Raw genomic sequence first — 72,089 nt, forward strand, 5'->3', positions numbered from 1 at the left:
AAAGTGAGTTTGTTTGTTTAGTGCATGGTCTGAATTTCCACAGATTACTGCCCAGATTAAGGATTATACTCTCCGTGGTAGCAAAGGAATTGAAGTCAGAAAATTTAGATGCTACCTAAAAATCAAACCTAGTTAAAAACCAAAAAAACCTGTGTCTTAGTCATCTAGTGTTGCTTTAACAGGAATACCATAAGTGGATGGCTTTAACAAAGGAAATTTATTTTATCTCAGTCTTAGTAGGCTAGAAGTCAAAATTCAGGGTGTCAGCTCTAGAGAAAGGATTCCTCTGTAAGCTCTGAAGAAAGGTCCTTGTTGTCAATCTTCCTCTGGTCTAGGAGCTTCTCTGCTTAGGAGCCCCAGGTCCAAAGGAAGCTCTGCTTCTGGTGTTGTTTTCTTGGTGGTATGCGGTGCCTCTGTCTCTCTGCTAACTTCACTCTTTTACATCTCGAAAGAGATTGGCTTAAGACACTGTCTAATCTTGTAGATCTCATCAATGTAACTGCAGCTAATCCATCTCATTACATCATAGAGATAGGATTTATCACACACTGGGAAATCAAATGACAGAATGCTAGACAATCATACAGTCCTGGGAATCATGACCTAGCCAAGCTGATAGATATTTTTGGGGAATACAATTCAATCCACAGCAACCTGTTATCGTAGCTATGATATGCAGATTTTTACAGATAAATGGAACCTAGAGAAGCTGAAATACAGTATTGGTTTCTATGGAATAAAGAAATACAGTTCAAGAAGTTGGATATAGGAAGTCTTCAAAGGATGGCAAGGAATCTCTACTAATGTGATGCATTTCAATATTTAAAAGTTCCACCTCTCCTTAATGATCGGTTTTCATTTTGTATCTCAATTATACATTCTGCTTTTTCTGGTTATAGAAAGATATATAGCGTGCTATTGTTGGCTGCCAGACAAAATGCAGATTGAACTGTTCTGATCATACGATTTTTATTGGGGGATTTTTGGAAGTAGATTGCGAGGCCTTTCTTCTTCTTCCATGAAGGTCTGGGAGCTCTATTGAAATTTGTTCAACTTCATAGCAACATGCAAGCCTCCACTGGCAGATCAAAGGTGGCCAGGAATTGAACTTAGCTCTCTGATGTGGAAGGTGAGAAGCCTACCACTGAACCACCAGTACTCCCATAGCATGCTAAAGAGCAAGTAACAGCCCAATATCCTGTTAAAAGCTTTTGCTTACACCAACACGAGCACCCAGGAATGGAGATACATTTTCTAATCAGGTTCATCCACTCCTATTCCAGTGTCAGACTTTAAGAAATTCAACATGAACCTCCATGGGGTCATTTTTTTATTACCTTTTTTTTCTGATTTAATTATGAAAATAAGAAGAGAGTAAAGGTTATTCCTTCCCACAAGCAGTAAATTTAAATGTGCAAAGTACATAGGTAGAAGCACAGCAAAAATGCCTAGAAAAGTTCAAGGAGGTTGAAGCAATTCATACTTTAATTATTCTCCAAATTCTCTAGTTCTTGTTGACATGACACATTCATTCTAATATCTTAAAGCCTTTGACTTGTAAATTATTTTAGAGACAAGCTTAGTCTCATGTTCTCTCTTGGTTCAATATATTTTATTGAAAAGACCTACATTTAAAATTTTGTTGGTGCCTGGATAATTCATTTGATTAAATTAACCTAATAATACTGTTATATATGTTTTAAAACATACATCAACAGCGATGTGCTGTTGTTTTTTGTTCTCATTTCTTATTTTAAATAGCCAATTTAGCTATTGCAAAAATATTCTCTGAACTTGCAAGAAGATATTTAGATTTTTAAATTTGCAAATGTTGTGTTAATTATACTTTTATAACAATAAAAAAATAAATATAAACTGCCAGACCCAAGTATGTGAATAGTATTATTAATTATTACATGACAATGGAAAGCCACATGGATTCATATGAAATTGGAAATAGAGTATCACAGGAAGGTAATTTCTTGTTTAAATACTGCTTTTTAAGTTTTACTACAATTGAGTGGAGGGTATTCTATAGCTTCACAGTTTTAGACTCATACATATAGAAATTTCTTTTATATAATTTGGACTTATTTCCAAAGTTTTGTTAATAGAAAAGAAAATGGGACCAGATAGATTAGGAAGTTTAATTGAGAACACAAAGCGACTTATTAAAATATTCACCTGCATGTAAGTTTGCATATCTTGTTGCAGTCATCGCTACTTAGTTTCTTCTGTAAGGGAAGGTTATGAATTCTTTGCTTTCTCAGGATACCCTGAGCACTTATGTAAATAATTCTTTCAGTAGGACACAACACATCAGTCAATGTCCTGAAGGAGTTGATCCTCTACTGCCAAACATATGTAACATCTCACTATTTGAAGGGAAAAAAATTTTGTTTTGATTTATGCAATTAAATGATGAATATAGATGCAATAATACTTGTATATATATGGAGCCCTGTTGGTGTAGTGATTAAGAGCTACGGCTGCTGTCGGCAGTCCGAATCTACCAGCAGCTGCTTGGCAACCCTATGGGGTAGTTCTACTTTGTCCTATAGGGTAGCTATGAGTTGGAATCAACTCAAAGGCAATGAGTGTGGATTTTTTTTGTTTGGACACACACACACACACACACACACACACACACACGGGATTTTCAAGCATAAGCTTTATTAACACATTGCTGTCGAGTCAATTCTGACTCGTAGTGACCCTGTAGGACAGAGTGGAACTGCCCCCATAGGACTTTCAAGGCTGTAATCTTTACAAGAGCAGACTGTTGCATCTTTCTCCTGTGGAGCACCTGGTGGGTTCAAACTGCTGACCTTTAGGTTATCAGTCAAGGGCTTTAATCACTGCACCACCAGGGCTCGTTAAGCTTTATTACTGTGAGTGAAATATCATCATTACTAGCAAAATAGCATATCTTGCCTATTCAGCAATGAAAGAAATGACAGGACTTCAGGGTCCTCTTAGTTTATTTAGAACAAAATGAAAACAGACTCCAAAGTTCAAAACGAAAATCTAGGTTAGAGTTCACCTAAATACAACCTTGAAAATACAATACAATAGAATAAGTCAGTCTTCAAAAACTATGGATGGTGGGACCAGGTGCAGTTTTGGATTACAATTTGCAATTAATGAATTATAAAAATTATGCCAAAACACAAAAGCAAGCCTGCAAGGAAATAGTAGTTTTTTTTTTTTAATCTTGAAATATTAATGAGCAGACACATTTTTTTTATTGTTGAGTCACTGGAACCCATTATGATGAAACCTGCACCCTGAAATTGTACAGCTTAGGCAGGTATAAAATTTATTGGAATGTCCAATTTACATGTTCATTTTTTACTTGACTGAAGTCTTCCTGCCTTCTTAGACTTCTTCCAAAATTTGGTGCGGTGAGCAGATTATCATTGGTTTTTATTCTGTAGAAGAATTATAGGGATAAAAGAAAAAACAGGAACAGTAGTATGAGGAATAGTTGTATTTAAACACAAAGCTAATTAATGCATGAGTAAACTTTAGAATTCTACATCCTTATGGAGTTGCCCTTGAATATAACTTTTAGGAAATAAAAAGAATCTCCTTTCAGATTAGCTCCAAGGAGTTTTGTGTAGAGACAGATACAGATTTTCTCAGCAAACCTAAAAACCTCAGGCAAGGAAGAAACTTATTGCTCTGGTCCGAGATTCTGTGAAGAGAGAGGCTAACAGAGAACTTGCATAGAGGCAGAATGCAATGCCAAGGCACTGAATGATAAGCGACTTGGATGAAGTATGCATGCTGGCCTTTAAGGCAAGCTCCCCAGTTTGTAATATCTCTTAAGATAAAACTTTTTGTCTTGTACAGAAGAAAAGAGAAACCTGAACAGAAACTATTCCTGCTAAATTCCTCTTTGATTCTAAGAAAAGAGCACCAGGCTTATCTCACCATTCAAACCCTACTCTCCACCTTTCTTGGTTGGAGGACTGGATTTATGTTACCCTCACAGAGTATATGGAAGGCATGGAGAGCACCTTTCCTCTCATTGAAGCAGAGCCCTTTCCAGTTTTCTTTTATTGAGTATCACAGGGAGGGTGCATCCCAACCAATCTTCTGGGAGACACGGGCTGGCGGGGTCATATGTGGCTGCCACAGTGGGCAGCAGACTCACATTCATTTATTCTCACCTCCCACCAAACCTAAATCATGTGCAGATTCAAGGAGCTTAAAGAAATTGAAACTTTAATCATACACTAACGTCTCTAGTTCTTGTTGAGATGGCACTGTTAACGCTAATCTCTTAGTGCCTTTGGCTTGTAAATGACTTGAGAACAGTAGTCTATAAAAATAGGACTAAAAGCACCTTTTTACCATATGTGTCTGCCTGCATTTCCAGTGAGGTAGGGTCAGATTTTATAACCTCATTTCACTGACTTACTAAAACACTTAACAACTTCATTTGTAGAAATATGGAATGAAATGAATCTAAAATCCATTCATCTGAATTTCCACTGCCTTTACCAGAAACCCTGGTGGTATAGTGGTTAAGAGCTATGACTACCAACCAAGAGGCTGGCAGTTTGAATCCACCCGGCGCTCCTTGGAAACTCTATGGGGCAGTTCTACTCTGCCCTATAGGGTCACTATGAGTAGGAATTGGCTCAATGGCAATGCGCTCGGTTTGGGTTTTTGGGTTATATGTACTTGAGACACGAGCAGAGAAATGAAGCATTAATCCTGTTAAGGTGGAAGTGCACATAACTCTTCAGGTATACTGTATTCTGTCTTCTTCCACGTCTTTGTCCCAGGGCCCTTCTGCCTGGAACTGCCTTGTCCTTCTAACTGTAACCACTTTGCCCTGGGTTGCCTGTATTTGTCCTTCAATACTATCCCCAAGTGATTCCATCTCCAGAAGGTTTTCCTATCTGCTTCAGTCTGTTAGAAGCCATGGTGGCACAGTGGTTAAGAGCTTGGCTGCTAACCAAAAGGTCTGCAGTTCAAATCCACCAGCCACTCCTTGGAAACCCTATAAGGCAGTTCTATTCCATCCTATAGGGGCGCTATGAGTCAGAATTTACTTGATGGCAACAGGTTAATGGGTTTAAAGTCTAGAAAACCTGGCAAGTCCTTTGATGATATGTGTTTGGTCCAGGATTAACAGTGAAATCTGGAAATGTACAGGACCTTAGTTCTGTCATGATTCCTGGTAATTATTGGTAAAATCTTCAGTTGGTTTTGTAGTAGGCAGAACCAGGTCCTTACAAAAATCCCATAGAACAGAATGCACTCCTTTTGCTTGAACAATAAGACCCATTCCAGAGACTCGTTCTTTGTGGCCATCTCCTGAACACCTAGGTTTATGCTTCAGGCAAAGTCCAACAGGAACTCAGTTAGTGAGGGTATATGGGGGCCATAAGGAATGACATAAATGAAGTTGGCTGTGTTTTAAAAAAGAAAAAGAAAAGCTAAATAGAACTGGAGGAGATGTGCTAGAGGTGCAGAGCCACTCAGTTCTTGTGAATTTCTCTCATGCTAATATGGAGGCTCTTGGCATTGTCAGATTTTACATTGTTTTTTCCCAAGAGCCTGCTGAGATCTGATTTTTTTTATGTAAAAATTTTCCATTTCTTAAAGATAGTAATAAATGCTCACGTATATCAATACTGTTTTGGATGTACGAAACATACCTGCAGTCCTCCACCTGTTGTGTATCTACTCAGCACCTGGGGGTGGAAATGAAAGGAGGCTGGATGACTGACCAGCTGTATGCAGAGGAGGTCAGTTGGGAACAGAATTGTAATGTTGGTAACAGTTAAAGGGCATGAGAACTTACTATGACAATGAACAGTCCTGTATGCTGACCTGAAGGAGCTTGTTTAATCCTCATTAAACTCTATGAGAGCACAGTATTATCACCTCTGTTTTAAAGAATTTTAGTAGCTTTCTCAAGGTTATACAGCTAGTGAGTGTTGGAGCATGGATTCAAATCCAGGTCTGGCTCCAAATCCAGGGCTCTTAAACTATGTTGTCATTGTTGTTAGGTGCCGTTGAGTCAGTTCCAACTCATAGTGACCCTATGTACAACAGAACGAAACACTGACCTACCCTGCACCATCCTCACAGTCACTGCTATGCTTGAGCCCATTGTTGCAGTCACTGTGTCAATGAATCTCACTGAGTGTCTTCCTCCTTTTCGCTGACCGTCTACCAAGCTCTTAAACTATACCTATTCTAAGGTATACACATCATGTTGCAGTTTGAAAAATAAGGAGCACACAGAACTTGATTTTCTTTTTAACTTATAGTACTTGTTTTACCTAAAAAAAAAAAACCTTTTTTAAAAAAATTATCCTAAGGAAGAATTTTACTGTGCTACAGACTAATGTTCATGTAAAAATGAAAAGTGGGATTAAGGTAGTATTGATGAAATGGAACATAAACGAATCTCAATTGAGTATTCCTCACCTCCCAGAATACAGAAAGAAGTAACACATCATTTATTTCCCTTCCAAAAAGGTAAAGTACAGTGAGAATGTTAACACCAACCTGGATTTCCTGTTTCAACAGAATGTAAAGTAGCACCTGTGTCAACTGACGATTGCGATTTTGATTCGTGTGATGTTTTCTACGAATAAAAACCAGAAAAATATTAATACACAATTTTTCAAACTTAAGGCACTAAGAAGAAAAATGACTCAGATTAAAAATATTTTTTCAAAAGTTATAATTTTTCTTTCAGATGTAATTCACTTTGTAGAATGTTTTTTGAAGAAGTCACCATTTCATAGATTTAAACATGTATTTGTATTTCTAAATAGCATTTGGTGTTTCAGCAGGTGAATTATTACTCCCAAAATGGGACTTCTCATATATTTCCCTGCTGTGACAAATAGCTAAGATTAATTGAAAAAAAAAAAGGAGGGTAAGATCTTTTAGACACGTTGACAGTGACCAAATTCTTAATTCTTCTAAATATCTGTATCTATATATGTATCTATGTTTAGAAAATCTTCTCTGAATTTTGCCAACTTAGTATTTCATTGCCATTTTCAGATTTCAGAATATTGATCAAGAAGAAGCTAACTCAATTGCCATGTATACCCAAACACAAGAAGGAGATTTTTCTCCAATATTTACTCTTTAGACAGGAGGACACATTTTTTACCCAAGTCCCAACAAAATCTCTCATATATAATGGCATACATACTCAATCACTTCACTTTTATTAAGGTATTATTTAAATAAAACACATTTACATGGAGTAATAGCACTATATCAAAAGTTTGGATGATTATAGAAGTCACCTGACAAAAGTAGTTGAAAAACAAAAGAGACAAAACAACTTAGTGTAGATTTTTCTGTTATTCTTGTTTTATGGGCCCACCATTGAAGCATGATTAATAAGCCTTTTAAAACAATGTATTTAGTGGTTCTGATGTGGGGGAGATCACAGAGAGATCCAGAACAGAGGGTGAATAGAGTAGAAATTTGGCTGTTTTACCAGTATCCATCAAAATCTATTTAATCAAGTTAGATAAACACTTTGGGGGATCTTTCTTGAAGAAATGGATAGATATAAATAAAAGTGTGATCTCTTACCATATTTATATTTGAGATTCCCTTTGCCTGGATAGGAAACCCTGGTGGCGTAGTGGTTAAGAGCTATAGCTGCTAACCAAAAGGTCAGCAGTTCAAATCCACCAGGCACTCCTTGGAAACTGTATGGGGTAGTTCTGCTCTGTCCTATAGGGTTGCTATAGTCAGAATGGACTCGATGGCAGCAGGTTTTTTTTTTTTTTTTTGGTTTATTGGGTAAATGCAAACAAAAATTCTGTGAGAGTAACTCAGTGACTTCTATGTATCCGGTTGAAAATGATTGAGTTTTATGCAAATCTTTTTTTCTTTTTGCATCTAATTGAACACAAAAGAGTAAGGCTCCTTATAGAGCTATTCACATGAATAACTTAAAGAGAAATTAAAAATTGAATTCTCACCCTTCTCAGTAAGCGAACACCGTGAGCAACGGAGAGTATAATTCCAACAATAACAGCCATCACCCCGAAAACAATGGCTGTTATCTCTTTGGGAGAAAAAGAAAGCAGAAAATAACAAAAGTGTCAAATAAACTACCACAATCGACTGAAAAATAATACAGGAAAAATGAAGGTACTATCGTCTTGTCTTTTTATAAAATATACATTATTTTATGTATATTTATCCATTAAAAAACTGAATCTTTCACAGTAACCATGTGGAAAACCAAACTCTGAGTGCTGAAGTCTTTTGTCCAAGGTCACACGACTCGTTAATGACAGAACCAAGACCCAAGGGTTCCGACGCCAAGTAACTATGTGGAGATTCTACTGTGATATAGAAAAAACTCATAAACTCCTACATAGTTTGAAAATTATGACAGAAAATAATGTCCTAATGTACAAAAGAGTATTAGATCATAGAATCATAAATTTGGAAGTAAACTGGTATAAACTGTTTACAGACGAGGAAAAGAAGCCTAGTGAGGTTAACTTACTTAGCCTAGGTCAGATAGCCAGTTGGAGGTAGAGTGATAACTATAATCCAGGACACCAACATTCCAAGCTTGTGTACTTTCCTTAGCATCTTACTGCATAGTTTATAATACAGTCACTAAAAATGTTTTTCAAATCTTTTACATGTTGAGAACGAAACGAAATGTTAATGAGTTAAGTTACTGGTACTCTCTGCATATTCATAGCATGTCTGTAATGTTTTCAAAATGAAGTAAATAGAATGGAAGTCTACACATACAGGTAAAATGTCCTATTAATTTATATGTATATTATTAAGTGAATGTCATTTAATTAAATTAATACTAATTAATGTCTAATTAATGTTTATATCAATTAATTTCTATTTAAAAGCCATATTATTAATAAAAAAAAAAAGTGAAGTTAGCTTTTCCTCCCACTGGTATTATCCAGCCTTCCTGGCCACTTAGCTATAACTTTTGAACAGTGATTCAGTTCTATAGGCCACTTTTCCTGGGTGAAGCATGGTCACAGGACAGGTGTGAAGGGAGGACTAGAGTGCTAACTAGTAAATGAGCACATCAGTTGACTAAAGGCAGGTCTGCAGCTGCACCTGAAAGGGAAAGTGACCGTTACCACCTATGGCAGGTTATGAAGACAGCCCCGAACTGGTAGTGCTAGTGCAGGGACAAAAATGAGTCAGGACTGAGGCCTGAATGGTCTGCACTTATTTTTGATATGGTGCCAACTAATTAGACACTTTTTTTTTCTTTTTTTAATTGTGCTTTAAGTGAAAGTTTACAAATAAAGTCAGTATCTCATACAAAAATTTATGTACACCTTGCTATGTACTCCTAGTTGCTCTCCCCCCAATGAGACAGCGCACTCCTTCTCTCCTCCCTCTATTTTCATGTCCGTTCAGCCAGCTTCTGATCCCCTCTGCTCTCTCATCTCCCCTCCAGACCAGAGCTGCCCACAGTCTCATGTGTCTACTTGATCCAAGAAGCTCACTCCTCACCAGTGTCATTTTCTATCCCTTAGTCCAGTCCAATCCCTGTCTGAAGAGCTGGCCTTCAGAATGGTTCCTGCCTTGGGCTAACAGAAGATCTGGGGGCCATGACCTCTGGGGACCTTCTAGTCTCAGTCAGACCATTAAGTCTGGTCTTTTTATGAGACAAATTAGATGCTTTTAAGCTCCTTTGTTTCTTTACAGTGGGGAAGAAGAAAGTTGCATTGTTTCATAAGTTCTTAAAGGACTTTTCTTAAGCATCCGTGATTAGTTAGAAAGCTAAAAAAAAAAAACTGACTTAAAAGAAAAATAATTATTGAATTATATATTCCTATTCTGGAATGTTTAAGAGAATAAGAAATGACTATTTTAGTTTTAAAAACAGCGTATTTTGTTTGCCTTTACAATTTTGTGCAACTAAAGCCAACAACATATGCTCTTGTTTTTAAAATTGAGGCTTTTTTTTTTTTAACTAGCAATGCATATTTAAAATGGAATGACTGCCGTACCATGTCAAATATAAACATACCTGGTTCAGAGAAAATGTGGGCAATCTGTTGTCTTGCTTCTAAAAAAAAAAAAACAACATTTCAAAAGAAAGTCAGAAAAATGGGGTATGTCTTTAATGTGTTGAAAAGCAAAGATGTCACTTTGAGGACTAAGGTGTGCCTGGCCCAAGCTATGGTATTTTCAATCACCTCATATGTGTATGAAAGTTGGATAATGAATAAGGAAGACCAAAATAAAATTGATGCCTTTGAATTATGGTATTGGTGAAAATATTGAACCTGGACTGCTAGAATAATGAACTCGTCTGTTTTGGAAGAAGTATAGCCAAAGCATTCCTTGGAAGGAAAGATGGTGAGACTTTGTCTCACATACTTCAAACATGTTATCAGGAGGGACCAGTTCCTGGAGAAGGAAATCATGCTTAGTAAGGTAGAGGGTCAGCAAAAAAGAGAAAGACCCTTGATGAGATGGATTGACATAGTGACTGCAACAATAGACTCAAACATAGCAAGGATTGTGAGAATGGTGTGGGACTGGGCAGTGTTTCATTCTATTGTACATAGGGTCACTATGAGTCAGAACTAAATTGAAGGCACATAACAAAAACAAAACAAAAAAAAATTGGAATTAGATTTTTTTGGGGGGATAGTGGTGGTACTTTTTCTTATCAGTGTTTTTGGAGTTATTGGTCAACCTTCAAGAGTATGCTAGTAAAATTTACTAGGTAATATGTCAGTCTTATCCTTTTTTTTTTTTTTATCCTTAGTAATGCCAATATTGACTTTCAAATACTCGATACATGTTCTTTGGTCAGAAATCAGTAAAACATCTCATTAACTAAGGGGGAGGATATGAGAAAACGTTGGAAGAATCACCTATCTACTTCCACTACAAGCAGTGTATATTTGAAAAACTAAAAATAGTGAGAAGAAAGGAGACACATTGAGCCATCATACTACATAGGCTCCAGTCCAATCTGAAAAGGTGTCATGTTGCTGTCAATTTTCCAGATTTATGCCACAGTCACTGTCTGAATCCAAACCCTTGTTGTGTCTCAGCCAAGCTTTGGTCAACAGTCCCACTGAATCTCCTGTCTGCAGAAGTTTCTAGTATGGCCTTAATGCTCCACCAGAGTTACCCTTCCCCTCATCAGTTCAGTTCTGACATTTCTGCTGTATCAACACGCCATTTTACATCATGAAGCACTCTCACTACAAAATCCATAAGTATATCTTGAATTTAATTATTTGAAACACCATATCTGAGTACATTGTATCAGTCAAGGACTCTATTATGTTTCATGTCATTCTTTTGGAGCTATGTGTAAAGGTTAGTTGGGACTTGTCTTCTCCTTTTCTGTGGCGGTAGATAGCTGCACGGTTTGGAGTAACACAGCTGTGGGTTTCAGTCATAAGAATGCCTTTTAGAAGTTGTGTGGCCTTGGGCAAGTTACCTAATTTCTTTGTGCTTTGGTATACCTTTGGGAAAAAAGAAGATTGTGATACCTAGCTCTTTATGTGTTGAGAGGATAGAATTAGATAATGGGTAAAAACAAGTGTGTAAATTACTTGTACCATTTGGGAGGTGTGGGTCCAGAGTCGTCCCTAAAATGCCTTCTGGTTTGACACCATCATGTCAACTTCACATTGAATTTACTTTGAAAATTAGATCATCTAGTTGGATCCAGAAGCCTTATAAGTAGTTCGAAGCACTTAATCTAATTTTCTTCCCTTGGTTTCTGTCCTTCTTAAAATCTGTTTCTTCTATTTATCTCAATACATTTTCTCAATATGTCTGTTAGCTTATAGCCACTTCAAGTCTTCTCTTAGGATTTATTTTAAACTTGCAACATCTTCCCTAAGCCCCACCTCCAAAAGATTCTCTCCCTTTCTACTTTCAGCCAGCTCCTCTAATGACATGTCTCTAGAAAAACAACAGAGAGACAGTGAATTTGCCTGATCCCACCCTTATCTCAGCACCCAGCTTGCCCTATAGTTATCACTTACTTGGTTCATTAAGTGATAACTTAATAATTTATTGAGTTAGGCAGTTTTACATACCTCTTCTTATTTAATCCTGAGAGAAACACTGTGACGTGAGTATTATTGGGCCTATTTTACAGTTAAGGAGGCAGAAGTCTGGTGGAAAAATTCATCCAGGCTCGATAGCTGAGAAAGAACCCAGTCCAGGCCTGAGCCCACGTCAGTGTGACCACAAGCCTTCCTCACCATCACACATAAGATCCTAGTAAGCTCACTGGCCGTTTCACAGTCACATTCACCATTTATGTGCTTTGCTAGACTGTTTAGAATTTCTCTGTGTGGTGAGAATTTCTCTGGAGTAGGGACTGTATCTCCTCACTCAGCTTCCATTTCCCAGTGTTTGTCACAGTTTGCCTACAGTGATAACCCACCCATTAAATGCAGTTGTATCATAACAGTGACTCCAGAGAAGCTATTTTAAAATACAGAACAAACCTGTGGTGAGCAGGGGTATAGGAGCAGAAGAAGCTTCTGTAGCTTTAATAGGTGTATCAGTAGAACCTGCCTCAGTTGTGTTCTGTGAGAAAACAGGACCTGTATGGAACAGAAATTGAGAATGTGGTCAAGAATGAGGTGACTAACCAGACCATAAAGCACATCATTAAAGACAAATTTATGTAAATTTATGCCAATATTTTGTACTTCCCAGTGGTAGCTCTAAAATTTCTACATAGGAAGAGCTTACAGATGGTTTCTTCGGCTGCAAAATGTACACACACACACACACACACGTATATGTATGTAACTAAATGTTTCTTTTCCATTTAGGTGTAATGGTTTTTAAGATAATATAAGAATAAGTATTTTTCAACAATAACATGATGACAGGCCTTTTGAGTTTCAGCAAATATTAATATATACATACATACAAACATAAAAAAAAAACATACAAGTATCCAAATAAACCCGTGGCCATCGAGTCGATTCTGACTCATAGCGACCCTATAGGACAGCATAGAACTGCCCCATTGAGTTTCCATGGAGAACCTGGTGGATTCGAACTGCTGACCTTTCTGTTAGCAGCCCTAGCACTCAACCACGATGCCAACAGTGTTTCCTATATACATATATGTACTCACACACATATACATACATGGCAAGAATTTGTTTATCCCCCAAATAAGTAGATAAATTTCATGTTCCAAAACAGTCTGCAATGTTATATCCTTTCTTATAAATTGTATATTATGTTCACCTTATTCCTTGGTTCAGCCTACCAGCTGATTTCCTCAAATGTATGTAAACAAGTATCACACTACTATATATAAATATATATATATACATATCAGCTAGTACAGTACTTGGCACACAGTGAGCATTACATTTATGTTGGCTATTATTGTGACCCTTTTCACAAAGGGATGACTTGAAGCTGGACTGGAATGGCATTTTACATAATTTTGGGAAAGTGTCCATTTTAAAGTTAGGTGGAAGCTGATGGGGATTATGTAGGATGAAATTTGTACCCCATGCCTTCTATCTCTATGTCCTAGGTACAATCTTATTTCCTCAATAAAAATTAAACAAAAATACCATGAAATTCATTTTTTTTTTTCCTAGCTTGAAAGAGGGTGAGTCAATTCTAAGGTTCCCCATCCATAACCCTTTTCTCTCTTTCAATAGCAGAACTTCAGAGTTGTCATAGAAATGTAAGAGCTGCTGTCTCCAGTCTAAGATTACTGGCTAAGAAAACCAATCTATACAACTAATTTCAGATCCTGGTCATTCTTTACTATAAAAATATATGCACACAAATATGTATACAGATATGTATTCTCATATATCTTTCTTAGATCTCATTAAGTGGATTACGACTTATTTTAAAAAGTGCTAAGAGATTTTTTCATTACAAAGGTGAAATAGATTCAATGAAGGACATTTGGGAATAGAAGAAAGCACATAGAATCATCTATAATCCAAGTATCCAAAGATAAACACTTTTAACATTTTGGTATATAGCCATTTTAGCTATTATATTTAAGTATGGGATTACCGTGTTTAAATATGTATCAGTAGTGCTTACATCCTGATTATCTGTTTAATGTACCATGGACACACCCATGTTGTTGAATAGCATTCTATGACAAGATTTTTAATGGCTTCATTGTATGCCATTTTATAGTTTGTTTATTTATTTATAGTTTGTTTATAAGTCTCCTACCTTGAACCTTCATATTATTTTCACTCTTCTGAGAGTAATAAATGGTTCTGAGATAAACATGTGTGTACTAAACGCTGTGAATGTATCTCTGATCATTCTCTCTGTGACATTCTCCTGAAGGAAATGATGCCCACGTATGATGGAGTAGGGAGGTAAGGATGCCTGCAGACATTACTCAGAGACAGTTGTCACATTTGGTTCTTAGCTAAATGCTCAAAGGCTTCCTAAAGAATCCACGAACAACTGAAAATGTCTTCTTTGACACCTCTGGTCAATCCACTCAAGGACAGAAAGCCACAGTCTATCTTTCTGCCATCTGCCAGCTACTAGTCTACCCTCAAATTGTACAGGCAAGATTTATGTTCCAAAATTGTCTACAATGTTATATCCTCTTTTATAAATGCTGTATTCACCTTGTTCCTTGACTCAGCTTACCAGCTAATTCCTTTACAAGGATGTAAACAATTAACTAAATTACACATATTAAGTAAATAGCATGCAAATAACTGATCAATGTCCCTAAGGCCTTTATGGATACAGAGTTGTAATAGTTTTTAAGATAACAGAAGAAATTTCTTTAAACAAACAAACCAAACTCCTTGCCATTGAGTTGATTCTAACTCACAGTGACCCCACAGGACAGAATAGAACTGTCCCATAATGTTTCCAGGGAGTGGCTGGTGGATTCAAATTGCTGACCTTTTGGTTAGCAGCTTAACTCTCAGCCACTGCGCCACCAAGGCCCTTTTTAAACAATAACCTCATGATATTTGAGGTTCAGCAAATATTAAGATTAGAATTTTGGAAAGAAATATTTTCATTAACCAATAAAAATATGCAAAAATTATTTAAAAAATATAACTAATGAACAAAAATAATTTGTCTTTTAGAAAATGTCAGCTCTACCTTATCCATAGATAATGGAGTATAGGTTATCTATTTGCATTTTTAAAAAGTGTAATCTGAATAAAATATGTCTATCTATGTGTTATGAAAACAGCTAATAAAATAACTAATAAAAATAAACAAGAAGTGTTAACGGCCAGAAGTGTGTTATAGGTATTTAACAAAAACTTGAGATGAGCCTAAGGTTCAGCTACACAGAACTCTCACTGGAAAAGGCACCTAGAGCTCTCTTCTCTTGGTCCTGGTCATCAGTTCTATTCCTCGCTTTTATCTTCCATTCCTTCTTTACACCATTAAATTCAGTGTAATTCGCCTCCAGTTACAGCACACCTTTATAATCCTCATGGATAACAACAGGGCTCTTCTAAAATATAACATTTATTTCCAGGGCTCCAAGATCCCCAGGACTAGCTGATGTTGTATGTCCACAGCATTAGAACAGTGCTTTATACACAATAAGTGTTCAGTGAAACATTAATAGTTATAAATGTTTGGGCAAATTATTCTGGAGAAAGAACTAGGTGAGTTTTCAGATTGCACCTAATTGGGAAAATAACGATGAATTAGGCAAGCCACGTGGCAAAGTGGCATGTACAGAAGGATTGCAATGATGTTGAAAAACATGCATCAACAGAAAGTGTTTACAAGCAGGAGAAAAGAATCTAAAAGTGAAAAAGAAATACACCAAACATAAAGTTTATAAGCGTTAAAGGAATTAAAATGTTAAAAGTTTACTGAGACTGACAGTCGTGGCTGTTACTACAGTACTCCTCCTCCTCCAGGTTTCCTGATTGTTCCAGCAGGACGCAAGGAGCTACCTGAGTTGGAATTCCACAGAGGTCGGTTTAGGCAGGTGTGTTCAGTCCATGGGATGTGCCACACTCATTTTTGTGAAAACGTAGGAGACCCTGCATGGTCTAGCCCCAGCGTCCCTCCCTATCCTCATTGCTTCCCACTCTCCCTGGGGCTCTGGCCATCCTAGCCACCTCTTGATTCCTCAAACGCATCATACTTTTTCCATGCTCAGATCTTTGTGTCTAATCTTCCCTCTGCCTAAAGTATTTCTCCCCCATCTCTGCCTAACTAACTCTTTTTTTCAGGTCTCAGTTTAAATGTCACTTCTTTTGTGAAGTCATCCTTGGTACTCCCAGATTAGATTTTGAATAAAACTTGCACACTGTCCCCAGTGCTTAGCAAGGTACGACCAAGGCTTAATAAAATCTTAGGATTTTGTTTTTGACTGTCTGGAAGATATGTGTTCTGTTGGCCTTGATGGTTACTGATAGTCTTGAATATTCATTCAGTTACGAAAGCTTTTGTCTTGCCTTCTACATGGAGCTCTGGCGGCACAGTGGTTAAGTGTTAAAACTGCTAACCAAAAGGTTGACAGTTCGAATCCCATTTACCAGCTGCTCCTTGGAAACCCTATTCTGTCCTGTAGGGTCACTGTGAGTTGGAATTGACTCGACAGCAATGGGTATGTACTGTGTGCTATGTAATATGAATGCAATGATAAGCAATTCATTGTCTTTTTAAAAAATCCAGTTTAGTATAAAGACACAAATATTTAATGTGTGTGTAATAGAGTATTTTAGGATGATGGTGGAAGTGGAGGCATAGGAGGCAGTGGTCAAATCTACTTAATGGAGGAAGAGAGACAGGCCGGTTGAGATTTCTTTGAACTTATCTTGAAAGAAGTTTAGGTATTCACCAGGGAGGCTGTGTGGGCACTTAGGTACAGAGTCAGCAGGGCCGGCGATGGCCTCCACTCTGAGACATCACTGCCAGCAGGGGGACTGCCACTATCTAGGTGGTTGCAACATTAGATGTGAGAAGGAGAGGAATAGAGGAATGGGAAAAGGCTGAAGAAGTAGTGAAGCACCATATGTTCTGTGCCATGTCATGGAATCTGGACTTTTGTCCTTAAAAAAAAAAAAGGCAATGGAAAATCAGAAAGCAGTTTGAACCAGATTTTCACTTTGGGAAACTGACTGTCAATAGTATGGAGGATGATGTGGGGAAGAAAGGGCATGCCGATACTACGTGCTCTTCAAAAGAGAACCCATCCCATCTTGCGCTCAGGAGTGGCTGAGTCAAGTAGTTCCTCTGCCTAGGTCCTTATCACTTCTCCACATTGCATTTACCGGAGGACGCCTGTAGCCAAAGGGCTTACAGAGACAGAAAATGATAGCAAGTAGAGAAAAGGGTTTGGCAAAGGCCCAGAAATAGGTTCTAACCCTTCTCAAAACTGGCACTTCAATGCTTTTTCTTTTAAACAAAGTCAGAGAAGAAGAGGTGAAAAAAACATTTTACCTGTGTAAGCAAATTATAAGCTTTTAAGTAAATTTACATATACATACATGCATATATATATTTACATATATATAATTTCAAAATATAAGCAAGTTTACCATTACATGCAAATTTGCATAAACCTGTAAAAATTCTTAAGAGAGCTCACTAAAATAAATTTTAAGCTGTATCAAACAAATCTAACCCTCTAATCCTCTAGCAAATTAGTAGACTTCTTTCTTCTCAACAACCATTCCTCACAGGAAAGAACTGTCTACTGGAAATTTTGTTCTGAAGAAGTAGAGGCTGAAACCCAACGAGATTTAAAAAAAAAAAAAAAAGTGCCCAAGTTTACAGAGCTGGACTCACTTTCTGACTTTGGCCTCAAATCCATCCGAAGTTAGACCATAGTACCCCTCTTTCCAACCCAGGTGTACATGCTCTCTTCCACCCTTACTTTTAGGGAAAGCTCTAAACCATAACCAAAACCTGAGCATGTCTAACACTGAGTACAGCACAATGCTTAGAGGAACAAAGTTTTTGAGTCAATTTCCAAAATTGCCTACACTTTATCCTGTGCGTTTTCTACTTAGACCCTTCAAAAACTGAATGTTGGCCCAGTTGTTTTGAGTTTGAAATCTGTCACCTACATTCTTAGAGATATTTGCTTTAATTCTGCAGATTCAGTTACTTTAATAGAACCCTGGTGGTGTAGTAGTTAAAAGCTCTGCTGCTAACCAAAAAGTCGGCAGTTCAAATCCAGCAACCACTCCGTGGAAACCCTATAGGGCAGTTCTACTCTGTCCTATAGGGTCTCTATGAGTCGGAGTAGACGCGATGGCAAAGGTTTAGTTACTTTGCTGCAGTTTTCTCATCACAGTCAACTAAGACCACAAACAGGGCAAGTAAATGACTACATAAATGTTCTAAGAAAATTTTGGTTAAAGAAAGTTTTTAAGCGTCATTTCTTCCAACAATCTGATAACTGTAGCTAGCCTATAAAATGACTTTTTTCACAATCAGTTTTTCTTCCATTTCCTGGAAAAATAAGTAAACTTACTGCATCTAAACAAGAAATTTCCTTGCTCACAGGAAAGAGAGCATGAAGGCTTGTTATTAAAAGTCCATGTCAGCTTTAAAAGACAATAGTTCTGACCTCACAAGTAAGCTTTTATATTTTCTAATACTATAAATTTAAAGAACTTGTTAATTAGGCCCACAAAGATGCATATGGAGCAATACAAAGAATTTTACCAATAAGCTCAAATTAAATGAACCAGCATCTAGTTGAAAAAAATCACTTACCTGACAGGAGTAACAAAAGAAATATCTCTTTGTACATCCTCAGGTGCTTATGTTACTTTCAAAATTCAAGGTAAGGATATGAAATCCCACAATACGTTCCCCCAACAACTACCAAGGATGTGTAAATGCTATACTTGACAAGACAGCCCACATGTCTATCTGGCCCTCCCAGGCTCCTAAGGCCCTAATCAGCCAATAGACATCTGTAGGCACAGTCAGCTATGCAAAGTTGCAAAATTTCTGAGAATCAGTGGATGTTAAACAGGGCTTTTTACAGTAGAATCTTCCGTATTTAACTGGGTAGAAAGTAGCCAAGCAAATTTAGAACTACTGAACAGCTGACATAGTTTGCCTCAACTCTTAGAGACTAGATCAAGAGTTGGGTCTTTTCATCCAAGTCAATTGGCATAATAAAATCTGTTAAGAAAACATTCTGCATCCCACTTTGGAGAGTGGTGTCTGGGGTCTTAAGCCCTAGCAAGTGGCCATCTAAAATGTATCAATTGGTCTCAACCCACCTGGATCAAAGGAGAATGAAGAACACCAAGGACGCAAGACGATTACAAGCCCAAGAGACAGAAAGGGCCACATGAGCCAGGGACTACATCATCCTGAGACCATAAGAACTAGGTGGTGCCTAGCTACAACCGATGATTGCCCTGACAGGGAATACAACAGAGAACCCCTGAGGGAGCAGGAGAGCAGTGGGATGCAGACCCCAAATTCTCGTATAAAGACCAGACTTAATGGTCTGACTGAGACTAGAAGGACCCAAGCGGTCATGGCCCACAGACCTTCTGTTGGCCCAGGACAGGAACCATTCCCAAAGCCAACTCTTCAGACAGGGATTGGACTAGGCAATGGGTTAGAGAGGGATGCTGGTGAGGAGTGAGCTTCTTGGATCAGGTAGACGCTTGAGACTATGTTGGCATCTCCTCCCTGAAGGGGAGATGAGAGGGTAGAGGAGGTTAGAAGCTGGCGAAATGGACACGAAAAGAGAGAGTGAAGGGAGAGAGCGGGCTGTCTGTCTCATTAGGGGGAGAGGAACTGGCAGTACGTAGCAAGGTGTATATAAGTTTTTGTGTGAGAGTCTGACTTGATTTGTAAACTTTCACTTAAAGCACAATAAAAATTAAAAAAAAAAAAGAGTTGGGTCTTTCTTCTTTGGCACTTGATGTTTCTTTGTGCACAGATCTCTTTAGCATTCTGTAGGTAAATCAGCTTTGAAAAAGCCTATTTGCATCATTAGCAGGTTAAAAGTCAATTTAAATATTGTCCTGTTTAATTCAGAATATGATTTGAGCCTCGAATTTCACTTACAGTATATCTAATCCAACTTCTTTATTTTACAGATAGGAAATTTAATATCACAAAAATTCAATGATCAGCTCAGATTAAGAGAACTAACTGGTAAGGAACTGAACCAATACATAATTGTACCGACTCCCAATATTATTCCTTCTTCCAAAATATCATTGCAGGGTTGAGATCTTGACAGCAAGATTTCTTTGACGTTTTAGCGTATCAGTCAGAGAGCATTGGGGTGCATCTTAATGCATGTTTTATAATATTGTTGTTGTTGTTAGGTGCCGTGGAGTCTGGTCTCACTCATAGCAACCCTATGTACAGTAGACTGAAACACTGCCTAGTCCTGCACCATCCTCACAATCTTTGCTATGCTTGAGCCCACTGTAGCAGCCACTGTGTCAATCCATCTCGTTAAGGGTTTCCTCTCTTTTGAGGATCCTCTACTTTACCAAGCATGATGTCCTTCTCCAGGGACTAATCCCTTCTGGTAACATGTCCAAAGCATGTGAGACAAAGTCTCACCATCCTCATTTCTAAGGAGCATTCTGGCTGTACTACTTCCAAGACAGATTTGTTTGTTCTTCTGGCAGTCCAAGGTATATTCAATATTCTTCACCAACATCACAGTACAAAAGCATCAATCCTTCTTCTGTCTTCCTTATTCATTGTTCAGCTTTCACATGCATATGAGAAGATTGAAAATACCGTGGCATGGGTCAGGTGCACCATAGTCCTCAAAGTGGCATCTTTGCTTTCTAACGCTATAAAGAGGTCTTTTGCAGCAGACTTGCCCAATGCAATACTGTCTTTGATTTCTTGACTGCTGCTTCCATGAGTGTTGATTGTGGATCCAGGTGAAATGAAATCCTTGTCAACTTCAATCTTTTCTCCATTTATCATGATGTTGCTTATTGGTCCAGTTGTAAGGATTTTTGTTTTTTTTTGAGTGCGGGTATAATCCATACTGAAAGCTGTAGTCTTTGATCTTCCTCAGTAAGTGCTTCAAGTCCTCTTCAGTTTGAGCAAGCAAGGTTGTGTCATCAGCATATCTAAGGTTGTTAATGAATCTTCCTCCAATCCTGATGCTGCATTCTTCTTCATAAATCCCAGCTTCTCAGATTATTTGCTCAGCATATGGATTGAATAAGTATGATGCAAGGATACAACGCTGACACACACATTTCCTGATTTTAAACCTTCAGTTTTCTCTTGTTCTGTTCAAACAACTGCCTCTTAGTCGATGTACCGGTTTCCCAAGAGCACGACTAAGTGTTCTAGAATTCCCATTCTTTGCAATATTGTCCATAATTTGTTACAATATAGTCACTAAAAATGTTTTTCAAATCTTTTACATGTTGAGAATGAAACAAAATTTTAATCAATTAAGTTACCAGTCCTCTCTACATATTCGTAGCATGCCTGTAATGCTTTCAAATGAAGTAAATAGAATGGAAGTCTATACACACAGGTAGAAAAAAAAAAAGGTCCTATTAATTTATATTTATATGAAGTGAATGTCATTTAATTAAATTAATACTGATTAATATTTATATCAATTAATTTCTATTTAAAAGCCTTATTATTAATTAAAAAATAAATAAATGTGTCTTTTCCTCCCACTGGTATTATCCAGCCTTCCTGTCCACTTAGCTATAACTTTTGAATAGTGATTCAGTTCTACAGTTCACTTTTCCTGGGTGAAGCATGGACACAGGGCAGGTGTGAAGGAAGGACTAGAATGCTAACTAGTAAATGAGCACATCAATTGACTAAAGCCCTGAAAGGGAAAGTGACCGTCACCACCTATGGCAGGTTATGAAGACAGCCCCGAACTGGTAGTGCTAGTGCGGGAACAAAAATGAGTCAGGACTGAGGCCTGAATGGTCTGCACTTATTTTTGATATGATGACACCAATTAGACAGTTTTAAACTCTTTGATTTCTTTACAGTGGGGAAGAAGAGAGTTGCATAGTTTCGTAAGTTCTTAAGAGACTTTTCTTAAGTATCCATGGTTTGTTAAAAAAAAAACTAAAAAACTCACTTAAAAGGAAAATAATTATGGAATTATATATTTATTCCAGAATGTTGAAGAGTATAAGAAACGCCTATTTTAATTTTAAAAACTGGGTATTTTGTTTGCCTTTACAATTTTGTGCAACTAAAGCCAACTACATATTCTCTTCTGTTTTTAAAATTGAGGCTTTTTTTTTTTTTTAATCTAGCAATGCGTATTTGACATGGAATGACTGTCATTCCATGTCAAATATAAACAAACCTGGTTCTGAGAAAATGTCTACAACCTGTCGTTTTACTACTAAAAAACACAAAACAACATTTCAAAAGAAAGTCAGAAAAATGGGGTATGTCTTTAATGTGTTGAAAAGCAAAGACGCCACTTTGAGGACTAAGGTGTGCCTGACCCAAGCCATGGTATTTTCAATTGCCTCATATGTGTATGAAAGTAGGGCAATGAATAAGGAAGACCAAAATAAAATTGATGCCCTTGAGTTATGGTATTGGTGAAGAAAATTGAATATACCATGGACTGCTAGAATAATGAACAACTCTGTCTTGGAAGAAGTACAGCCACAGTGTTCCTTGGAAGTAAGGACTGGGCAGTGTTTCATTCTATTATTGTACATAGGGTCACTATGAGTTGGAACTGACTCGATTGCACATAACAAAAACAAAACAAAACAAAAAACCTTTGGAATTAGATTTTTTTTGGGTGGTAGCAGTGATACTTTTTCTTATCAGTGTTTTTGGAGTTATTGGTCAACCTTCAAGAATATGCTAGTAAAATTTACTATGTAATATGTCAGTCTTATCCTTAGCCAATATTGACTTTCAAATACTCGATACGTGTTCTTTAGTCAGAAATCAGTAAAGCATCTCATTAACTAAGGGGGAGGATATGAGAAAACGTTGGAAGAATCACCTATCTACTTCCACTACAAGCAGTGTATATTTGAAAAACTAAAAATAGTGAGAAGAAAGGAGACACACTGAGCCATCATACTACATAGGCTCCAGTCCAATCTGAAAAGGTGTCATGTTGCTGTCAATTTTCCAGATTTATGCCACAGTCACTGTCTGAATCCAAACCCTTGTTGTGTCTCAGCCAAGCTTTGGTCAACAGTCCCACTGAATCTCCTGTCTGCAGAAGTTTCTAGTATGGCCTTAATGCTCCACCAGTGTTACCCTTCCCCTCATCAGTTCAGTTCTGACATTTCTGCTGTATCAACACGCCATTTTACATCATGAAGCACTCTCACTACAAAATCCATAAGTATATCTTGAATTTAATTATTTGAAACACCATATCTGAGTACATTGTATCAGTCAAGGACTCTATTATGTTTCATGTCATTCTTTTGGAGCTATGTGTAAAGATTAGTTGGGACTTGTCTTCTCCTTTTCTGTGGCGGTAGATAGCTGCACGGTTTGGAGTAACACAGCTGTGGGTTTCAGTCATAAGAATGCCTTTTAGAAGTTGTGTGGCCTTGGGCAAGTTACCTAATTTCTTTGTGCTTTGGTATCCCTTTGGGAAAAAAGAAGATTGTGATACCTAGCTCTTTATGTGTTGAGAGGGTAGAATTAGATAATGGGTAAAAACAAGTGTGTAAATTATTTGTACCATTTGGGAGGTGTGGGTCCAGAGTCATCCCTAAAATGCCTTCTGGTTTGACACTATCATGTCGACTTCACATTGAATTTACTTTGAAAATTAGATCATCTAGTTGGATCCAGAAGCCTTATAAGTAGTCCCAAGCACTTAATCTAATTTTCTTCCCTTGGTTTCCGTCCTTCTTAAAATCTGTTTCTTCCATTTATCTCAATACATTTTCTCAATATGTCTGTTAGCTTATAGCCACTTCAAGTCTTCTCTTAGGATTTATTTTAAACTTGCAACATCTTCCCTAAGCCCCACCTCCAAAAGATTCTCTCCCTTTCTACTTTCAGCCAGCTCCTCTAATGACATGTCTCTAGAAAAACAACAGAGAGACAGTGAATTTGCCTGATCCCACCCTTATCTCAGCACCCAGCTTGCCCTATAGTTATCACTTACTTGGTTCATTAAGTGATAACTTAATAATTTATTGAGTTAGGCAGTTTTACATACATCTTCTTATTTAATCCTGAGAGAAACACTGTGATGTGAGTATTATTGGGCCTATTTTACAGTTAAGGAGGCAGAAGTCTGGTGGAAAAATTCATCCAGGCTTGATAGCTGAGAAAGAACCCAGTCCAGGCCTGAGCCCACATCAGTGTGACCACAAGCCTTCCTCACCATCACACATAAGATCCTAGTAAGCTCACTGGCCATTTCACAGTCACATTCACCATTTATGTGCTTTGCTAGACTGTTTAGAATTTCTCTGTGTGGTGAGAATTTCTCTGGAGTAGGGACTGTATCTCCTCACTCAGCTTCCATTTCCCAGTGTTTGTCACAGTTTGCCTACAGTGATAACCCACCCATTAAATGCAGTTGTATCATAACAGTGACTCCAGAGAAGCTATTTTAAAATACAGAACAAACCTGTGGTGAACAGGGGTGCAGGAGCAGAAGAAGCTTCTGCAGTATTAGTAGGTTTATTAGCAGAAGTTCCCGCAGATGTGCTCCACGAGAAAACAGGAACTGTGTGGAACAGAAATTGAGAATATGGTCAAGAATGAGGTGACTAACCAGACCATAAAGCACATCATTAAAGACAAATTTGTGTAAATTTATGCCAATATTTTGTACGTCCCAGTGGTAGCTCTAAAATTTCTACATAGGAAGAGCTTACAGATGGTTTCTTCTGCTGCAAAATGTACACACACACACACACACACACACGTATATGTATGTAACTAAATGTTTCTTTTCCATTTAGGTGTAATAGTTTTTAAGATAATATAAGAATAAGTATTTTTCAACAATAACATGATGACAGGCCTTTTGAGTTTCAGCAAATATTAGTATATACATACATACAAACATAAAAAAAAAACATACAAGTATCCAAATAAACCCGTGGCCATCGAGTCGATTCTGACTCATAGCGACCCTATAGGACAGCATAGAACTGCCCCATTGAGTTTCCATGGAGAACCTGGTGGATTCGAACTGCTGACCTTTCTGTTAGCAGCCCTAGCACTCAACCACGATGCCAACAGTGTTTCCTATATACATATATGTACTCACACACATATATATACATGGCAAGAATTTGTTTATCCCCCAAATAAGTAGATAAATTTCATGTTCCAAAACAGTCTGCAATGTTATATCCTTTCTTATAAATTCTATATTATGTTCACCTTATTCCTTGGTTCAGCCTACCAGCTGATTTCCTCAAATGTATGTAAACAAGTATCACACTAATATACATAAATATATGTATATATATCAGGTAGTACAGTACTTGGCACACAGTGAGCATTACATTTGTGTTGGCTATTATTGTGATCCTTTTCACAAAGGGATGACTTGAAGCTGGATTGACATGGCATTTTACATAATTTTGGGAAAGTGTCCATTTTAAAGTTAGGTGGAAGCCGATGGGGATTATGTAGGATGAAATTTTACCCCATGCCTTCTATCTCTATGTCCTAGGTACAATCTTATTTCCTCAATAAACATTAAACAAATGTACCATCAAATTCATTTTTTTTTTCCTAGCTTGAAAGAGGGTGAGTCAATTCTAAGGTCCCCCATCCATAACCCTTTTCTCTCTTTCAATAGCAGAACTTCAGAGTTGTCATAGAAATGTAAGAGCTGCTGTCTCCAGTCTAAGATTACCCAGTGCAATGCGTCTTCTGATTTCTTGGCCACTGTTTACGTGGCTGTTGATTGAGGATCGAAGTAAAATGAAATCCGTGACAACTTCAATCTTTTCTCCTTCTATCATGATGTTGCTCATTGGTCCAGTTGGGAGGATTTTTGTTTTCTTTATGTTGAGGTGTAATCCACACTGAAGGCTGGGGTCTTTGATCTTCATTAGTAAGTGCTTCAAGTCCTCTTCACTTTCAGCAAGCAAGGTTGTGTCATCTGCATAATGCAGGTTGTTAATGAGTCTTCCTCCAATCCTGATTCCCCATTCTTCTTCATATAGTCCAGCTTCTCATATTATTTGTTCAGCATACAGATTAAATAGGTATGGTGAAAGAATACAACCCTGACACACGCCTTTCCTGACTTTAAACCAATCAGTATCCCCTTGTTCTGTCTGAACACCCGCCTCTTGATCTATGTAAAGGTTCCTCATGAGCACAATTAAGTGTTCTGGAATTCCCGTTCTTCGCAGTGTTATCCAGAGTTTGTTATGATCCACACAGTCGAATGCCTTTGCATAGTCAATGAAACACAGGTAAACATCCTTCTGGTATTCTCTGCTTTCAGCCAGGATCCATCTGACATCAGCAATGATATCCCTGGTTCCATGTCCTCTTCTGAAACCAGCCTGAATTTCTGGCAGTTCCCTGTTGATATACTGCTGCAGCCATTTTTGAATGATCTTCAGCAAAATTTTGCTTGTGTGTGATATTAATGATATTGTTCTATAATTTCCACATTTGGTTGGATCACATTTCTTGGGAATAGGCATAAATATGGATCTCTTCCAGTCAGTTGGCCAGGAAGCTGTCCTCCGTATTTCTTGGCATAGACGAGTGAGCACCTCCAGCATTGCATCTGTTTGTTGAAACATCTCAATTGATATCCCATCAATTCCTGTAACCTTGTTTTTTGCCGATGCCTTCTGAGCAGCTTGGACTTCTTCCTTTAGTACCATCGGTTCCTGATCATGTGCCACCTCTTGAAATGGTTGACTATCGACTAATTCTTTTTGGTATAATGACTCTATGTACTCCTTCCATCTTCTTCTGATGCTTCCTGCATCATTTAATATTTTCCCCATGGAATCCTTCACTATTGCAACTCAAGGCTTGAATTTTTTCTTCAGTTCTTTCAGCTTGAGAAACGCCGAACATGTTCTTCCCTTTTAGTTTTCCATCTCCAGCTCTTTGCACATGTCACTATAATACTTTACTTTGTCTTCTCGAGAGGCCCTTTGAAATCTTCTGTTCAGTTCTTTTACTTCATCAATTCTTCCTTTTGCTTTAGCTGCTCGAGGCTCAAGAGCAAGTTTCAGAGTCTCCTCTGACATCCATCTTGGTCTTTTCTTTCTTTCCTGCCTTTTCAGTGACCTCTTGCTTTCTTCGTGGATGATGTCCTTGACGTCATTCCACAACTCCTCTGGTCTTCGGTCACTAGTGTTCGATGTGTCAAATCTATTGTTGAGATGGTCTCTAAATTCAGGTGGGATATACTCAAGGTCATATTTTTGGGTCTCATGGACTTGCTCTGATTTTCTTCAGTTTCAACTTCAACTTGCATATGAGCAATTGATGGTCTGTTCCACAGTCTGCCCCTGGCCTTGTTCTGACTGATGATATTGAGGTTTTCCATTGTCTCTTTCCACAGATGTAGTCAATATGATTTCTGTGTGTTCCATCTGGCGAGGATGATGAGTGAGTATTATTGACCTCATTTTACAATTAAGGGGGCAGAAGTCTGGTGGAAAAATTCACCCAGGTTCAGCAGCTGGGAAGAAGACTAGTCCAGGTCTGAGCCCATGTCAGTCTGACCACAAGATTTACTCACCATCACACATCGGATCTCTGTAAGCTCACAGTCACATTCAGCATTTATGTGTTTTACTAGATTGTTTATGATTTTTCTGTGTGGTGAGAATTTCTCTGGAGTAGGGACTGTGTCTACTCATTCAGTTTACATTTCTCAGTATTTGTCACAATTTTCCCACAATCAGAGTACCCATTAACTGCAGTAGTATCATAACAATGATTCCAGAGAAGCTATTTTAAAATACAGAATAAACCTGGAAAGGTTTGGCCTCCAGTAACAAAAGTTTCTTCTTGACTCAGGGCATCAGTACGGATCTGAGATGAAATAAAACCTGTATGGAACAGAAGTTGAGAATGGGGTCAAGAATGAGCTGACTAAGCAGAGCATAAAGCACCTCACTAAAGGCAAATTTATTCCACATCCCTCCCAGCGGTAGCTCTATAATTTCTCCATAGGAGGAGCTTACAGATGAGGAAAATGTGCCTTAGCTTCCTCATCTGCAAAACATATACACATACACATATGTACATAACTAATTCCTCTTGTTCTTGGACATTTAGATGTAATGGTTTTTAAGATAATATATGAATAAGAATTTTTAAACAGAAACCTGATGACAGGAATTTTGAGGTTCAGCAAATATACATAAATACATTAACAAATTAATGCCATATATATGTGTATCTTTTATATATATAGATATGTACATCTCTCTCTATATATGCCGTATATATATATGACAAGAATTTGCTTATCCCCAGAATGAACAGATAAGATTCATGTTGCAAAACTGTCTGCAATGTTATATCCTCTCTTATAAATTACATATTATATCCACCTTGTTTCTCAGTTCAGCCTACCAGCTGATTCCCTTACATATGTGTAAATAAGCGTCTCACACACACACACAATCACACACATATATATATCAGCTAGTATAGTACTTGACACATAGTGAGCGTTGCATTCATGTTGGCTATTATTGTGACCATTCTTATAAAACGGTAACTTGAAGCTTCATTTGCATGGCATTTACATAATTTTGCCAAATTATCCATGTTAAAATAAGGTAGAAGCTGATGGGGATTATATAGGACTAAGTTCTACCCCATGCCTCCTATTTTTATGTCTTAGGTACAGTCCTATTTCCCCAATAAAAATTAAATAAAAATAGGAGGTGGAGCCAACATGGCACTATAGACAGAAGCACCACACTGTTCCTCCCACAGCAAAGACTCAAAAAACTAAGTAAAACAAACATCAGTCCTGGAACCCTAAGCATCAAGTGAAGAGATAGAGAACTCAACCCTCAACCAGGCACTGAATGGAATAAGAAACTGACAGAGAACAAAGAGCGAAGAGAACCATGGAATGGAGATCCATTATCAGCTAATGTAGCTTGGATTCATCATCTTGGACTCCTACTGGAGATCAGTGGACAGCGAATACAGGAAAGCACCTTCACAGAGCTCCCAGAAGGAGACTGAGCACCTGGAACCAGCAATACATGCGTTCCCTGCCCCCACCCCCCTCCTTCTTGCCCCTGCTTGGCCTCTGCTACTTCCTGGCAGGCTACAGTCTTTCAGCCAGGAGGTGCCAAATCCTTGCTGTTTGGATTTGCCTGGTCCACAGTGGCTGGCTCCTTCAGTGCCATTTCTTTGTTGCTAATGTTGCTTTTTTTGGCTTCTTTTGGTTTCTTCTCTCTCATCTCCTGTCCTACCTTCCTCTTGAACACCTGGCTCTGTGTGCCATCTCTTCTTCTTCTTGATAGGCTGTGAAGTGCTGCTTGGCTGGGGAACTGCATCCCTGGTCAGTGCTGCCACATCAGTGGGATCCCTGGGGACTTTTTGTTTGTTATGTTTGTTTGTTTGTTTTCTTTTTCTTCATTTCTTGTCTTTCTCTATTTACCTTCTTTTCCTGTCTCTTGATTACCTAACACTGTGTGCCATCTCTGCCTCTTCTAGATGGGCTGTACTACGTGGCTTGGGACCTACTTCCCTCGTCTGCAAAGCAAAGTCAGTGGGATCCCTGGGGGGATTTCTTTATTTTTCTATTTTCCTTTTTTTCTTCGTTTCTCATTTTCTGGTCTCTCTCTACTTTCCATCTTTTCCTGCCTTCTGAATACCTAGTGCTGTGTGCCATTTCTGCACCTGCTAGATGGGCTGTGCCCTGAGGACTGGGAGCCACTTCCCTGATCATCAGTGGGATACCTAGGGGCATTTCTTTCTTTCTTTTTTTTTCCTTTCTACTTTTCTTCACTTATCAGTTTCTCACCTCTCTCTAATTTCCTTCTACTCTGGACTCCTGGATACCTGGTACTGTGTCTCCTCCCATTCTAGGCTGGCTGTGCCCCAAGGCCTGGGAGCCACTTTGCCTGTCATTGGTGTGATCCTTGGGGGCACTTTTAAATTTTTTTTTGTTGTTGTTGTTGATTTTCTTTTTTGTCATTTTTTGGTATCTCATCTCTCCACTCCAATGGCAGGCTCACTCAGCAATTTTTTTGCTTTTTTTTTCAGGCTCCCGTCTCTCTGTACTATTTCTCTTCTTTCTTATACCTACATAGCTTCACCCATCACAACCTTCCTGCTCCTGCCTGCCTATCTGCACCTTGTGCTGAACATTTTACCTCCTAGTAGATTCGATGGCACTGGGGTTAGTAGCACAGGCACAGCCTACTGGAACCTGCCCTACACTGATTCCTGGCCTGCCCTGTTGGCCCAGTATGTGCCACAAACAACTTATCCCGGCCTCTCTCCTTCAGCTGGATCTGCTCTGTTGCACCATAGCTGAGCAACTGGTCCTGTCCATTACAAGGAGGTGAAAAGTATCATGCCCACAGGTGAGCAAACAACAAAGAATGCACAGCCTACCTGCTCAGACGTAACCAAATGAAACAAAGAGGCAGGACGAAACAAACAAATCTACAATCAATAAATAAAGGAAAAAAAAAAAAAAAACTACTGAATGCGCTGAAGACAACAGACAATATCAAAATATATATACAAAAAAAGGACAGGATGTTTCCAGTAGGCATCCAACATAAAACACCAGGTGACTTTCCAGCAGAAGAAAAGGCACTAAAACTACCTGACAGGGAATTCAAATCTCTAATATTCAGAGTAATCCAAGAGTTGAAGCAAAAAGCAGATAAAAATGAGGAAAAAATAGACAAATTTGTGAAAAAGGCAGACAAATTCATGGAAAATACAGACAGAAAAAGACAACAATTCAGGAAAGTAATACAGGAACAAAATGCCAAAATAAATTTACAACTAGAAATCATACAAAAACAACAATTAGAAATCCAAAAGATAAGCAATAAGATTTCAGAAATGGACAGTGTCATAGAAGGGCTGAAGAGCAGGTTTGAAATGATGGAAGACAGAATCAGGGAAATTGAAGACAAACACTTGGCTATAACTCTGAGGAAAAAACAGAAAAAAGAATGAAGAAAAATGAAGAAACCCTGAGAATTTTGTGGGATACAATCAAAAGCAAAAATCTGCAAGTGATCAGAGTACCAGAGCAGGAAAGAAAATGGAAAACACAGAAAGGATCACTGAAGAATTGCTGACAGAAAACATCCCTAATACCATGAATGATGAAAAGCTGACCATCCAAGAAGCTCAATGAACCTCATATACCATAGACTCAAAAAGAGAAACACCAAGGCATATCACAATCACACTCGCTAAAGCCAAAGAAAAAATCCTGTGTGCAGCTTGAGAAAAACAAAAAGTCACATACAGAGGAGAAACAATAAGACTAAGTTCTGATTATTTGGCAGAAACCATGCAGGAAAGAAGGCAATGGGATGATATATAAAACCTTGAAAGACAAAAATTGCCAACCAAGAATAATATAGCCTGCAAAACTTTCATTCAAATTTGATGGTGAAATTAGGACTAAAAGCCAAACCCGGTGCCATCGAGTCGATTCCAACTCATAGCGATCCTATAGGACAGAGTAGAACTGCCCCATAGAGTTTCCAAGGAGTGCCTGGCGGATCTGAACTGCTGACCCTTTGGTTAGCAGCCATAACACTTAACCACTACACCACCAGGGTTTCCATTTCCAGATAAATAGAAATTAAGGGAATATATAAAAACTAAAGCAAACTTACAAGAATTATTAAAGGGAGTCCTCCAGTCTGAGAACAAACAACATCAGAGCAGAGCCTGAATCTAGGATGCAAGATTGTACCAGCCAGATGCAAACCTAGGAAGTGAACTCTCAAGGGCTATCCAAAACCAAAACAATTGCAACAGGTGACCAGAGAGGTTAATCTGTAAATGACAACAATGTCAGAGCAATAAAACGGAGTAAACGGTATAGGTATAGAACTTCCTAATGGAGAGGAAGGCAGGGTGATACCAAGTAATAATAGACTGGTCTAGTTTTTTTTTTTTTTTAAACCTAGGAAGAGAAGGGTAAATTTCAAGGTAACAACAAAAAAAGTTAACAAACCTACTCTTCAAAATAAAGAAGAAAAACAAAGCCTCAATAAAAACAAAAGCTACAAAAACAAAAGAAATGAAAAAGAAATCCACAAACAAAAGGGACTCAGCAGAGGAGAGTAAGAGGAACAAAGAAAATGCTAGAACCACACACACACACACACAAAAGCACTACAAAATGACAGCAATAAACTCATACCTATCAATAATTACACTGAATGTAAATGGCCTAGATGCACACATAAAGAGACAGATAGTGACAGAATGGAAAGAAAAAATAGGATCCACCAATATGCTGTCTACAAGAGACACACCTTAGAAACAAAGACATAAATTTATTAAAAATCAAAGGATGGAAATCAAACAGCTACCAAAAAAGAGCAGGAGTAGCAATACTAATCTCAGATAAAATAGACTTTAAAACAAAATCCACCATAAAAGACAAAGAAGGGCACTATATAGTGACTAAAGGGACAATTCATCATGAAGACATAACCCTATTAAATATCTACACACCCAATGACATGGCTCCAAAATACATAAAATAAATTCTAACAATCCTGATAAGAGAAACTGACAGCTCCACAATAGTAGGAAACGTCAACACATGACTTTCAGTAAAGGACAGAACATCTAGAAAGAAACTCAGCAAAGATACAGAAGATCTAAAGGCCACAATCAGCCAACTTGAACTCACAGACATATATACAACACTCCACTCAACAGTTGCAAAATAGACATTCATTTCAAACACACATGGAAGGTTCTCCAGAATATACCACATCTTAAGCCACAAAACAACCCTCAACAAAATCCAAAACACTGAGTTAATACAAAGTGTCTTCTCTGATCACAACACCATCAAAGTAGAAATTAATAACAGGAAGAGCAAGGAACAAAAAAATCAACTACATGGAAACTGAATAAGACCCTGCTTAAAAACCACTGGGTATAGAAGAAATCAAAGATGGAGTAAAAAAAATTCCTATAATCAAACGAGAATGATAACACATCATACCAAAATCTTTGAAACAGTAAAAGCAGTGCTCAGAGGTCAATTTACAGCAACAGATGCACACATCAAAAAAGAAGAAAAGGACAAAATAAAAACATTAGCTACACAGCTCAAACAAATAGAAAGAGAACAGCAAAAGAAGCCCACAGGCACCAGAAGAAAGGAAATAATAAAGATCAGAGCAGAAATAAATGAAATAGAGCATAGAAAAACAATAAAAAGAATCAACAAAACCAAAAGTTGGTTCTTTGTAAGGATCAACAAAATTGACAATCCATTGGCCAAACTGACAAAAGGAAAACAGGAGAGGACTCAAATAACCCAAATAAGAAAAGAAATAGACATTACAACAGACACAACCAAAATAAAAACGATCATAACAGAGTATTATGAAAAAATATACTCCAACAAATTTGAAAACCTAAAGGAAACGGACAAATTTCTAGAAACATACTACTTACCCAAACTAACACATAATGATGTTGAAAATCTGAACATACCCATAACAAGAGAAGAGACTGAAAAGATAATAATAATAATAAAAACTCCCAACAAAAAAAGCCCTGGCCCAGATGGCTTCACTGGAGAATTCTACCAAACATTCAGAGAAGAGTTGACACCAGGACTACTCAAACTATTTCAGTACACAGAAAAAAAAGGAATACTTCCAAACTCATTCTATGAAGCCAGCATAATTCTGGTACCAAAACCAGGCAAAGACACCAAAAAAAAAAAAAAAAAATTACAGACCAATATCTCTCATGAATATAGATGCAAATATTCTCAACAAAATTCTAGCCACGACCAAGTAGGATTCGTACCAGGTATGCAAGGATGGTTCAACATTAGAAAATCAATCAACGTAATCCACCACAGAAATAAAAGGAAAGAAAAGAATCACATGATCATTTCAATTGACACAGAAAAGGCATTAGATAAAGTCTAATACCCATTCCTGATAAAAACTCTCAATAAAATAGGTATAGAAGGAAAATTCCTCAACATGATAAAGGGCGTCTATACAAAACCAACAGCCAACATCATTCTTAATGCAGAGAAGCTGAAAACATTCCCCTTGAGAATAGGAACAAACAAGGATGCCCTTTATCACCACTCGTATTTAACATTGTGCTTGAAGTTCTAGCTAGAGCAATAAGACAATAAAAAGAAATAAAGGGAATCCAAATTGGTTAAAAAAAAAAAAAAAGCCAAATCTGTTGCCATCAAGTCAATTGACTCAGAGCCACCCTACAGGACAGAGTAGAACTCCCCCATAGAGTTTCCAAGGAGCACCTGGTGGATTCGAACTGCTGACCTCTTGGTTAGCAGCCATAGCATTTAACCACTACCCCACCAGGGTCAGTAAGGAAGAAGTAAAACTGTCCCTATTTGCTGGGGATATGATACTATACATAGAAAAGCCAAAAGACTCCACAAGAAAACTGCTGTAACTAATAGAAAGATTCAGCAGGGGAGTAGGACACAAGGTAAACATACAAAAATCAGTTAGATTCCTATACAAGAAAAAAGAGAATGACGAAAAGCAAATCAGGAAAACAATACCGTTTACAATAGCTCCTAAAAAAAGAAAATATTTAGGAATAAATCTAACCACAGATATAAAACACCCATACAAAGAAACTTACAAAACACTGCTGTAAGAAACCAAAAGAGAACTACATAAATGGAAAAAATACCATGCTTATGGATAGGTGGACTAAACGTTGTGAAAATCTCAATTCTACCCAAAGCAATCTACAAATACAAAGTAATTCTGATCTACATACCAACAACATTCTCTGAAGAAATGGAAAAACTAAAGATTATCTTTATATGGGAAGGGCACAAGCCCCAGAGAAGTAAAGCACTATTGAAGAAGAGGAATAAAATAGGACGGCTCGCACTATCCAACCTCAGAACCTACAATATATCTATGGTTTTCTTTTTTAGTCAAAACAGCCTGGTACTGGTACAATGACAGATACATTGACCAATGGAACAGAACCACACCCAGAAGTAAATCTATCCATTTATGGTCACCTGATCTTCTGCAAAAGCCAAAAGTCCATCAAATGGAGAAAAAAGACTTTTTTTTTATTACATTTCTTAATTAACTTTTATTGAGCTTCAAGTGAATGTTTATCAATCAAGTCAGACTGTCACATATAAGTTTATATACACCTTACTCCGTACTCCCACTTGCTCTCCCCCTAATGAGTCAGCCCTTCCAGTCTCTCCTTTCATGACAATTTTGCCAGCTTCCAACTCTCTCTATCCTCCCATCCCCCCTCCAGACAGGAGATGCCAACACAGTCTCAAGTGTCCACCTGATACAAATAGCTCACTCTTCATCAGCATCTCTCTCCTACCCACTGTCCAGTCCCTTTCATGTCTGATGAGTTGTCTTCGGGAATGGTTCCTGTCCTGGGCCAACAGAAGGTTTGAGGACCATGACGGCTGGCATTCCTTAGTCTCAGTCAGACCATTAAGTATGGTCTTTTTGTGAGAATTTGGGGTCTGCATCCCACTGATCTCCTGCTCCCTCAGGGGTTCTCTGTTGTGCTCCCTGTCAGGGCAGTCATCGCTTGTGGCCAGGCACCAACTAGTTCTTCTGGTCTCAGGATGATGTAGGTCTCTGGTTCATGTGGCCCTTTCTGTCTCTTGGGCTCTTAGTTGTCATGTGGCCTTGGTGTTCTTCCTTTTCCTTTACTCCAGGTGGGTTGAGACCAATTGATGCATCTTAGATGGCCGCTTGTTAGCATTTAAGACCCCAGATGCCGCATTTCAAAGTGGGATGCAGAATGTTTTCATAATAGAGTTTATTATGCCAATTGACTTAGAAGTCCCCTTAAACCATGGTCCTCAGACCCCAGCCCTTGCTCCGCTGACCTTTGAAGCATTCAGTTTATCCCGGAAACTTCTTTGCTTTCGGTCCAGTCCAATTGAGCTGACCTTCCATGTATTGAGTATTGTCCTTCCCCTCACCTAAAGCAGTTCTTATCTACTAACTAATCAGTAAAAAACTCTCTCCCTCCCTCCCTCCCTCCCCCCCTCATAACCACAAAAGAATGTATTCTCAGTTTATACTACTTCTCAAGATCTTATAATAGTGGTCTTATACAATATTTGTCCTTTTGCCTCTGACTAATTTCGCTCAGCATAATGCCTTCCAGGTTCCTCCATGTAATGAAATGTTTCACAGATTCGTCACTGTCTTTACCATTGCGTAGTATTCTATTGTGTGAATATACCACAATTTATTTAACCATTCATCTGTTGATGGACACCTTGGTTGCTCCAACTTTTTGCTATTGTAAACAGAGCTGCAATAAACATGGGTGTGCATATATCTGTTTGTGTGAAGGCTCTTATTTCTCTAGGGTATATTCCGAGGAGTGGGATTTCTGGGTTGTATGGTACTTCTATTTCTAACTTTTTAAGAAAATGCCAGATAGATTTCCAAAGTGGTTGTACCATTTGACATTCCCACCAGCAGTGTATAAGAGTTCCAATCTCTCCGCAGCCTCTCCAACATTTATTCTTTTGTGTTTTTTGGATTAATGCCAGCCTTGTTGGAGTGAGATGGAATCTCATCGTAGTTTTAATTTGCATTTCTCTAATGGCTAATGATCGAGAGCATTTTCTCATGTATCTGTTAGCTGCCTGAATATCTTCTTTAGTGAAGTGCGTGTTCATATCCTTTGCCCACTTCTTGATTGGGTTGTTTGTCTTTTTGTGGTTGAGTTTTGACAGAATCATATAGATTTTAGAGATCAGGCGCTGGTCGGAGATGTCATAGCTGAAAATTCTTTCCCAGTCTGTAGGTGGTCTTTTTACTCTTTTGGTGAAGTCTTTAGATGAGCATAAGTATTTGATTTTTAGGAGCTCCCAGTTATCTGGTTTCTCTTCGTCATTTTTGGTAATGTTTTGTATTCTGTTTATGCCTTGTATTAGGGCTCCTAAGGTTGTCCCTATTTTTTCTTCCATGATCTTTATCGTTTTAGTCTTTATGTTTGGGTCTTTGATCCACTTGGAGTTAGTTTTTGTGCATGGGGTGAGGTATGGGTCCTGTTTCATTGTTTTGCAAATGGATATCCAGTTATGCCAGCACCATTTGTTCAAAAGACTATCTTTTCCCCAATTAACTGACACTGGTCCTTTGTCAAATATCAGCTGCTCATATGTGGATGGATTTATATCTGGATTCTCAATTCTGTTCCATTGGTCTGTGTGTCTGTTGTTGTACCAGTACCAGGCTGTTTTGACTACCGTGGCTGTATAATAGGTTCTGAAATCAGGTAGAGTGAGGCCTCCCACTTTCTTCTTCTTTTTCAGTAATGCTTTGCTTATCTGAGGCTTCTTTCCTTTCCATACGAAGTTGGTGATTTGTTTGTCCATCACATTAAAAAATGACATTGGAATTTGGATCAGAAGTGCATTGTATGTATAGATGGCTTTTGGTAGAATAGACATTTTTACTATGTTAAGTCTTCCTATCCATGAGCAAGGTATGTTTTTCCACTTAAGTAGGTCCTTTTTAGTTTCTCGCAGTAGTACTTTGTAGTTTTCTTTGTATAGGTCTTTTACATCTTCGGTAAGATTTATTCCTAAGTATTTTATCTTCTTGGGGGCTACTGTGAATGGTATTGATTTGGTTATTTCCTCTTCGATGTTCTTTTTGTTGATGTAGAGGAATCCAAGTGATTTTTGTATGTTTATCTTATAACCTGAGACTCTGCCAAACTCTTCTATTAGTTTCAGTAGTTTTCTGGAGGATTCCTTAGGGATTTCTGTGTATAAGATCATGTCATCTGCAAATAGAGATAATTTGACTTCCTCCTTGCCAATCCAGATGCCCTTTATTTCTTTGTCTAGCCTAATTGCTCTGGCTAGGACCTCTAGCACAATGTTGAATAAGAGCGGTGATAAAGGGCATCCTTGTCTGGTTCCCGTTCTCAAGGGAAATGCTTTCAGGTTCTCTCTATTTAGAGTGATGTTGGCTGTTGGCTTTGTATAGATGCCCTTTATTATGTTGAGGAATTTTCCTTCAATTCCTATTTTGGTGAGAGTTTTTATCCTAAATGGGTGTTGGACTTTGTCAAATGCCTTTTCTGCATCAATTGATAAGATCATGTGGTTTTTGTCTTTTGTTTTATTTATATGGTGGATTACATTAATGGTTTTTCTAATATCAAACCAGCCTTGCATACCTGGTATAAATCCCACTTGGTCATGGTGGATTAATTTTTTGATACGTTCTGGAATGCTATTGCCTAGAATTTTGTTGAGTTTTTACATCTATGTTCATGAGGGATATAGGTCTGTAATTTTCTTTTTTTGTGATGTCTTTACCTGGTTTTGGTATCAGGGAAATGGTGGCTTCATAGAATGAGTTAGGTAGTATTCCGTCATTTTCTATGCTTTGAAATACTTTTAGTAGTAGTGGTGTTAACTCTTGTCTGAAAGTTTGGTAGAACTCTGCAGTAAAGCCATCCAGGCCCGGGGTTTTTTTTTGTTGGGAGTTTTTTGATTACCGTTTCAATCTCTTTTTTTCTTATGGGTCTATTTAGTTGTTCTACTTCTGATTGTGTTAGTTTAGGTAGGTAGTGTTTTTCCAGGAATTCATCCATTTCTTCTAGGTTTGCAAATTTGTTAGAGTACAATTTTTTGTAATAATCTGATAGGATTCTTTAATTTCAGTTGGGTCTGTTGTGATGTGGCCCATCTCGTTTCTTATTCGGGTTATTTGTTTCCTTTCCTGTATTTCTTTAGTCAGTCTGGCCAATGGTTTATCAATTTTGTTAATTTTTTCAAAGAACCAGCTTTTGGCTTTGTTGATTCTTTCAATTGTTTTTCTGTTCTCTAACTCATTTAGTTCAGCTCTAATTTTTATTATTTGTTTTCTTCTGGTGCCTGATGGATTCTTTTGTTGCTCACTTTCTATTTGTTCAAGTTGTAGGGACAATTCTCTGATTTTGGCTCTTTCTTCTTTTTGTATGTGTGCATTTATCGATATAAATTGGCCTCTGAGCACTGCTTTTGCTGTGTCCCAGAGGTTTTGATAGGAAGTATTTTCATTCTCGTTGCATTCTATGAGTTTCCTTATTTTCTCCTTGATGTCTTCTATAACCCAGTCTTTTTTCAGGAGGGTATTGTTCAGTTTCCAAGTATTTGATTTCTTTTCCCTAATTTTTCTGTTATTGATTTCCACTTTTATGACCTTGTGGTCTGAGAAGATGCTTTGTAATATTTCGATGTTTTGGACTCTGCAAAGGTTTGTTTTATGACCTAATATGTGGTCTATTCTAGAGAATGTTCCATGTGCACTAGAAAAAAAAGTATACTTTGCAGCAGTTGGGTGGAGAGTTCTGTATAAGTCAATGAGGTCAAGTTGGTTGATTGTTGTAAGTAGGTCTTCCGTGTCTCTATTGAGCTTCTTACTGGATGTCCTGTCCTTCTCCGAAAGTGGTGTGTTGAAGTCTCCTACTATAATTGTGGAGGTGTCTATCTCACTTTTCAGTCCTGTTAAAATTTGATTTATGTATCTTGCAGCCCTGTCATTGGGTGCATAACTTTTTAATATGGTTATATCTTCCTGGTCAATTGTCCCTTTTATCATTATGTAGTGTCCTTCTTTATCCTTTGTGGTGCATTTAAGTTTAAGGTCTATTTTCTCAGAAATTAATATTGCTACTCGTCTTCTTTTTTGCTTATTGTTTGCTTGATATATTTTTTTCTATCCTTTGAGTTTTAGTTTGTTTATGTCTCTAAGTCTAAGGTGTGTCTCTTGTAGGCAGCATATAGATGGATCGTGTTTCTTTATCCAGTCTGAGACTCTCTGTCTCTTTATTGGTGCATTTAGTCCATTTACATTCAGCGTAATTATAGATAAGTATGTGTTTAGTGTTGTCATTTTGATGCCTTTTTATGTGTGTTGTTGACAATTTCATTTTTCCACTTACTTTTTTGTGCTGAGATGTTTTTCTTTGTAAATTGTGTGTTCCTCATTTTCATAGTATTTGACTTTATGTTTCCTGAGTCGTTATGTTTTTCTTGGTTTTTATTTTGAGTTATGGAGTTGTTATACCTCTTTGTGGTTACCTTAATATTTACCCCTATTTTTCTAAGTAAAAACCTAACTTGTATTGTCCTATATTGCCTTGTATCCCTCTCCATGTGGCAGTTCTATGCCACCTGTATTTAGTCCCTCTTTTTGATTATTGTGATCTTTTACATATTGACTTCAGTGATTCCTTCTTTTGAGCATTTCTTTTTAATTAATCTTAATTTGTTTTTGTGATTTCCCTGTTTGAGTTGATATCAGGATGTCCTGATCTGTGACCTTGTGTTGTGCTGGTATCTGATATTATCGTTTTTTTGACCAAACAATTTCCTTTAGTATTTCCTGTAGCTTTGGTTTGGTTTTTGCAAATTCTCTAAGCTTGTGTTTATCTGTAAATATCTTAATTTCGCCTTCATATTTCAGAGAGAGTTTTGCTGGATATATGATCCTTGGCTGGTAGTTTTTCTCCTTCAGTGCTCTGTATATGTCATCCCATTGCCTTCTTGCCTGCATGGTTTCTGATGAGTAGTCTGAACTTATTCTTATTGATTCTCCCTTGTAGGAGACCTTTCTTTTATCCCTGGCTGCTTTTAAAATTTTCTGTTTATCTTTGGTTTTGGCAAGTTTGATGATAATATGTCTTGGTGTTTTTCTTTTTGGATCAATCTTAAACGGGGTTCGATGAGCATCTTGGATAGATATCCTTTCGTCTTTCATGATGTCAGGGAAGTTTTCTGTCAGCAGATCTTCAACTATTCTCTCTGTGTTTTCTGTCCTCCCTCCCTGTTCTGGGACTCCAATCACATGCAAGTTATCCGTCTTGATAGAGTCCCACATGATTCTTGGGGTTTCTTCATTTTTTTTAATTCTTTTATCTGATTTTTTTTCAGCTATGTTGGTGTTAATTCCCTGGTCCTCCAGATGTCCCACTCTGCATTCTAATTGCTCGAGTCTGCTCCTCTGACTTCCTATTGCGTTGTCTAATTCTGTAATTTTATTGTTAATCTTTTGGATTTCTGAATGCTGTCTCTCTATGGATTCTTGCAACTTATTAATTTTTCCACTATGTTCTTGAATAATCTTTTTGAGTTCTTCAACTGTTTTATCAGTGTGTTCCTTGGCTTTTTCTGCAGATTGCATTATTTCATTTCTGAGGTCATCCCTGATGTCTGGAAGCATTCTGTAAATTAGTTTTTTATATTCTGTATCTGATAATTCCAGGATTGTATCTTCATTTGGGAAAGATTTTGATTGTTTTGTTTGGGGGGTTGTAGAAGCTGTCATGGTCTGCTTCTTTATGTGGTTTGATATCGACTGCTGTCTCCAAGCCATCACTAAGATATTGTAGTGATTTATTCTGTATTTGCTCACTGAATCTTATCTTGTTTTGTTTTCTTTCAATATATGTGGATGGGCTACTAGATTGTGCTGTCTTGATTGTTGTAGCCCTTGACTTACTTATGACCTATTACCAGCTGGTTTGGGCGCTTACCAGATATATATGCCTGAGTCCATTCACTATTCTTGAGTAGAATCTGATTTTAGGTCATCAAGTGTGTGATGCACCCTATCACCTATCCACCTTGAGAAGTAGTGGTGATAGTTGTGTGCACCAGATTCTAGTAGCAGCTGGGGTTCACCCTCCAGGGGGGGCAGGATGCTGACAGGCTTCCCCCAAGTGTCAGTGAGGTAGGTGTGTCTCTATTCCTAAAGCACCTTGGTGGGTGGGCTCTGCAGCTGTACCTTAGGCCCCCAATGCAAGTACCTCTACAGATTGGTAGGTGTCACCCTCCTTAGACCCCTAAGGCAGGAGGCTAGGTGGTCCTGGGGGAGCTTCAGCCCTCAGTTCCCTGTTGTGGGTCAGTGAGGGCTCTGTTGAATACGCAGAGATATCAGACCTGGGAAACTTGTTTTTTCAGTAAACCCGCTAAAAAAAAATGCAGTTAGATCCCTATCAGGAATGTGTTTGCATTATAATAGCTCTCTTGTTCCCTGTAGGGTTGAAAGCCGGAGACTGTGGATCACATATACTTGGCTGGAACTGGTTTGTGTTTTTAGTCCAATTAGGGAAGGATTTTTGGTCCATGGGTTTTTTGTGGTTTCTTCTCTCAGGCTGGAAGAATGGGTTAGGAAAAGACCTAAAAAAAGGAAAAGAAAACCCGCGGAGCAGTTCTCCGTCTGGTTCAGGAAATTCCAATGTTAATGAAGCCGCCTGGGAAGGGGAAGGGAGGGTTCAGAAAAACAGGAGAGAGTAGCACTCCCGAATATAGACAAAGTTATATCTTGCTTGGGATGACTATTTTATCTGAGATTCCCGAGGGGCGTGTCGCCTATGTGTGCTGGCTGGGTAGAGATTGCCCCCGAGGGTCAGGCCCGCAAAAGCCACGGTCAGTTCCTCCGCTGCCAGTCCAAAGCCCAGCGTCAAGGTTCCCCGGCTGGGACGCTGCACTCCCGGCTCAAAAACAAGTCGCTGCCTCCCGGGGATTTCTCCTCTCACCAGCCGCGTCGCTGCGCCATGGGCGTGGACCAGGTGGGCCCTCTCCCGGGGTCAGTTCAGGGGGGTAGGGCTGCGCCCCGTGTTTGCACCATCACAAGATGTGGTGCTCAGCTCCCCTGCACCCAGTCCAAAGCCCCGTGCCAAGGTTCCCTGCCTGGGATGCTGCACTCCCGGCTCCAAAACCAGTCGCTGCCCCCCGGCAACTTCTCCTCCCGAAAAAAGCCTTTTAAGCAAATGGTACCAGCAAAACTGGATGTCCATTTGCAAAAAAATGAAACAGGATCCATACCTCACACCATACACAAAAACTATTTCAAAATGGATCAAAGAGTTAAATATAAACCCTTAAAAACTATAAAGATCATAGAAGAAAAAAAAGAATCAATGCTAGAGGCCCTAATACACAGCATTAATAGGATACAGACCATAACTAACAACACACAAACTCCAGAAGGTAAGCTAGATTACTGGGATCTTCTAAAAATTAAACATTTATACCCATCAAAAGACTCCAACAAAAGAGTAAAAAGAGAACCTACGGACTGGGAAAAAAAATTTGTCTATGACAAATCTGTTAAAGGTCTAATCTCTAAATCTACAGGAAAATCCAACACCTCTACAACAAAAAGACAAATAATCCAATTAAAAAATGGGCAAAGGAAATGAACAGACAGTTCACCAAAGACATTGAAGTGGCCAACAGACACATGAGGAAATGCTTGTAATCACTAGCCATTAGAGAAATGCAAATCAAAACCACAATGAGATGCCATCTCACCTTGGCACTACAAGTGCAAACCAAAAAAAACAAAAAAATAAATGTTGTAGAGGCTGTGGGTAGATTCGAACTCTTATGCACTGCTGGTGGGAATGCAAAAAGGTGCAAGTATTTTGGAAAATGATATGGCGCTTCCTTAGAAATCCAGAAATAGAAATACCATATGATCCAGCAATACTATTCCTAGGAATATATCCTAGAGAAATAAGAGCCGTCACACAAATAGACATATGCACACCCGTGTTCGTTGCAGTGTTGTTCACAAGAGCAAAAAGATGGAAACAACCTAGATGCCCATCAACAGATGAATGGATAAACAAACTCTGGTACATACACACAATGGAATACTACGCAACTATAAAGAACAATGATGAATCCTTGAAGTATCTCACAACATGGATGTATCTAGAGGGCATTATGCTGAGTGAGATAAGTCAACCACAAAAGGGTAAATATTTTATGAGACTAAGACTACTATTATAAAAACTCTTGAAGAGGTTTACACACAAAAAGAAACAATCTTTGATTGTTACGAAGGAGGGGAGGAGTGGGATGGAAGAACACTAAATAGATGATATGTGGTAACTTTGGTGAAGGATAAGACAGTACACAATACTGAGGAAGCCAGTACAACTTGTACAAGGCAAGGTCATAGAAGCTCCATAGACACATCAAACTCCCTGAGGGACTGAATTACTAGGCTGAGGACTGTGGGGACCATGGTCTTGGGGAACATCTAGCTCAATTGGCATAAAATAGTTTATAAAGAAAATACTCTACGTTCTACTTTGTTGAGTAGTATCTGGGCTCTTAAAAGCCTGTGAGCAGCCTTCTAAGATACTCTACTGGTGTCAGCTCTTTGGGAGCAAGGGAGAATGAAGAAAACCAAAGACATAAGGGAAAGATTAGTCCAAAGGACTAATGGATCACAACTACCATGTCCTCCACCAGACTGAGTCCAATACAACTAGATGGTGCCTGGCTAACACCACTGACTACTCTGACAGGGATCATAATAGAGGGTCCCGGACAGAGCTGGAGAAAAATGTAGAACAAAATCCTAACTCACAAAAGACCAGGCTTGCTGGCCTGACAGAGATTGGAGAAAGCCTGAGAGTATGGTCCCCGGGCACCCTTTTAGCTCACTAATGAAGTCATTCTTGCAGTTCACTCTTCAGCCAAGATTAGACAGGCCCATAAAACAAAATGAGACTAAAGGGGCACACTAGCCCAGGGGTAAGGACTAGAAGGCAGGAAAGGACAGGTAAGCTGTTAATGAGGAACCCCAGGTTGAGAAGGGAGAGTGTTGACATGTTGTGGGGTTGATACCTAATGTCATAAAACAATACATGTGCTAACAATTTAATGAGAAGCTAGTCTGTCCTGTAAACTTTTATCTGAAGTACAATAACAAAAAAAATTGAACAAAAATACTGTTAAATTCAATTTTTTTTTTTCTAGCTTGAAAGGGGGTGAGTCAGTTCTAATGTTTCCCATCTATAATTCTTTTTTCTCTTTCAATAGTAGAACTTCCAAGTTATCTTAGAAATGTAAGAGTCTAAGTTACTGGCTAAGAAAATCAAGCTATATAACTAATTCTAGATCATGGTTTTTCTTTAATGTAAAAATATATGTACACGAATATGAATACAGACATGCATTCTCATATATCCCCCTTAGATCTCATTAAGTGTCTTATGAATTTAAAATCAGTAAGAGATTTTTTCATTAGAAAAGTAAAATAGATTCAGTGAAGGAAATTTGGGAATAGAAGAAAGCACAAAGAGTCATCTATAATCCAACTAGACAAAGATAAACATTTTGGTATATAGCCATTGAAATTTTTAGCTATTACATTTAAGTATGGGATTACCGTGTTTAAATATGTATCAATAGTGCTTACATCCTGATTACCTGTTTTATATACTGTGGGCATGCCCACGTTGTTGAATTGTATTCTACAACAAGATTTTTAATGGCCTCATAGTATTCCATTTTATGAATGTACCTTTATTTATTGTTTATTTATCAATCTCCTACTTTGAACCCTCATGTTATTTTCACTCTTCCAAGAGTTATAAATGATTCTGAGATAAACGTGTGTACTCAACTCTGTGAATGTATCTCTGATCATTCTCTCTGAGACATTCTCTTGAAGGAAATGATGCCCACGTATGATGGAGTAGGGAGGTAAGGATGCCTGCAGACATTACTCAGAGACAGCTGTCACATTTGCTACTCAGCTAAATGATCAAGGCTTCCTGGAGAATCCACAAAACAACTGAAAATGTCTTCTTTGACACCTCTGGTCAGTCTACTCAAGGACAGAAAGCCATGACCTCATTTTGCCATCTGCCAACTACTTATTTACCCTCAAATTGTGCAGACAAGTTTTATGTTCCAAAATTGTCTGTGATGTTATACACTCTTTTCTAAATCGTATATTCACCTTGTTCCTTGACTCAGCTAACCAGCTAATTCCCTCACATGTATGTAAACAATTAACTAAATTATATATATTAACTTAATTGTATGCAAAATAACTAATTAACGTCTCTAAGTTCTTTTTCTACACTTTGGTGTAATAGTTTTTAAGATAACAGATGAACAAGTGTTTTTAATAGTAAAACCAAACAAGCTAAACCTGTTGCTATTTGGTCAATTAGGACTCATGGCAACTCTATGGACAGAGTAGAACTGCCCCATAAGGTTTCCAAGGAGCAGCTGGTGGATTTGAACTGCCAATCTTTTGGTTAGCAGCTGAGCTCTTAACCACTGACCACCAAGGATCCTTTTAAGCAATAATCTCATGTCAGGTTCATCAAATATTAATATTAGAATTTTAGAAAGAAATGTTTTTGTTAAACCAATAAAAGTATGTAAAAGCTATAAAAAAAGGATAACTAATGAATACAAAATAATCTATTATCTTTTAGAAAATGTCAGATAGGAGCTCTACCTTATTCCTAGAAAATGGAATATGGACTCTCCACTGTTTTTTTAAAAAGGTGCACAATCTGAGTAAAATCTGTCTATATAAGTGTTATGAAAACAGCTAATAAAAAATCTAGTAAAAATAGTTTAAGGAGTGTCAATGGCCAGAAACATGTTATAGGAATTTAACAAAAACTTGGGGTGAGCCTAAGGTTCAGCTACACAGAAATCTCACTGGAAAAGGCACCTGGGGCCCTGGCCCCAGTCATCACTTTCATTCCTCACTTCGATTCCTTGCTTTTATCCTCCATTTCCTCTTTACACCATTAAATCCAGTGTAATTCATTTCCGTTTAAGACACACCTTTATAATCTTTATGGATTCCAAATGAGCTCTTCTGAAACACAAAACTTATTTCCAGGGATCCAAGATCCCCAGGACTACCTCGTGTTGTATTTCCACAGCATTAGAACAGTGCTTTATACATAATAAGTGTTCAGTGAAACATTAATAGTTATAACTTTTTGGGCATATTATTCTGGAGAAAGAACTAGGTGAGTTTTCAGATTTCACCTAATTGGGAAAATAACGATGAATTAGGCAAGCCACGTGGCAAACACGTGCATCAACAGAAATTATTTTCAACAATGAGTACATGTTTTTACAAGCAGAAGAATCTAAAAGTGAAAAAGAAATACACCAAACTTAAAGTTTATAGGTCTTAAAGGAGTTAAAATGTTAAAAGTTTTCTGAGACTAAGAGTTGTGGTTGTTACTACAAATATTCCTCCTTCAGGTTTCTTGATTGTTCCAGCAGGACAAGAGGAGCTACCTGAGTTGAAATTCTACAAGGGTCCCTTAGGAAGTGTGTTCAGTCCATGGGATGGTATCACACTCATTTTTGTGAACACCTACAAGACCCTGCACAGTGCAGCCCCAGTGTCCGTCCCCACCCTCATTGCTTCCCACTCTCCTCTCCCTCCGGGGGCTGCAGCCATGCTAGCCACCTCTTGATTCCTTGAATGCATCATACACTTTTCCATGCCCAGATCTTTGTGTCTAATCTTCCCTCTGCCTAAAGTATCTCTCGCCCTATCTTTGACTAGCTAACTTTTTTTTACGTCTCAGTTTGAGTGTCACTTCCTTTGCGAGGTCGTCCTTGGTACTTCCAAATTAGATATAGAATAAAACTTCCACAAAGTCTCCAGTGCTTAGCATGGTAGGACCAAGGCTTAGTAAAATCTTAGGATTTTGTTTTTGTCTCTTTGGAAGATATGTGTTCTTTTGGCCTTGATGGTTTTACTGAGGGTCTTGAATATTCATTCATTTGTTCATTCAATTACAAAAGTTTTTAGCAGGTCTATATAGGGTCGCGGAAACCCTGGTGGCATAGTGGTTAAGTGCTATGGCTGCTAACCAAGAAAGGTCAGCTGTTCAAATCCACCAGGCATTCCTTGGAAACTCTAAGGGGCAGTTCTATTCAGACCTACAGGGTCGCTATGAGTCAGAATTGACTCTACTGGCAACGGGTTTGATTTTTGTTTGCTTATATAGGGTCGCTGTGAGTCAGAATGGACTCCACAACAACAGGTTTGGTTTGGTTTTTGATTACTGTCTTAGTTCTCTAACACTGCTCTAACAGAAATACCACAAGCAGATGGCTTTTCACAGACTAGGAGCCTAGAAACCTGAATTCAGAGTGCCAGCTCCAGGGAAAGGCTTTATCCCTCTGTAGGCTCTGGGGGAAGGTTTTTGTCATCAATCTTCCCTTGGTTGAGGAGCAGGGACCCTGAGCCCAAAGGATGCGTTAATCTCCTTGCTTTCATTTCTTGGTGGTATGAGTCCCCCTTGTCTCTCTACTTGCTTCTCTCTTTTGTATCTTAGAAAAGAAATTGACTCAAGGTACAATCTAATCTTGTAGATTGAGTCCTGCCTCATTAACATAACTGCTTCTAACCCTGCCTCATTAACATCATAGAGATAGGGTTTACAACACAGATGAAAATCAAATCAAATGACAAAATGGTTGACAATCACACAATACTGGGAATCATGGCCTAGCCAAGTTGACACATATTTTGGGGGTACATGATTCAATTCATAATACCTACTATGTGCTATGTTTTATGAATGCAATGACAAATAATTCACTGTCTTGTCTTTAAAAAAATTCCAGTTTAATAGGACAACACAAATATTTAATCTATGTATAATAAAGTATTTCATGGTGATGGTGAAAGTGAGGAAACCCCGGTGGCGTAGTGATTAAGTGCTACGGCTGCTAACCAAAGGGTGGGCAGTTCGAATCTGCCAGGTGCTCCTTGGAAACTCTATGGGGCAGTTCTACTCTATCCTATAGGGTCGCTTTGAGTCAGAATCGACCCAATGGCACTGGGTTTTCTGGGGTGAAAGTGAAGGCGCAAAGGAGGTTGTGGTCAATTCTACTTAATGGAGGAAGAGGTAGAAAGACCTGATGAGCTGTTCCTTGAACTTATCTTGAAAGAAGTTTAGGTATTCACCAGATAGGCTGTGTGGGCACTTAGGTACAGAGTCAGCAGTGCCAGCAATGGCCTCCACTTTGAGACATCACTGCAAGCAGGGGGACTGCCACTATCTAGGTGGTTGCAACATAAGATGTGAGAAGGAGAGGAATAGAGGAATGGGAAAAGGCTGAAGAAGTAGCGAAGCACCATATGTTCTGTGCCATGTCATGGAATCTGGACTTTTGTCCTTAAGGCAAAGAAAAATCAGGAAGTAATTTTAATCAGACTTTCATTTTGGGAAACTCACTCTCAACAGTATGGAGAATGATGTTGGGAAAAAGAGCATGCCCATACTATGTGCTCTTCATAAAAGGATCCTATCTTGTGCTCAAGGGCGGCCAAGTAGTCCCTCTGCCAACGAGTCACTCCTCCTTAGAGGTAGCCCTTATCACGTCTCCGTATTGCATTTGCTGGAGAACACCTGTAGCCAAAGGGCCTACAGAGACAGAAAATGATAGCAAGTAGCGAAAAGGGTATGGCAAAGGCCCAGCAATAGGCTCTAACATCTCTTAAAACTGGCACTTTAATGCTTTTTACTTTAAACAAAGTCAGAGAAGAGAGATATGGGTGAAAAAAAATTTTTTTTTACCTGTATGATGGCACTGGGTTTGGGTTTGGTTTTTATAAGCAAATTATAAGTATATAAGCAAATTTGCAAATATACATACGTACATAAAATTTCAAAATATAAGCAAATTTACCATTACATGCAAATTTGTATAAACTTGAGAAAATTCTTAAGAGAGCTCATTCAACTAAGTTCTGAACTTTATCAAACAAGTGTAATCCTCTAGCAAATAAATAGACTTCTTTCTTCTCCAGCAACTATTCCTCCCAGGAAAGGATCATCTGGTAGACATTTTTTTTCTGAAGTAGAGGCTGAAGCCCAAAGAGAAGAAAAAAAAAGACTCACCCAAGTTTACAGAGCAGGACTCATGCACTCTGACATTGACCTTAAAATCCATCTAAAGTTAGACCATAGTACCCCTCTTTCCAACTCCGGTGTACATGCTTTCTACCCTTGGTTTTAGGGAAAGCTCTAAGCCATAACCGGAACTTGAGCATATCTAAAACCGAGTACAGCACATTGCTTACAGGAACAAATTCTTGAGTTAATTTCCAAAAGTATCCAAGACTGTCTATGCATTTTCTACTTAGACACTTCAAAAAATGATTTGGCCTAGTTGATTTGAGATTAAAATTCGCCACCTACATTCTTAGAGACATTTGTTTTAATTCTGCAGATTTAGTTTTTTGATGCATTTTCTAATCACAGACTAAAGCCACAAACAGAGCAAGTAAATAAAAATATAAATGCCCTAAGAACAATCTGATTTAAAAAAAAAGTTTTTGAATGTCCTTTCTTCCAACAGTCTAATAGCTGTACCTAGCTATACAATGGCTTTTTTTGCAATTAGTTTTTCTTCCATTTTCCGAAAAAATAAACTTATTCCTTTTCAGACAAGGAATTACCTTGCTTAGAGGAAACTAAAAGGCCCTGGGACTTGTTACCGAAAATCCATGGTTTATAAAACACTTTTAGCTTTAAAGGGCAACAGTTCTGACTCATAATTAGGCTTTTATATTTTCTAATATTTAGTTAAACTTTAAAGAACTTGTTAATTATTCCCACATAGATTCATATGGAGCAATATAAAGAATTTTAGCAATAGCCTGAAATGAAATGAATCAGCATCTGGTTGAAAAAAAGTCACTTCTTACCTGACAGGAGTAACCAAAGACATATCTCTTTGTACATCCTGAGGAGCTTATGTCATTTTCAAAATTCAAGGTAAGGACATGAAAATCCCACAGTACGCTCCCCCAACAACCACCAAGGATGTCCAAATGCTATGCTTGGCAATGACAGCCCACATGTCTATCTGGCTCTCCCAGGCTCTTATGGCCCTAATCAGCCAATAGACATCTGTTGCAAAACTTCTGTGAATAAAACAAAAAAAAAAGTGAATAAGTGGTTGTTAAATAGGGCTTTTTACAGTAGAATCTTCAGTTGAGTAAACTGGGTAGAAAGTATCCAAGCAAATTTAGAACCACTAAACAACAGGCAGTTTGCCTCAACCCTCACAGACTAGGACATGAGTAGAGTCTCTCTTTCTGTACTTGGGGTTTCTTTGTGTACAGGGCCCCTAGCCTTCCATAGCTAAATTCTGCCTTGAAAAAGTCTGTTTTACACTATTCACAGATTAAAAGTCAATTTAAATATTGTTATGTTTGATTGTTACATGGTTACTTTTGTTGTTGTTACCTGTAATGGCTGAAAGGAAAGAAATGTTATCCTGCAGCTGAGGGAAGAAAGGCCACATCTGGAGTCACTCAGGGAAAGGGCCAAACCAGTTAAATTGGATGATTGATAGGGGGCCAGGGACTTCTGGTTCCAGCCAGCCTGAGGTCCATGGCCATATACCTATGAATGGAAAGATAGTTAAGGTATAGAGAATAAAAAACTGGAATGTTTAAAAAGTGTTTATCTGTTTATCTGAATGCACTCTGGATATTGAATGTTTCTCCTACCTAGTGTTGTAAAACAAACTTAAATGTATGGTAGAAATGAATATTAGGTATTATAGATTACAGAGAGTGCATAACTCTGCCTTCAGACAATATCTGATTGGATTTACTAAAACAGTAGCTAGGATTTGCCTGAGGGAAACACAGGTTGTTGGTTTGAATAGGTAGCCCTGTGCTGGTGGCTGTCATGGATTGAATTGTTTCCCCCAAAATATCTGTCAATTTGGTTAGGCCATATTCCCAGTATTATGTGGTTGTCCTCCATTTTGTGATTGTAATTTTATGTTACAGAGGATTAGGGTGGAATTGTAACACCCCTACTAAGGTCACATCCCTGATTCAATGTAAAGGGAGTTTGCCTGGGTTGTGGCCTGCACCACTTTTAACCTTACAAGAGCTAAAAGGAAAGAGAAGTGAGCAGAAAGTTGGGAGGAGATCTCATACCACCAAGAAAGAAGCACCTGGAGCAGAACCATGTCCTTTGGACCTGGGGTTACTGTTCAGAGAAGCTCCAAGTCCAGGGTAAGCTTGATGAGAAGGACCTTCTTCCAGAGCAGACAGAGAGAAAAAGCCTTCCTCTGGAGCTGACACCCTGAATTTGGGCTTCTAGCCTACTAGACTGTAAGAAAATAAATCTCTCTTTGTTAAAGCCGTCCACTTGTGGTATTTCTGTTACAGCAGCACTAGATGACTAAAACAGGGGCTTATGTAGAAAATATGAGCCCCACCCAGAATACTTCAGTCAGAAAATTTGCATTTGAAAAGGCATGCAGAACCACCTAGAAAACAGGAAATTTGCTTTTGAAGGAAGGGCCTGCAGAAAAAAAAGTGACTCTTGCTTTTTTAAAATTTTGAGCAATTGGTTTACTGCTGGATGCATTGAGGCAGGAAATGTCAGTGCTCATCAAAGGAAAAAAAAAAAAAAAAACCCTTCCAGGGCTGGAAGTTAAAGGGAGCATGTGAGTAGACGGCCTGGTATGCTCATTTGTGGTTACCACCTGGGTCTGCTTAATGAGTGGAAGTGGGGGAGGTGCAGCAATGAAGAGAGGGGCTGAGTTTGGCCACTTTCCGTTGGCACCATTGACCTAGACCATGGGGACTAGGAATGAGAGAGAGAGAAGGGTTTGGGTGCTCTGAAGTCCTGGGAGGTGTGTGTGAACTCCTAAGCCTATGGCTGGTATATACCCATTGTGACCTAGCTTGAATGGCTAGGGATGAGCTGACCAGAACCCAACTGAATGAAGAGATAGATGTTTGACATGGTAAACTCGTGTAAATTGCTGCAGTTCGATGGCTTGCTCTGGACTAGACTTTGCTTATGGAAGCGCATGCTTAAAGTTCTAATTGGAACAGAAGATTCTTCACCAAGCAACATACTTGTCTCCTCAGAGTACTGGTTTGATTGTGACAGGCAATTTAAACATTGACTATCTAAAATGGGGGGAGATAAAGGCATGAAGTGGCCGACTTACACTTTTTTGTGGGTGTACTTATGTTACCAATTGCCAATCTGACATGAAGGGTCCTGTCTTTTCCAGAATAAAAATACACGTGAAAGACAAAGTTTATCTTCAGAAAGCTTAATTTTGCTTGAGTTAAGCAAAAGGAGTCAGCAGGAGTCTAAGCCTCTCTAAAAGGCTGACTCAAAAAGGAAAGCAAGGCTAGGGTTTATATGGGTTTGGTGGAGACAACAGAGTAATGAATATTTAGTGGGTTTCTTTCAAGGGGCAGGTACTTCTCAGAATGGCAGTGCATGCTAATTAGGTTGTGGGCGCATCTGGAATCCAAGATGGAACCCGCTGATATTCAAGATAGAGTCCTCTTGGCAGCCCTTGGCAACACTTATTATGGGATATAGCGCAAGTACACTGATCTTTGCTACTACATCGCCATCTTCGGAGGGCTACAGAAGGTTAAACAGCAGTCACACTTTGTTCTTATACACATGCGGGAGCCTGTAAAGGGGGAACGAACTAGAAAAACACTAAGAAGGAGATAATAACTCACGGGTTGTTTCAACCTTATCTCACATTGATGGGTGTGGTTCCTGTTTACCCAACTTCTAGAGGGTAATTTTTTAACAGCTCTTTTGTTCTGCCAGCACAGTTAACCCTATCTGTCTCACTTATGCTCAAAATGAGGGGGACAAGAAGGATCCCAACTGAATAGATTCCTCTTTTCCCGATGGGTCTGGGGAAGAGAGGGTGGGGGAAGATGTTGATAGTATTACATGACTCAGTTGTGAGTGTTGATTATTAACAGGATTAATTGTGACGGTAAAAGGTGTAATTGTAGAAGCAGTAACTTAAAAGCGTGGACTAAGGGGAGGCACTGCTGGATTGAAGTACAGTGGCTGAACCAAAAGTCTCTTAAAAGTTTTGCTATGCTGATACCTCAAGAGAGACTCAGAGCAAGGGAATAATCTTCTCTCTGTTAAATTTTATCAGAGGCCAGAGAGGGTGAAACTGATACGACTTTCGGAGAACTTGACCAGGCCAGATGGACACTAACAGCAAACCTGAATGGTTGGTACCTGAGTAGCCTCACCCTGAGGACTCTTTGTCCTACTGAAATACTAATTGTTAATGACAGCTTTGAGCTGGTAAAATGATTGAGAGGGGGTAATCTTTCAAGTATGAAAGGGCCAATGGCTAGAAGAGCCAGGGGGTGGCCTGTGGTGCAGTGAATTACTTAACATGGTCCTCCTAGCCATAGTCTTTGTAACTCCCACCAAGTGACTGGGTGAGATGCAAATGAGGTGCTTGTGGCCCATCAAAGGGATTGTAGAGCTTGGCAATAATGCAAATATGCTGCATGGCACCCTTGTGGGGGTGGGACCATGCAAATAAGGTATATGGACCACAACTAGGGGATTGGTCATTTTTGCCATCCTACTAGGCTTACAATGAGTCATCCCAGAGGCAGAGAGGAGAGGGTCTTACCACCACCAAGATAGAAGACCCAGGAGTAGAGTACATCCTGCAGAACTGGGACCCCTGTGCTGAGAAGCTCCTGGTACCAGGAGACCGAGAGAGAAGGTGAGAAGCAGTGGCAGAGAAACAGCAGCAGGAGACAGACAGGAAACGGCATGGTGTGCTTCCCAGCACATGGAGCTAGAAACTTGAATGCCTTAGGCCAGGAGGCTTGCCTGCAGATTAGGGTGCCTCTGGGCTCTTGGTGGAGCTGGGTTTGCTGACCCATGAAGCTAAAGCTGAGTGCCTTAGGGCTGAGGCTTAGTGGTGGAGCAGGGTGCCTCTGGGCACTTATCAGCTGAGCTAAAAGAGCTTTGTAACACTTGCCAGAGCAGGGCAGAGGTCTGGCTTAGGGGCCAAGGGGCTGAAGGCCAGAGAGAAATGCACTAGCAGCACAACTGAAGGGACTGTCTTGATTGAAGAACTGTATTCTGAGCGTTCCTAAACCTAAATTGTAACCTGTTACTTCCCTAATAAACCCCGTAACTGTGAGTATGATCTGTGAGCTCTGTGTGGCCACTGCAATGAATTATCAAACTCAGCGAAGAAGTAGAGGGGGCTGTGGGAGGGATAGGTGGTATCAGAATTGATAAAAATGGTGGAAAGAGGAGGTATGTCTGACTTCCACCTCATATAAATCAGCCTTGGGCTGTTGATCTTAATTTTCCTTCCCTCTTGTGAAGTTAGAGGAAGTCAGAGGCCCTGCCCCACCATTTTTATACTTAAAGACTATCTAATCCAACCTCCTTATTTTACAGATAACAAATTTGATATCGTAAAAATTCAATGATTGGCTCAGATTAAAAGAACTGATAAGGAACAGAACAGATAAACTTAATTCTACTGACTCCCAATATCACTCTCCTCCAAGATTTCACCACAGGGTTGAGATCTTGACAGCAAGATTTCTTTGATGTTTTAGCATATCAGTCAGAGAGCATCAGGGTGCACCGTACACAAAAAGGGGCAATTAAATTCCTTGAAATTCCCAACATCCTACAAGCTAGAACTTTAATAATAATCACGTAGACTCAATTTTGAAAATTTTTTGACACCCACTTCTTGTATTACTTAGGTATGTCTTTTAGCCTTCAGTGTCCCCTTGTTATAACCCCTAAGATAAACTATTTTCTGTTCTAGTGATACTGACATATGGGCCATATTCTTAATCCTTCTGGCATGAATGTTGAGTCCCTGGGTGGTACAAATGATTTAAGTGCTCAACTGGTAACCAAAATGTTGGGGATTTGAGTACACCCAAGATGGCTCAGAAAAAAGGGCTGGAGATCTACTTCTGAAAAATTAGCCAGTGAAAACCCTTTGGAGCAAAGCTCTACTCTGATACACATGGGGTTGACAAGAGTCAGAGCTGACTTGACAGCAACTGTTCTTTGTTTTTAACAGAAACACGTTCAGACTACACCTGAAAAGCTCCACCCCTCTCCCTCAGTGAAGTGTATTGAGTTATTATGAATGCTGTACCCAGCATCTGATTACTAAAGAATGTAGGGAGCTTGAGCTAGCACAGCACATTTGCTTAGCTGCATCAGGCTCTGAAAAAGTGCTCTGAAGTCCTTATCCCATGCCCACTTGCAATGAATCACTGGCTGAACCTCGAAGGACGGGTAGAGTTTTAGGTGGAGCTGTTGGGGGATGGGTTTAAGATGAAGGAATAGTATGGACTAACAAATGGAGAAAAGAAAGTATAACGGATATTCATGTGGAGGATGGGGCACAGCTAGCAGATAAATTTGCTAAGTCTCTCCGATTGGCAAGAGTTTAAAACTCAAGTGGCAAATTAGTATAAAATAAAGATAGAAAGACTGTCAGATTAACGAGGTCTCAACTCCTGGTTAAAAAAAAAATGTTTTTTCAGTCTTCAGATGCTAAAATGGCATTTGCTATGTGGTACTTTGCACAAATTACATATTCGTGACTTGAACAGAATCATATAAATTTAGGTTTGGGGAATGTTGAATGAATTGATACACCATCTAGAAAATTAAATCTTCCAAAATTGCATGGTAACATCTTCTCACAGCTTATACTTACATGGCATCTGAAGTGTTTGAAAACATTTCACCTCTATCATCTTTTATCTTCATTGCTTTGACCTCTTGGTCAACAAAAACGCCACCATTCTGTGTATGATGTCGGTGTGATAGGAGGGTGATCATGAGAGGGCTCCTACCACTGTTCTCTTTCTACCAACAAGGTGGAGAGACTTCTTGCCCCATAATACATTAGGGATAGAGTGGGGATTAGAACCCCAGTCGTCTACTTCTCTGCTCTACACTCCACCCACTTAACTATAACACTTTCCCAAACAGTTGGCATTTCTAACATGAAATGTTATTAGAAAGAACAAAAGTAAAATGAGGTGCTGGACAAATACCCTGCAATTTTGCTTTATGCCAAATATCCCAATAGCTGAGCTCCTAACGTGTGATAAAGTCAGCTCTTGCAGGGGCTGAGTTTGGTTTGGGTTCCCTCCCGATTTTCAGTAGACAGGCGAAGGCTTATCTTGCCAAAGCAAACTCTTAACAAGGATATACCCTTTATATGAAATGCCTTAAATGGTTTCCAAGGTGGAAACCTACATTTTTCTATGTGCTATACATTTTCACCCTGTGATGACTATGAAAATTGACTGATCAACTTATTTACAGAAGTTCTGCACAGTAATTAGTAGTAAATTTAGGACAAAAACTCACATCGGCTGACTTCCAACTCTATGCCTCTTCTCCCACATCTTATCATCTTACACAGAACAAAGGTATAAAGGGAATCTGCCTGTGCCAAATGATGTTTGGAGAAAGCTATTACCATGAAGCAATTTTTTAAAGGGAAATAGTTCGATTTTTGTCCAAAGGATTGCCAAGCTCAGTCTGGGTCAGGCTATAATTTTGTAGTCAGAGTCACATGCCTTCTGTTATCATTTTTATTTCTTTTTTTGGGGAGGGTTTTATTAAGCCAAAGCAACCAATTACAATTTTTTAAAAAATGAATTTTTTAAAGATAGAGTGCTTTGTCTGATAACATTTGGGATTAGCGTTTTATACTCAAAACACTAATGGTACTTTTTTTCTTTTTTTCAACTCTCCAGTTGATAGCTCTTAAAGAAGAGCATGGACTGCTAACTGGTGCAATTGAGGGCAGATGTCCATTGCCAGTGGTCTAGTTTGTTCTCACCTACAGAGTGGCAATGGCTTGGCAGTTCCCATGAAGCTAATTGGTCACATTTTTGCCTTTCTATCTTGGTGGAGAACAGTTTTTCATGGAGCCTGCCTTGAAGCTGCTGTGGTCTAAGAGGATAGTAGCTTCCTTCAGGAAACATGTACTTTTTGACTGTGCACTGCTCATTATTGGTCATCTTTGTTGTCCCAAACCATGGCTAAGGCAGGATGGATACAGAGAAAGATCAGTCCTTAATCTCAGTCACTGTGTATTCTTCAGCCTCGACTGATGGAGGGGCATTGGTAGAATTTTCACTTTCCATGCGGGAGATCTGAGTTTGATTCCTGGCCAATGCATCTTATGTGCAGCCACTACCTGTTTGTCACTGGAGGCTTGTTCTGATACTGAACAGGTTTCAGTGAAGCTTCTGGACTAAAATGGATGAGAAAGAATGGCCTGGCAATCTACTTTAAAAACTCAGTCAATAAAAGCCTATGGATCACAACAGTCCCATCACAGTTGATCATGGGGATGGTGCAGGACTGAGCAGCATTTTGCCCCGTTGCGCATGCAGTCTCCATGAGTCAGGGGCTGACAACAAATACAGACAGACAGAAAGCAGATTTTTCTGTCTACTGTTCAGTAGGATAAGGCTGAACTGTGAAAAGGGAGATTGCAGTTTTAGTCCTGTATTTGCTACCAATTGGCTGGGAGAGCTGAGCAAGTCACTGAACTTATCTGGGCTTCAGTTTTCTCACCTGTAATATGAGAGCAATGAAACATATGTCTTCTAAGGTCCTTCGCAATTCCAAACTCATGGAAAATTACATGTCTAAAGATAACATTCATAACCAGCATTTAGTGTGCACTTCCTACATTCCAGGCATCCTCTCTTGCCATCTTCAGAACAAAGGTCTCTGAGGGCATATTATTATATATTAATTATTACTTGTAAAGGAAAAAACCAAAGATCAGAAGCATTGTCTAACTTGCCCAAGGTCACCTAGCTGGTGACTAAGCTAGATTTTGAATTCACATCTATTTGAGTGCAAAACTATCTGCCACATTCTACCATGATGGTGCAGTGGTTAAGGGTGTGGCTGCTAACCAGAAGGTCGGCAGTTCAAATCTACCATCTGCTCCTGAGAAACCCTGTGTGGCAGTTCTAGTCTGTCCTATAGGGCTGGGATAAGTCAGACTTGATGTTAATGGGTTTTACCGTTATCTATTTTTTTGCAGAATAACAATATTGAGAGCACCAAATAAGATTCATTCAGAAGAGTAAATTCTCATCCAATGATGGGGCAACTAACTCTCAGGCAAGTCCACAACTCCAGCCTTTGCGCATTCTTCAGCGTAGAAAATAAGGGATATTTTGGTCCACTTACTCAAGAGGAGAAGGCTGAACTGTGAGATGGGAGAGGAAATCAGGGCTAACTAAAAGATGTAAAAGTAGTAATTCACCTCGTGCTCAGCCTGAGGATGAGAGTGTCGTCTGTCTAACAGAGTTGCAGGGTGACCTTCAGTAGTGTAACCACGTTATGGGAGGATGGATGTTTCTGGAGAGTAACAATTTGTTCACTGAAATCTCACTTTTTCCAGGGAAGAATCTTCCAATCCTGTTACTCCTACCTATTGGAGAATCCTCAGAACAGAATGGATTTTACTTACTTTAGGTCACCAGTTTTTATTTAGGATATTGGCCTTTATCTAGCTGAGACCTCTACACACATTAAGTTTAGGCTTAAGAAAGCAGGGCAGAATGGAAACTATTTTGATTAAAAATGAGAACTTTATCTCAAAAGTTCTCAGACCACTGAAATTTTCTGTCTGTGGTTGAAACAACCACAAATAAACGACAGTGGAAATACGTAAGTTTCTCAGGATTATCTCGATGGTAGACCAGTCATTCTCCTTCTTGACTATTAGAATCACCTGTGGCACACAGGCATTGAGTCTTACTGTGTTGCTAGCAGTGAGAATTGCTGTTCTGGGCTAGATTAACATACATACATTTCATTTTCCTGGTTTTTGAGATGGATGCTTACATTTTCTAGGGTTCTTATATTAATCTTCTCCTGGGCTTGAACAGCTTCGGAAGACAATTAAATTTGTTTTCAAGCCTCATTTTTGTGAGAAGTGACATGTGCCTTTTCCCATCTTCAATGTTGGTATTTCTTGTGGTTTTGTCTTAAAGACCCCCTCTCTTCCAAATTTGATGTAACTGTATGCACATTTGGAAACCCAGGTGGTGTAGTGGTTAAGTGCTATGGCTGTTAACCAAAAGGTCAGCAGTTCAAATCCTCCAGGCACTCCTCAGAAACTCTATGGGGCAGGTCTACTCTGTCCTATAGGGTTGCTATGAGTCAGAATCGACTCGATGGCAATGGGTTTGTTTTTGGTTTTCTTCGTATTCACATTCTAAGTGTAAACATATCAATGTGTGAAGGAGACAAAAGGGGGGTGGCTCTGGTGAAAGTTGGGTTACCAGCCTAGAGCCTATCACCCTGAGTCCACCACTACTCTGGAGCAGCTTTAAGGAAGCTGTTATGGATTGAATTGTGCCATCGAGTAGACATTTTAGAAGTTCTAAGCCCTCAACCTGTGAATGTAACCTTGTTTGGGGATATAGAGTGTTCCCCCCGCCAGATGTTATCAGTTAAGTTAATGATGTCATACAAGAGTAGGGGAGTCCTAATCCCTTCTGAGTGGTTTCTCTCTCTGTTCTTATAAACAGGGAGTTACTCCGAGAGGAAGACAGACGCCATGTGGTGACTGAGGCAGATGAATCTATAAGTACCAGAGGAATGCAAAGGATTACCAGCATGGAATAGTTCTCCTCTCAAAGCCCCCAGGAGGAACTGACATGGCCAAAATGCTGATTTGGACTTTTAGTCTCCAGAATTGTGAGAAAATAAATTTCTTGTCCTTAAAGTCACCTGCATTGTGGTAGTTTATTATGACAAGCCCTGGGGAATTAAGATGGAAGCCCACTGAAATTTAGCTTAAAAATTCTCAGTCTAAAACTGAGGTTGTGATCCATTAGTGCAAGGGTTGGCAAACTTTCTATAAAGGGACAGAGAATAAACATTTTAAGTTTGGTGGACCATAGGGTCTCTATTGCAACTAATTCTGTTATAATAGTGCAAAAGAAGCCAGAGACTGTATGTAAACCAAAGCATAAGTGAATGAGTATGGCTGCGTTCCAGTGATACTTCATTATGGACACTAGAATTTGAAATTCATATAATTTTCACATGTCAAAAAATATCCTTGTTTTGGATTTTTAAAAACGGTTTAAAAATGTAAAAGCCATTTGTAACTGGCAAGCTGTTTGAAACCAGGCAGTGGGCTGGGTTGGGTCCATTGGCTATTGTTTGCTAACCACTGTGTTAGTCCCATTAGAATGTCTTGATGTGGAACCCAGTCATAAGTACTTTTTAGAGCTCCTTAGATGATTCTAACATAAAGACAAGTTTGGGAATTCCTGCATTTGAGAGCTAAGGAATCAGTTCACTGGGCATCACTGACGTTAGAAAATTTAATTGTATAGAACAGAAGAGAGTACATTTAAGTGCATCACACACAGTAAGGACAGATATTATTTAGTGGAATTTTGCTTTGTGTGTGTGTGTGTGTGCCCGTGTGCCTTAGTGTGCAATGACTTGCAGTATACATTCACTATATCTCAGTCAGACCTGACAATTGTCTTGAGATTGATACAACTGCCTACACTCTATCTAAATACTTGGTTTCCAGAAGGGCCAAGGAAATCAATAGCTCATGACACACCAGAAATCCACTCAAGGCCAGTAGCCTTCAGCCTAAAGTAACCTTATCCAACTTGCATAGGGTGCATAAAAGCATTTAGATTTCCTATGTGCGCTGTGCCATTGAAATGGTTTGGGAGTACTGAATGCTTTTAAAAACATAAAGGTAGCCAAGGCAATAGCTACAAGCATGTTACATGTCTTTCGAAAAACATAAGAGGACAAGGGCAAATAAAATATAGTACATATATTAAAAGACCAGAAACAAGAAATCATATTAAAAAAAAAGTATAGAATAAAGATAACAGAAATGAGATACTAAATACCAATTGTGAATCCATATGCATATATATTAAATTTAATGCATATGTATTAAAATTCCAGATTAAAAGACAAGAACTTTATATTGAGTTAAAACAGAAGGTGAAAAGACAACAAATATATGCTACTACACAAGGAACACAAATAATTGAAAATAACCATTTGTAAAAATAAAATATATGTATAAAAATAACATGAAAATGTAAGGTAAGTAAACATAATATTAGACAAATAAAAGAAATATGAGACAAGAACCACAATATTGATATTAGAGTAGAATACAAGGCAAAAGATACTAAAAGGAACATAGAGGATAAATTCATATTGTTAAGGGATGAGTTACACAATAATAGGCAAGTAAATATGGAGAATTATATTCTAATAACATTGCAAAAAGAAACAAAGCATAAAGAAAAAAAAAGAAATTAGCAGAAATACAATCACAGTGAGAAATTTTACCAGTTTTCTCCAATTATGAAATGATCATGGAGGCAAAAAATACACACTGAGAAGATCTGAAAAATTGTCTTCCTCATAATCACGAGGGATTGGTTTATACTTCTTTTTAGCCATAAATCAAAGAAGACAAATTTCATTATAGGTTTCTTCATTCTCATACACTCATTTTGAAGTGACATTGATGAATTCCCTGACAAAATGTTTTCGAGGTCTATTCTTGACAGATCAATAAGCAACATCATGATAAGTGGAGAAAAGATTGAAGTCATCAAGGATTTCATTTTACTTGGATTCACAATCAACGCCCAGGGAAGCAGCAGTCGAGAAATTAAATGGTTCATTGCACTTGGAAAATCTGTGCAGAAGACCTCTTTAAAATATGAAAAAGCAAAGAAGTCACTTTAAGAACTAAGGTGCGCCTGACCCAAGCCATGGTGTTTTCAATCTCCTCATATCCATGTGAAAGCTGGACAATGAATAAGAAAAATCAAAGAATTGATGCCTTTGAATTATGGTGTTGGCAAAGAACACTGAATATGTCATGTACAGCAAGAAGAAAAGCCCTGGTGGCATAGTGGTTAAGAGCTATGGCTGCTAACCAAGAGGTCAGCAGTTGGAACATACCAGGTGCTCCTTGGAAACCCTATCTGGCAGTTCTACTCTGTCCTTTAGGGTCACTATGAGTTGGAATTGACTTGATAGCAACTGGTTTGGTTTGGTTTTACAAGAAGAAAGAACAGATCTGTCTTGGGAGAAGTACAGCTAGAACGTTCCTTAGTAGCGAAAATGGTGAGACTTTGTCTCACATACTACGGATATGTTATCAGGAGGAGCCAAGCCCTGGAGAACGACATCATGCTTGGTAAAGTAGAGGGTCAGTGACTAAGGGGAAGACCCTCAACAAGACGGATTGACAAAGCGGCTGCAACAATGAGTTCAAGTATACTAACAATTGTGAAGACTGGGCAGTATTTCGTTCTGTTGTACGTAGAGTGGCTATGTGTTAGAAGTGACTAAATGGCACCTAACAACAACAATATATCAACCGAGTAGCTCAGGAAAACCTCTAAGAGACAAATTCTCACTTCTGGCACGGTGCAATTTCACCTTTATGATCTACCTTCCCAGCTGTCTAGGATAGCTGTACTATTTATATTTTGTGTTTTTTATTTCTTTTATTTTGATTTTTAAGTATAATCATGATTGGGAAATAAATGATAATTTCAAAGGGTTGTTCTTGTTCCTAGGTGCCATCAAGTCGGTTCCCACTCATAGCAACCCCATGTACGACAGAATGAAACACTGCCTGGTACTGCACTGTCCTCAAGATCGTGTTATGCTTGAGCCCATTGTTGCAGCCACTGTGTCAGTCCATCTCATTGAAGATCTTTCTCTTTTTCAGTGAACCTCTACATTAGCAAGCATAATGCCTTTCTCCAGGGACTGCTTTCTCCTGATAACATGCCCAAAGTATGTGAGACAAAGTCTCACCATCCTCACTTCTAAGGAGCATTCTGGCTGTACTTCTCTTGCAAGAAAGATTTGTTTGTTCTTCTGGCAGTCCAAGGTGTATTCAGTAATCTTCTCCAATACTATAATTTAAATGCATCAATTCTTCTTCAGTCTTGCTTATTCACTGTCCATCTTTTGCATGCATATTATAGTTTGGGTCAGGTGCTCCTTAGTCCTCAAAGTGACATCTTTGCTTTTTACACTTAAAGAGATCTTTTGTAGCAGACTTATCCAATGCAATATACATTGTTTAATTTCTTGACTGCTGCTTCCATGGGCGTTGATTGTGGATCCAAGTAAAATGAAAAAAAAAATCAATATTTTCTCCATTTATCATGATATTATTTATTGACCCAGTTGTGAGGATTTTTGTTTTCTTTATGCTGAGGTGTAATCCACACTGAAGGCTGTGGTCTTTGATCTTCATCAGTAAGTGCTTCAAAACCTCTTCACTTTCAGAAAGTAACCTTGTGTCATCTGCATATCACTGGTTGTTAACGAGGCTTCCTCTAATCCTGATGCCCTATTCTTATTCATATAGCCTGGGTTCTCAGATTATTTGCTCAGTATATAGAGTGAATAAGCATAGTAGAAAGATACAACCCTGACACACAACTTTTTTTATTTTAAACCACTCCATATCCCCTCTTGGTCTATGTACAGGCTCTTCATGAGCACAGTGTAGCTTGGACTTCTTTCTTCAATACCATAGATTCTTGATCATATGCTACCTCCTGAAATGGTTACATGTCAACCAGTTCTTTTTGGTACAGTGACTCTGTGTATTCCTTCCATCTGCTTCTGATGCTTCCTGCATCACTCAATATTTTGCCCATAACAAAAAAAAAAAAAAAAAAAAAATCAAACTTGTTGCCATCGAGTTGATTCCAACTCATAGTGGCCCTATAGAATCCTTCAGAATTGCAGCTGGAGGCTTGAATTTTTTCTTCAGTTCTTTCAGCTTGAGAAATGCCGAGCGTGTTCTTCCCTTTTGGTTTCTAACTCCAGGTTTTTGCACATTTCAGTATAATGCTTTACTTTGTCTTCTTGAGCTGCCCTTTGAAATCTGTTCAGCTCTTTCACTTCACATTCCTTCCATTCACTTTAGCTACTCTATCTTCAAGGCCAAGTTTCAGGCTCTCTTCTGGCATCCATTTTCATCTTTTTTTTTTTTCTTTCCTGTGTTTTTAATGACCTTTTGCTTTCTTCATGTATGATGTCCTTGATGTCTTCGCACAACTCATCTGGTCTTCAGTCATTAGTGTTCAATGTGTCAAATCTATTCTTGAGATGGTCTCCAAATTCAGGTGGGATATACTCAAGTTCATATTTTGGCTCTGGTGGACTTCTTTCAATTTTCTTCAGCTTCAACTTGAGCTGGCATATGAGCAGCTGATGGTCTGCTCTGTAGTCACCCCTGGCCTTATTCTGACTGATGATATTGAGCTTTTCCATGGTCTCTTTCCATGACTGTAGTTGATCTGATTCCTGTGTTTTACGTTTTATGAGGTTGATGTGTATAGCTGCCATTTATGTTGTTCAAAAAAGGCATTCGCAGTGTAGAAGCCATTGGTCATGCAAAATTCTGTCATGTGATCTCTGGCATCATTTCCATAACCAAGGCCATATTTTCCAACTACCATCCCTTCTTTGTTTCCAACTTTCCCACTTCAATAACCAGTAATTATCAATGCATCTTAATTGCATGTTTGATCAATTTCATACTGCAGAAGTTGGTAAAAATCTTCCATTTTCTCATCTTTGGCATTAGTGGTTGGTGGGCAAATTTGAATAAAACTGGTCTTCCTTGTTGGTGGATGGATATTATCCTATCACTGCCAGTGTTATACTTCAGGACAGATTTTGAAATGTTCTTTTTGACAATGAATGCCACGTCATTCCTCTGTAATTTGTTGTTCCTGGCATAGTGCACCATATGATTGTTCAACTCAAAATGGCCAATACAATCTATTTCAGGTCACTAATGCCTAGGATATCAATGTTTATGTATTCTGTTTCCTTTTTGATGATTTCCAATCTTCCTAGGTTCATATTTCATACATTCCATGTTTTAATTAGTAATGGATTTTTGCAACTGTTTCTTCTCATTTTGAGTCATGCCACATCAGCAAATGAACGTCCCAAAAGCTTGACTCCATCCATGTCATTATGGTTGCCTTTCGTTTGAGGAGGCAGCTCTTCCCCAGTCATATTTTGAGCGCCTTCCAACCTGAAGGGCTCATCTGCCAGTGCTATCTCAGACAATATTCCCCTGCATTTCATAAGGTTTTCAGTGGCCAAATTTTTCAGAAGTAGATTGCCAGGTTGGTCCTTCTTCCTAGTCTATCTTAGTCTGGAAGCCCTGCTAAAACCTGTTCAACAAGGGCGACCCTACTGGTATTTGAAATACACAAACCACCGTAGTACGACAAACTGACAGACCCATGGTGGACATACACATATAGATATGGCATCCAGTCCCTCATTACCTCATTCACCATGCTCTAACTACATTGGGCTTCAGCTCATCCTTGAAAACACTAAGCTTTTGCCCTTGCTGTTCCCTCAGCCCACAGTGACCTTTCCCAGATTGTGTCAGCTTGGCTTCACCTCATTGTTCAGCTCTCAGCTTAAATGCCGCTTATTTGGAGAAAACTTTCCTACCACCCTTTTCCAAAGCAGACTTCTTCTTTCATGCTGATCACCTTATTTGGTTTTAGTTTCTTGCTTTTTTTTTTTTTTTTTTTTTGCTGTCTGCCCTTGTTTTAATAATTTACCTATTTTTCCATTATTTCTGTTCCTTCCCACCACCCACTCCTATCCACCCAGAATGTATCCTCCATGATAGTGGAGGGTTCATTTGTCTCACTGCTGTGCCCTCGGTGCCTGGTTCTGCACCTGCACATAATTAGGAAATGAACAAACGAATGGATGAATTCAGGGATTGGGAATCAAATAATTTTCCAACAAACTTACCCTCCAGCCTCCGGACACCCTTTTAGCTCACTTCTGAGGTTCATCTTTCATTCAAAGATTAGACAAGCCCATAAAACAAAACGAGACTAAAAGGGAGCACCACCCCAAGGGCAAGGACTAGAAGGCAGGAGGGAACAGAAAAGTTGGTAATAGGGAACCCAAGGTTGAGAAGGGACAGTGTTGACATGTCATGGGGTTGTCAACCAATATCATAAGACGATGTGTGTACTGTTCAATGAGAAGCTAGCTTGTTCTGTAAACCTTCATCTAAAGTACAATTAAAAAAACAACAGCAACAAAAAAACTTATGCTCCATTTGGAGGACACAATCTATTAGAAATATTGGGGTTTTTTTAGAAAGCAGGAGCCTTGGTGGTGCAGTGGTTAAGTGGCCAGCTGCTAACCAAAAAGTTGGCAGTTTGGATCCATCATCCACTCCTTGGAAGACCTATGGGGCAGTTCTACTCTGTCCTATACGGTTGCTATGAGTCAGAATCGACTCTACAGCAATGAGTTTTGGGTTTTTTTTTTTTTGGTTTGTGGAGAGCGCAAAATGTTTTTCTTTTTTTTCCGCCATAGCCAAAGATATTTAACTACTTTCCAGGTTCTCTTCCTTTAACTAATGAGCAAAGGGTAAAAAGCTTCTCTCACATCTTTCTATTATTCTGTAAAGTAGCCATATCAAAGTAGTTTCCTTGGAGGTCCTCAGAAGATGCAAAGATGATAGTTAACAGCAGCACAGTGAAGGCCACTGTAGCCTTCTGAGTCATATGGCCTCAATGAGATCCTCATCAAACGTCATTTAAGACCTTATCCACTGTCTGCTTGAGCAGTTGGAGCCATGAACATTTTTTCTTTTCCAGGAACCCTTTCCAAATGTTGGGATGCTCTAAGTTACACAAAGATCTTTCAAATATTGTGTCTCCCCACAAAAAAGTGTGTGGTATGTCTAATTCTGACTGAGAGGTCACCAATTTGTTCTTTGGAACAAACAAGGGATACCTTTTTTCTCTTGTTTCTAATAGTGCTACAAATTTTTGGACTTACTTAAATATTACACTATCTTTCCCTCCTCCCTGCCCATTTGTTTTCTCTAAATGTCTTCATAGTTTTCTATTTTAAAAAATTATAATAGCTCTGTCAGTCTTCTGTTTTCCTATAATTTTCCTCTTCTCCTTGACTTATCAGAAATCACGGATCACATCCCTAGGTTTGTTCAATAGTCAGCAACTACTATCATAGCTAATACTTATATAGTACTTTTTTTTCACTATATGCCAGGCACTGGAGCAAGTTCATTCCATTAATTACCACATTCAATCCTTATGCTCTTACTACGAAGTAGTACCAACATTAGCCCCGTTTTTTCAGATAAGGACCTTGAAGTGAAGAGATGGTAAGTACGGGTTTTTCATTTAAGGGCTGGATCCAGGATTTGAACTCAGTTCTGTCTGTGCCTCAGGCCGGAGATCTTAACCATTACATTATTTTATCTCCTAGAGTAGCTCAGAAAATTATGGATCTCTTCTCTGTCTCTCACAGAGTGCTTGCTAGATCATTGGTAAAGGTGTGAATGATGGAACAAAAGCACCCAGATACGCCTTTAGAATACTCTTCTCTCTTTTACTTGAAATACTTTGATTAGAGCAATGTCTGAGGGATTAAATACATTTCAAGTAACTACCTGCTCCTTATCTGTGTTCCAAGCACTAACATTTCTAACACATATATACCACATTTTAGAGGATATTAGCCATAATATTCTCAGGAAGAGGCCAAAGATAGCAATTAATACAATTTAATAATACCCCTGTATTATTTCTCTATTTTATTAAATCAATTTAGGTTTCTTCCCAAGCCACATAACACCTCAGCCCACAAAAGCTGCTTTTTATTTCTCCTGTAAATGGACCCACAGCAGGGGAGAAACCACTCCCCCACTGCTTCAGAGCTTATGTTTGTGGCTTGTGCCTTTCTGGCAGGAAAAGTAGGAAATTAGAGTTTTTGAAAACTGAGGACCAGATACCTATCATCATCTTCATTAATTAGTCTTGAAATTGGAAGTTAATCTCACTGTAATTCAAACAAAGCAATATTTTTATCCACACAAAGATGTTTCTCATCATATTTGTAAAATTCTCTTACTCCTAGCTGGGCATGGATTTGAAGCACGCTGCTCAGGCTGGAAAACTGGTCAGGTCACAATTACTCAGCTCCCATTTACCAATTCCCAGCCCCCGCCTTCCTTGCTAGCTCAGTCACAATAAAACCTAGCCAGCAGCCTGGGATCTAGGATAATTACTCCTCATTTACTTATTTAGTTAAGTAAGCTAGAACCAAAAAGGGGAATTAATATTTTAGCTTATATTCTTATGCCCAATATAACAGCATCGAGCTAAAAAAAAAAAAAAAAAATTCACTTGTATAGTAATACAATTACTACTTTTTCACACATTTTGAGATCATGAGTTGGTTCGCAAAGGTTGGTACAAGAAAACCACCAAGGCAACCAAAGCTGTCAGTCTCTGGCCCCAGTCTAGATGCTGCATATCTTTCAGGCCCAGTTTCCTGAAGCTGCCATCAGTTGATAAGCTTAAGCGGCACTATAAATTATGCAAAGTTGCTAAATGCCTGTCAATAACGATACATGGATAGCTGCTTTACTCCATCTATTAAAGTGTTAAAATAAAATCTTCAGTTCAAGGAACTGGCTGTTATGTATTAAATTTACTTTACATACATTAAGTAGGCATTGCAAGGGAGTAGAGTCAGGATCTGTCCCATTGGACAAACAAGAATCAGACAAGGAAAGCCCGAGGCCAGGGCATAAGCCAGATTGAGGTCACTGCTGTGGAGCTAAGAACTTTCTCGTTTTTAATGTGGAGACTCTTGTGGTTCAAGATGAAAGTGACTTGTAATACGTGAAAGAAATTTATTTGAGAATTTCCACTACCATTTCAGTGCTCTAAGTTTTGAAAGCAAAAAAAAAAAAAAAAAAAGTTTGGAATCAGGCCAAACTCAGAAGAGGACATGGAATAAGGGATATCATTGCTGATGTCAGGCAGATCTTCAGTGAAAGCAGAGAATACCAGAAAGATGTTCACCTGTGTTTTATTGACTATGCAAAGACATTTCACTGTGTGGATCATAACAATTTATGGATAGCATTGAAAGGAATAGAAATTCCAGAACTCTTAATTGTGCTCATGAGGAACGTGTACTTAGACAAAGAGGGAGTCATTTGAACAAAACAAGGGAATACTGCATGATTTAAAGCCAAGAAAGGTGTGCATCAGGGTTGTGTCCTTTCACAATACATATTCAATCTGTATGCTGAGCAAATAACCCAAGAAACTGAACTATATGAAGAAGAACATGGCATCAGGATTGGGAGAATGTTCATAAACAACCTTTGATATGCAGATGACACAACCTTGTTTGCTGAAAGTGAAGAGGACTTGAAGTACTTACTGATGAAGATCAAAAACCACAGCCTTCAGTATGGGTTATACCTCAACATAAAGAAAACAAAAATCCTCACAACTGCACCAATAAGCAACATCATGATAAATGGAGAAAAGACTGATGTTGTAAAGGAGTTCATCTCACTTAGATCTACAATCAAAGCCCCTGGAATCAGCAGTCAAGAAATCAAATGGTGTATTGCATTGGGGAAATCTGCTGCAAAAGACTTCTTTAAAGTGTTAAAAAGCAAAGATATTCGTTTGAGGTCTAAGGTGCACCTGACTCAAGCCCTGATGTTTTCAGTCACCTTATATGCGTGCAAAAGCTAAACAATGAATAAGGAACACTGAAAAAAAATTGATGCCTTTGAATTATAGTGTTGGTGAAGAATATTGAATATACCATGGACTGCCAGAAGAACAAACAAATCTGCCCTGGAAAAAGTACAGCAAGGATAGTGAGATTTCATCTCACATACTTTGGACATGTTATCAGAAGAGACCAGTGTTCCTGGAGAAGGACATCATCCTTGGTAAAGGAAAGGATCAACAAAAGAAAGGAATACACTCAACGAGATGGACTGACACGGTGGCTGCAACAATGGGCTCAAACATAAAAATGATTTTAAGGACGGCACAGGACTGGTACCTAGGGTTACTATGAGTTGGAACCAACTTGACGACATCTAACAACAACAACACTGTATTTACACATTTACCCAAAATGTGTGTGTGTGTGTGTTTTCAAAACTATTTATGAAGCTGTTGTTTGCAATTTTAGGAAACAGGGCCAGAGAGGGGAATGTCATTTACTGGAGGAAAGACAGAGATAAATATCAGGAACTGAGAGGTAGATTTGGGGGATATTGAGATTGAGGGGTATAGATGGGACAATCTGAGGGGCAGTGCAAACATCTTAAAGCCCCAAAATGCTAGAGCTCTCTTAAAAAAAAAAAAAAAAAAATCCCTGCCAATTCATCCAAAACAAATGCAAAATGTATAGTTATATTTGATTAATATTTGGTAAATCCATACCTTTCATAAGTTGAGTATTTTCTGTGGCTGGATATCAGGCTGGATTGCAGAAATTATTAAGAGACAACCAAATAAAAGGAATTTAGTGCAATAAAGAATGATTTCACATTAGTACAAATGATTAGGGAAAAGCCATTAGCATGAGCCTTAAAAATGCTGAATCCTTTTGAGACAACGTCCAACAGTAGGACAATGGGGAAATAAATTAATCACTATTCTCACAATGGAATATTGTTGTTGTTCATTGCGGTCGAGTTGGCTCCGACTCATGGCTACCACATGTATGACAGAACAAGACGTTGCTGGGCTCTGCACCATCTTTATGATTGTCAATAAGCTCGAGTTCATTGTTGTGGCTATATTGGGCAGATATTAAAACCATGCTTTCCAAAATATTTAACAAATGGTGACTCAGGATAAAATGGGTAAATGGAAAACAGCAAGATTCAAAACTTTATATACAAAAATAAAATTCTACTTGATATTTTTGCCCCCCTGGGCTGTGTTACATCTGCCTGGAACACACTTACTTTCCTTTGTGTCTCAAAGAACAGTTCTTCCAGAAAGTCTTCCCTGACTCCCTATGTCTGGGCCAGGGGTCCCAGCTCTGTACTCACATTTTCTGCCCTTCTTCACTTATCAGAAGACTTGCCATACTGCGTTCTAATCAGCTGAATGTCTCAAGTGGGGCACCGGACTATAAAATGCTAAGCGGGCACACCTTGTCTGTGACTCTTATTTACCATTGCGTGCTTGGAACTCAGTTGAGAGTCAATACAGATTTGTGAAATCATGAAGAACATATGAATATGGCAGTCCAAAGGGAGGCAGCTTCTCTCAGGCAGTCCTGAGAGTGGAAACTAATATATATATATCTCCTGGTTGGCAGTTCGAATCCACCAGCTGCTCCATGGAAACCCTATGGGGCAG

At 38.7% G+C, this 72,089-nt stretch overlaps 1 protein-coding gene across 4 annotated transcripts; it reads right to left on the reverse strand.

Annotated features, from left to right (window-relative positions):
* Positions 1-966: 966 nt before the first annotated feature.
* On the reverse strand, positions 967-50,806 carry GYPA (glycophorin A (MNS blood group)). 4 transcript variants are annotated; one of them, XM_023557151.2, is made up of 8 exons: positions 50,667-50,806; positions 27,912-27,989; positions 24,569-24,667; positions 12,492-12,590; positions 10,034-10,072; positions 7,983-8,068; positions 6,535-6,613; positions 967-3,431 (listed from the first exon to the last, which is right to left on the reverse strand). In XM_023557151.2, exons 1-8 carry the CDS (start codon positions 50,701-50,703, stop codon positions 3,427-3,429), a joined length of 522 nt encoding a protein of 173 aa, XP_023412919.1. In that variant the 5' UTR covers positions 50,704-50,806; the 3' UTR covers positions 967-3,426. The 4 variants fall into 4 exon arrangements, with proteins under 4 accessions (XP_023412919.1, XP_023412918.1, XP_064123611.1 ...); XM_023557150.2 differs by lacking the exon at positions 967-3,431 and adding an exon at positions 5,676-5,711; XM_064267541.1 differs by lacking the exons at positions 967-3,431; positions 27,912-27,989 and adding an exon at positions 5,676-5,711.
* Positions 50,807-72,089: the final 21,283 nt, after the last annotated feature.

This window comes from Loxodonta africana, chromosome 13 (genome assembly GCF_030014295.1).
Source record: "Loxodonta africana isolate mLoxAfr1 chromosome 13, mLoxAfr1.hap2, whole genome shotgun sequence".
NCBI classification, from domain to species: Eukaryota; Metazoa; Chordata; class Mammalia; order Proboscidea; family Elephantidae; genus Loxodonta; species Loxodonta africana.

What these genes read in the sequence shown, in the direction of transcription:
- GYPA (XM_023557150.2), bottom strand. Translation starts at nt 50,703, where the DNA reads ATGTACAAAGAGATATGTCTTTGGTTACTCCTGTCAG. An exon ending in TATACCCCTGCTCACCACAG is followed by an intron (nt 10,073 to 12,491) that starts GTTTGTTCTGTA and finishes TTTTTTTTTTAG; the next exon opens with AAGCAAGACAACAGATTGCC. An exon ending in GTGTTCGCTTACTGAGAAGG is followed by an intron (nt 6,614 to 7,982) that starts GTGAGAATTCAA and finishes TTTTATTCGTAG; the next exon opens with AAAACATCACACGAATCAAA.